The 72,089-nt window shown below is 39.6% G+C and overlaps 1 non-coding gene and 1 pseudogene across 1 annotated transcript; both read right to left on the bottom strand.

The window, feature by feature from the left end:
- Positions 1 to 33,835: 33,835 nt before the first annotated feature.
- On the bottom strand, positions 33,836 to 68,979 carry LOC100582414 (annotated as a pseudogene).
- On the bottom strand, positions 38,939 to 39,048 carry LOC115830606. Its single transcript, XR_004026135.1, has one exon. It is a non-coding gene; the product is annotated as a U6 spliceosomal RNA (small nuclear RNA).
- Positions 68,980 to 72,089: the final 3,110 nt, after the last annotated feature.

Here is a 72,089-nt window from a genome sequence, read left to right as displayed (position 1 = left end):
CTCCAAGTCCAGGACTGGGCTCTTTCTCCTACAGTTCAGGGAGGTGAAACAGGTGAAACAAGATGTCTATTCATTTCACTGAGGTCATGAGCTGAATTAAATTGCCTTGAAAGTCATACTTTAAGGTGCCACAGTAGGGATGTTTTGATAAGTTCAGATCAATGCCTTGTAAATCTGAGCAGACTTTATGGAGGAGGTGATTTCTGGCAAGAGCTTTAAAAGGAGAACCCCATTTAAATTGGAGGTGAGGAGAGGGGTATGCGGTGCATGGGCATGAGAGGAAGTGGAATGAAAAAAGCCCCCAACACAAATGGCTAATGCTTTTGGGAAAAGGAATCAGAGACTGCAGAGAACCTTTGAGAAGGTGTCAGGGAACAAGCTTACCTTTGAAATCATTTGAACCGCCCCCCATCTTGAAACAGGAAGCCCTTAAAAAGTGTTCAAGTAACTTCTCTGCATTCTCTGGTTGATGGGCTTATGGAAATGACATTTCCTCCAGCAGTCTGACTATTAGAGCAGAAAAAATGCAAAATCAAATTGAATGATTGAATTGAATTCGTCTCTGTTATACGCAAAGGGATTTCTCCCCTTGCAAAGTACTCAAGTACTCAAGTACTAATTGGATGGCAGGATATAATTAAAAGCTAACATTAACCTCTTTAAGAGAATCATCTCGATAACAAGAAAATTTAACCTAAGAGTTGAATATATATATATATACATATATACACACACACACGCATATATACACACACATATATAAAACAGTCTTCAATGATGTAGGGGGTAAAGTTATGAGATTTTTTAAAACAAGGTTTTAAAATATAATTTCTAAGATAATCAAACTGAAGTTTCTCAGTATATTCATCTATTTATTCATTCAGCAAACATTTCTGACTACCTGCTCTGTGTTCCAGACACTGGTTTAGTTATGGAGAAGAAAGACTGTCCTTCTTTGCTCTTATTGAATAGGAGAAGGCAGAAAAGTAAACAGAGATTTATAAAACTGTGTGTTTATTTTGCTACAGTAGAGCTGTGCTTAGAGGCTAAGTTTGCACAGAGAAGGGAATTCAGTCTAGAAGGAGCTTTATAAAAGATCAGTGTAACTTAGCTAAGCAGATCAATGCCTGGTATGTGCAATGCAGATAAAAGAGAGAATGGTGAAGTCAGTGTGTCATCAACAATACCAACAATTGCAACAGCAGTATCAACGACAACCAAACACAGCTCAGTATAAATGCATCTTTGAACTTTGAATGTGATCATGGAGTGTGGTGAGATGAGATGGGGATGTGGGGCAGAGGTATGCTGTCAAGGCTGAGTTTGCTGTGCTCATAAACTTGGATTTCACCTTCAAGGTAATGGGGAGTCAGTGAAGATCCAGGAGTGGACATTGTTTTTTGTTTTGTGTTTATTTTAAGTACAAAAGTAATTTACTGGCTTCTATAGTGGATAAAGATACAGGGGTAACTGTAAGGAATCAGTTCAAGGATGAGAACTAAGAATTTGACATTGCGAGGACTCTCCATTGCTCATCCCTCCCCTTCTCTCTGAATGTCAGCCTTCGCCTCTTCTGTTGCACACAGCCTTTCTCACATGGCAGAAGTCATGATAAAGAGTTTATTTTCTCAGCATCTGTGGCACATTTCTAGAGAAACAGTTTGGTTGGCCTTGTTTGGCCAGTCATTCTTGCCCGTGACGGAAGATAGTTGACAGACTGGGTATTAAAAAGCTCATGTCAGAGGATAGATTGGGGGGGGCAGCAAGAACAGAGGCAGGCAAGAGAGAGGTGATGAGTCCTGAACTGATGCAGTGACAAAGGGAATGGCGAGGAGGGGTGGGGTCAAGGATATGACGGAGGCAGAAGTCATAGAACTTGGAGATTGCATGAAGGGGAGAGGGGAGGGAATGAGGGGTATGAGGAGTATGATGTTGCCTCAGTTTCCTATTTGATCAACTGGGTAAGTGGTCGTCTTATTTACTGAGGTATAGGAGGGAAGCAATTTACAATGGGAAAGAAAAAATTCATCCTTTCTATTTTACTTCCCATTATTATTTAAATGTTTTTCTCTGATTTTTCAAAGGCAATAATTTTCACCTTTGATTTAAAAACCTGTAATCAAATTAAAACTTCATTTATATTATCTGAAACGGGTGACATCTTACTAATGTGAGTTTCATTAGCAGATGAACAGATGTAGCTACCTTTCAGTAATTAGGCTGGGAAAGGTAGCTGGGAGAATTTCAAGAGAAGAAGGTTATGTAACGTCTAATAAGATAGCCTAGGAATGGTTGGGGTCCATCCCCTGATGTCCATGGGCAAAAATGATTGGCACTAAAACTAACGAGGTAGATCTCTTGACAAGTTTTTTTTTTCTCAGAAATTTCATATGTTTGTAAGTTTACTAAATATACTTAGTAAGTGTATTTACTTTTGCTTTTGCTTATAAATCAACATAGTTCAGATCTTTTACTAATTCAAGCTGTCTCTTCTAGTAGTTTGAGCTAGTAGGATTTATTGGATTTTGACATGAGACATTGAACAACAACATTTTATGCACATATTGTATCTTTGTACATCATCTTTCTTCTGCCTCAAATGTTCTTTACCATATTTCCTGCTGGGAAGCTTCTAACTTATCCTTAAAGACTGAATTCAAATGTCACCTTTCCCCTGTGATGATATACACTAGAAAAAATTAATCACTTTTTCCCTAAGCTTTACCAAGTGGTAGCCCAGTGGTTAAGAACATGGAGTTTGGCTTGACTTGTATTCATATCCACTTCTGTGAAACATTAGGCAAATTACTTAACCCCTCTGAGCCTCAGTTTGCTTACTGTGCAATGGGATTAATACAGTACTTTTTAAGGTTATTGTGAAAACTGAAGGATATGATGGATATGAAATGCTTAGAACAGTGTCTGGCAGACAGAAAATGTTCAATAAATTAGGAATGAGGAAACGAATGAAATAATAAACATATGCTAAAAGAATGGCTCAAAATAAAAGGCTCTGTTTGGTTGCTGGATGGTTATTATAATATTTGACAAAGGAAATCCTGACATTCAGATTAATGTATTCATGTTTATTGAGCAGTTTGAAGTCTCAAGGAAGGTACTGTCTCTCAGTACTGTATTTCTTCTTATCTCAATGTGATGATAATTCCCCTTTCCAAATAATCAAAGTATCTCGCATACCCTGTAAGTATACACACCTATATATCCACAAAAATAAAAGAGAAAGAACAAAAGATTAAAGTACTTTCTGGATTGTGCTGATACAGACATCCCATGCCCCTACCTTCAGAGTATACTTGAGGCTTGGCTTAGCTCATCCTAGTACCCTATAGGAATGGGCACAGGATCCAAGCTGGGCCAGCCAGAGTCCATTCCTGGAATCTTATATGCAGATGCTGGACAAGAGAGGCTCTCTATGCTAGGAGATGATCCACCTATGTCACTTCTCACTGCTGCATGGAGGAAAGCAATCCGCAGTGGGCCAAAATGAGGTCAACACACAGAAGAAAAAACAGTCTTGACAATGTTTGAGTCCCTGAGGCTTAGTCTTCCCTTGATCATCCTTGTTAGGTGATCTATATATTCTTTTTTCTTTTTCTTTTTGCTTAACATAGTTTCTGTTGGGCTTTTTGATTCAAGACTGTTGACTTGAATGAATTCTTTATGATCCCTGCCACCACTCTTTGAGGGTGCTAAAAGAGGCAGCTATTGCTCCTCTCTTTTTTCAGATGTAAAACTCAGGCGCAGAGAGGCTACATGACTTATACAAGGATACACAGCTAAGTGGCAAAACCGGAGTCCAAATTCAGATCTGTTTGATTTTAAAAGCTTTGCTGCCTTGATTGATTCTGTTGACAAGTGGCTCTGATACCTGCCTGGGGCCTTGATCTTCCTAAACGCCAATCCGTGTGGCTGGGGAGGTGCTGTTTCTTTCCTGGGTAGCTCGTCACTTGTCCTCCTAGATTCAAGGGTGAGAGCACATTTGTACAGTCAGGTCCTATTTTTGTCTCTGTCTACATTATTTGTAGATTTTTATATTTAAATTCTTCCTCACTCCCTTTCTAAGCAACTCAGGAACCGTGAAGAGCCTCCTTGCCAGGCTGCCTCTGACCCACCCTGCGATGGGTCCATTAATCTCCCAGACTGCAAGGGAGGATATGACTGCTCCAGAGAGCATTCCTTAAGAGACAGTAAAGACAGGCAGAAGGACATGACTGGAATTTAAACTGCAGTGGCCCGCTCAGGGCAGGAGGGTTTGGTCTAGGAGGAAAAGCAAGCTGGCAGCTTTATTTAGTTTATTGATTCATTATATACAGAATTATATATAATGGCCTGATTTGATAACTCATGAGATAAGAATGTTCATTGACAACTATAGGAGAAATTCTAGGAACAGAAAAGAAGAGATCCAAGACATATTTGTATGTATTTGCCTACATGTATGTTTCATATTCTTATTAATGATTTAAATTACACACAGGTGCTGTTTCTTGTTTATAGGTGTATCTTTACCTATTATAATTTTCTACTATTTTCCTTATCCATTGTGAAGCCTACAAATTAAAATAGTATTCTTTAGGATTTATACTCCTAAAATAGTTTTTCAAATATTAAGAATGAGCTAGAATTCTATTCTCAATAGAATCATAAGGGGTTCCCTTTTTGCAGCAGACCGAAGGGTCTTGCTGTGGTCTTAAATGTCATGGGCAGATTCTTCTCTGGCCTAAAACTCTGTCTTTCATGTTGCATTATCTAATCTCTTTGGCTTTTGGAGGTACCACATATTACTTTATACTGTGGAAAACCCTTTAACTTTCTGTGTGTGATAATTGGTGAATCACTGGAAAGAGCTATGGTTTTGGAGGTGGTTGGCAACAATTGTTTACAGTAAATGGTTATTACTGCATGGGACTACTTGTTTCTTTATGTGCTTAGATTTTAAAAGGTGCAGTTTAAACACTTAAAAATGTCTTTATAACAAAGTGCACTTCAAAAGCATTGCAGGACCTGTTCTCATGGCATTTCCCTCTTTTTGGGAACCTGAGATTCAGTGTAAAGGTGGACTCTTTAATTTTTAAAGATCTGGATACTCTAGATACTTTGCCTTTCAACTGCACCTGCTTTTCATATATTTAAATTATTAGGCCCTAAAAACTACAAATGTTTTGTTGGCCCTTTTCCTTATTGGGCTCTGCCCTGAGCTCAATGGTCCAATTAAAAAACAGAGACTAAATTAATTAATAAATTAATAAGGGCTTCTATGTCTGCTTATCCATCTTCATGTATAGGTTGTATGGATTGTAATATTGGGCAGGGCCTCTTTATTTCAACTATCATGCTTTTAAGGCTCCTCACTCCCTTCTCTGAACTAATACCTATTCCATCTTGGTCTCATATGCTTCAGAAGTTTTCAGCTTTTTGGCACCAACATCTCTACTTTCTGATATACAATGCACTTAGAATTTTTTGTTCAATGTTGTCTTTCTGGCTAGATTGCAAACTCTGTGCATCCCCTGAAACAGGGTTTTGCACATTTGTGTTTAACAGATATTTGTTGAAAGAAGCAATGAGCTATAACCTCCTATATCATGTCTTTGAGGTCACTCAGGTCATTTGGACTTATTGGGAAGTGGGAAATGGGGCACAAGTGGCCTCCCATTTCCTCCACCACGGTAGGCTTCAATCATGCCTCTCCTGTGGTGAGCCGAACTCCTGACGGTAGTAGAAGGAATTGTAAACCGGTGCATATCTGGACTTCTAGTGTCCACCCTCTTGTATTGTGGTTATAGTTGTGATATCTGCTTCCTCCACTGAACTGCAAGCTTCTAAGGTGTGAGGGATAAGGTCTTATTCATTGCCCAGTGTCTTTATTGGCAACTAGTTATTACTAAAATTGCTAATATTTGTTGAGTGCTGACTATGTACCACATTTTGTAGTAAGCATATTCCATATAATTTGTTATTCCTCACATCATATGAGGTAAGCATTATTATTATATCCATTTAAAGATGAGAAAACTGGAGGTAACAGGGATTTTAAGTACCTGTTAAAGAACATGCCTATAAGACCATAAATGATAAGGCAGGGATTCAAATTCAGGCTGTACAGCTCCAAAGACCACATTCTTAAACAATACTACCTCTTATTGTACGTTTTGATTAAATTCAGTTTGAGGTTAACAAGTAAGCCCTGTCTGAGATCTCAAGAGAAAGAAATGCAAGTCATTTGAGACAAGGTAAGGGAGTTAGACAAGCATACCCAGAGACAGGCCAATAGGCATATGTCATTTTGCCTTAGAATGTGGGCATCTGGAAGTGTGAAGAGGAAGGTGCCAAGTTCTTCCCTGATGCACGTGTTTAAACACAAGTAGGGTGCCCTTTTGTTGGGAAAGCAATGAGTACCTAGTAGATGGTAGTGGTGGTTGGGTGACAGTCCTATGTCACATGAAGCCAGTTTATCATAATGCTTAACAGCAGGTGTTGTAAAGGCAGACAGCTTGGCTTAGCACGTTGCCTGACACATGATAAATGCTCAATGCATGACAGCTATCAATTACCACCATTTGAGAGTATTTCAAGTATTCACAGCAAACACTCTGAATGTCCATGAAGATCAGGACACTAGTGCTTATGCATTCTCATGGAGCTGAAGTTCTACAGAGGCAGAAGCCCAACCAGAAGAGTGGTCTTGTCTTGGAGCTAACTGCTCCCCACAACCTAGGATGTATAGTTGCCACACTTGTGGAAATATCTGGACCCCCAAAAAGAGGAGTGTAGCCTGCCCAGCGCTGAATTCTTCCCATACTGCTTGCAGCCATTTCTGTGAAGAAGTTATGTCTGTTTTCATTTCTCTTATCCATTAACTCACACAAGGCATTTTCCAGTTAATTGAATTCACTAGAAGACTGCCTTCCGTGATTAGGTGTCCTGCAGCCTGAGCTGAGAGGAAGAAGGGAACAGGCAGGGAGGCAAACATCTTGGTGAGTGCGATTCAATCTGCTGCTAAATTTAATCTGTACATTTCTGGTTTCTGTTCTCATTCACCACCTGCAATGATATGTTTAAAATGCTCCTGACACATCAGCAAGGTGGGCAGTGTGCCAAGACCACGGCGGTCCATTTTCACTTCATTTTATATATATCCCTAGTAAATATCAGGTAGCATTTTTCCTCTTCTCTCTACACTTGCAATTCCACACTGGACTGCAGTATCTGCCCCAAATTCATCTCTGAAATAGGTTTTAATGACATCAGCCCTCCTCAAATTTTCCTCTGTCCGGAAGGAAATTGGTAGACCTAGGAGCTCTTAGTTTTGGAGCTATCATTTCAGATTATACCAAACACATTCATACATCTAAATCTTGCACGATAGAAAATTAATTTAAAATTTCACCCGGTAAGCTGTAGTCAAGTCAAAGATTTATAGACATATAATTAAGCATGTATTAATTTTCAGTTTTCTTTTTATATTCTGTGGTCAATATTTTTCATTGTCAGGCTTTACATCTCTTTTATAGGCCTCTAAAAAGCTCACAGACCCTAGGCCCTCTATCCATAGTGGCTGACAGATTACATGTGTCATTCATAGGCCACAATGGGGGCTAAAAAGACCTAGGTGGTTTTATCATCTGCCCACCATGATGAAATTTCCTAAAGTGGAAGCAAAAATTACTGCTGTGTGACAGCTCAGAGTACAGGCTTTGGCATCAGTTTGGAGTCTATATAACCAGAGCCTCACATTCCGCCTTTGTTAAAATTTGAATAATGATAGTACATGCTCATTATTGCTGCTTGATTAGTACCTGTGGTGGCTTGCAATGTGTTGACTTGGTGAAGCTGAAGTACATTTCCCAGAATTCTCTTCCTTCTATGTTTCTGGTTGGAGTGGGTGGGCCACAACAGGAGTTCCCATGGGAGATGTGCAAGGTGCAGGTGAAGCAGCAGCTGTTTTGTAGTTCATACACACTGTTGCCTGTCTGCTGGCTCACCTGGTCGGTGGTGGGTAGGGACCAGGCCTGCAACAGTCCTCTGGATCCTTCTTCAGCTTCTCTTCTCTGGCTCCTGGGCCAGATGTGTATGTTTAGTTCCAGGAGGAAGTGTACTTGCTTCTGCAGGACACTCACACCACCAAGATCAGAATAAAAAGAAAACTGGCCATCCTCGTGGGTTCTAACTTAGTCTTGCTCTCCCCTGCTTTACATCCATCTTCCGTCCTTGACTTCCTCCTCTCAGGACTGCACAGGCCAGCATCGGATGCGATGACAATCAGCTCCCACAACTGTATAAGATTAAATCCCTATAGCAAAACACTTTCTATATTTGCTGGGGTCTGCTTCTCTCATTAAACCTCTACGGAAACACTACCTACTCATCACTGTTTTTTAAATGAGATAAGGCTTGTACAGTGCATAGTTCAGGACCTGGTCTGGATTAAGTGATGGGTAAACATCTCCATTACAATCCCAAAAGACAGACATTATTTGACTAACACAAATCTAAGTCCAGCACCCAACACAGAGCCTGGCACATAGCAGATGCTCACTCAATAAACTTGTTGAATATTTTTTATCACAAAAGAGAAACAGAACTATATGTGGCAATACATGGGAGTTGAGTGGGACGTGGTGAAATCAGTTGAGTAATAGGACATCTATATTTAAGAATATTATTTTGAAGAAATGCAATTTATCATTTCAAATTTATAGGGCAGTCACCTAGGGCAACATCGTACACTCTAAATTTAAAGAGTTGCTGAGTATGTTCCTTGGGCTCAGTTTGTACAGTTAGATACTAACAAGTGTGTTCAGATACAAATAGATGTTTCTGTGGTACCTGAAAATTAATCTCTTAAGGGGTTTGCACGTTCTGACAAGTTTCTCTCATCGCCTTTCTCTGATCTGGTGTCCTCTTCATCCTGAGTGAGGGTTCGTTTCCCCACATGGTCCTCTTGATACCAGAGAGTTCCACTTTCACCTTCTTCAGCTACCTGTATCATCACGGCCCTTCCCTGGCTCTTGTCTTCACCCTAAATTGAGCCATCTCTGAAAGCTTACCTCCAATTTTATAAAAAACCACCCAAACCGCAATCATTTATTTTGCTCATAAATCTACAAGGTTTTCAGGTTGCAGCAAGGACAACAGCAAGGATAAGGTCTCTGCTCTGTGACATCTGGGGCCTTGGCTGGGATCATTCAAATAACTGGGCCTAGAATAGTGGAGGGCTGTCCAGGCATCTCTTTCTTCTTATAGTCCCAGGACCTCTCTTTATGGCCTCTCCACACATTATATCCAGCATTGGTGGCCTCAGAATAGCTGGACTTCTTATAAGGCTGCTCAGAGGTCTGGATGGACGCTACAAGGCTTCTTTCTCATCCCCCAGGCTATGTAGCCCCAGATCATCATTTATATCATTTTATTGGAAAGGTAATCCTTATCCCCAGAGTAAGCTCAGATTTAAGTATATGGAAATTATATACTTGAATATAATTTCAGCGGGTGAAATAGCAAAGAATCTGTGGCCCTCTTTAAGGGACTCGCTTACGGGATTGTGGAGGCTGAGAAGTCCCATGACCTGCAAGTTGGAAGCTTGGGGAAACCTGTGTTGTAATTCAGTTTGATTCTGAAAACCTGAGAATCAGGGAAGCTGTTGGTGGAAATCCCAGTCTGAGGGCAAGGAGAACATGAGATGTCTCAGTGCAAACAGTGAGGCAGAAAAAGGGATGAATTCCTCCTTCCTCTGCTTTTTGTTTTATTCAAGTCCTCAGTGGACTGAATAATGCTCATCTACATAGCAGAAGAAATCTACTTTACTGAGTCCAGCAATGCAAATGTTACTCTCACCTGGAAACTCCCTCGTAGACACACACAGAAATAGTGTTTAACACACTATCTGAGCATTTGGTGGCCCAGTCAAGTTCACATATAACATTAAATATCACATACATTATTTTTGACTCCTTTGGTCACCAGCTCCTTGTCTCCCATCTGTCATTCTCTTATTTCAATGTGCTTATTCATGGAGAACTAGGGTCCTTTGATGTCTCTGCTTTCTTCCTCTCCTACCTTTATATTCTCCCTGTTCCAGTCTGGACTTCCTGGTCCGGCACTTTACCACTTTTTTTCTTATAATTTAAAAAACAATTTTTAATTTATAATTAGCATAACTACATATTTATGGGGCACAGTGTGCTTTTTCTTTTTTTCTTAATTATACTTAATTATACAAAGTTCTTAATTTTTTCTTAATTTCTTAATTTTTTCTTAATTATACTTCATTATACAAAGTTCTAGGGTACATGTGCACAACGTGCAGGTTTGTTACATATGTATACATGTGTCATGTTGGTGTGCTGCATCCATTAACTTGTCATTTACATTAGGTGTATCTCCTAATGCTATCCCTCCTCCCTCCCCCAACCCCATGACACGCCCCAGTGTGTGATGTTCCCCTTCCTGTGTCCAAGTGTTCTCATTGTTCGATTCCCACCTATAAGTGAGAACGGGAGGTGTTTGGCTTTTTGTACTTGTGATAGTTTGCTGAGAATGATGGTTTCCAGCTTCATCCATGTCCCTACAAAGGACATGAACTCATCCTTTTTTATGGCTGCATAGTATTCAATGGTGTATATGTGCCACAATTTCTTAATCCGGTCTATCACTGATGGACATTTGGGTTGGTTCCAAGTCTTTGCTATTGTGAATAGTGCCGCAGTAAACATACGTGTGCATGTGTCTTTATAGCAGCATGATTTATAATCCTTTGGGTATATACCCAGTAATGGGATGGCTGGGTCAAATGGTATTTCTAGTTCTGGATCCCTGAGGAATCGCCACACTGTCTTCCACAATGGTTGAACTAGTTTACAGTCCCACCAATGGTGTAAAAGTGTTCCTATTTCTCCACATCCTCTCCAGCACCTGTTGTTTCCTGTCTTTTTAATGATGGCCATTCTAACTGGTGTGAGATGGTATCTCATTGTGGTTTTGATTTGCATTTCTCTGATGGCCAGTGATGATAAGCATTCTTTCATATGTCTTTTGGCTGCATAAATATCTTCTTTTGAGAAGTGTCTGTTCATATCCTTTGCCCACTTGTTGATGGGGTTTTTTCTTGTAAATTTGTTTAAGTTCTTTGTAGATTCTGGATATTAGCCCTTTGTCAGATGAGTAGATTGCAAAATTTTTCTCCCATTCTGCAGGTTGCCTGTGCACTCTGATGGTAGTTTCTTTTGCTGTGCAGAAGCTCTTTAGTTTAATTAGATCCCATTTGTCAATTTTGGCTTTTGTTGCCATTGCTTTTGGTGTTTTAGACCTGAAGTCCTTGCCCATGCCTATGTCCTGAATGGTATTGCCTAGGTTTTCTTCTAGAGTTTTTATGATTTTAGGTCTAACATTTAAGTCTTTAATCCATCTTGAGTTAATTTTTGTATAAGGTGTAAGGAAGGGATCCAGTTTCAGCTTTCTACATATGGCTAGCCAGCTTTCCCGGCACCATTCATTAAATAAGGAATCCTTTCCCCATTTCTTGTTTTTGTCAGGTTTGTCAAAGATCAGATGGTTGTAGATGCGTGGTATTATTTCTGAAGGCTCTGTTCTGTTCCATTTGTCTATATCTTTGTTTTGGTACCAGTACCATGCTGTTTTGGTTACTGTAGCCTTGTAGTATAGTTTGAAGTCAGGTAGCATGTGATGCCTCCAGCTTTGTTCTTTTGGCTTAGGATTGATTTGGCAATGCGGGCTCTTTTTGGTTCCATATGTACTTTAAAGTAGTGTTTTCCAATTCTGTGAAGAATGTCATTGGTAGCTTGATGGGGATGGCATTGAATCTATAAATTACCTTGGGCAGTATGGCCATTTTCATGATATTGATTCTTCCTATCCATGAGCATGGAATGTTCTTCCATTTGTTTGTGTCCTCTTTTATTTCATTGAGCAGTGGTTTGTAGTTCTCCTTGAAGAGGTCCTTCACATCCCTGTAAGTTGGATTCCTAGGTATTTTATTCTCTTTGTAGTAATTGTGAATGGGAGTTCACTCATGATTTGACTCTCTGTTTGTTTTTTATTGGTGTATAAGAATGCTTGTGATTTTTGCACATTGATTTTGTATCCTGAGACTTTGCTGAAGTTGCTAATCAGCTTAAGGGGATTTTGGGCTGAGAAGATGGGGTTTTCTAAATACACAATCATGTCATCTGCAAACAGTGAAAATTTGACTTCCTCTTTTTCTGTTTGAATACCCTTTATTTCTTTCTCCTGCATGATTGCCCTGGCCAGAACTTCCAACACTATGTTGAATAGGAGCGGTGAGAGAGGGCATCCCTGTCACTTTACCACTCTTGAGTGTCCTTGTCCCTTTAACTTTCTGTCACAGCTTCTCAGCAAAGTCTCAACCATAGCAGCATCCAAACAAGGTCTCAGCACTCCTTCACAGGGTGTTGAGAGTGCCAGGGAAATGCATGCATTGGTGACCTAGGGATCCCAGACCCTCCCTAGAACTACTCCTCAGTCCAGGATGCTCTGTCTCCAGTATCCATAGCAGCAATCTCTGACCTTTCCCACTCTCTGAATCTAACCCTGGTGCCATCTAATCACTTCCTTCTCCATTCTCACAGATGGCCTTTTTTCCTACTTCACAGAGAAAAATAAACGTTCTCTCAACTCCCTGTACCCTGCTTCTCTAAGACAAATCCATCTGCATTTGTACCTCCCTGGTACTTTCCTCTGACTTTCTCTCAGTGGCAGTAAGGCAGGTGGTCCCTCCTCCTGGCTAAGCTGAGCTCTCTCTCAGTTCTCTGTTCTGTCTCTCTCAGCTTCCTCAGGAGCTTTGCTCCATCACGAATTCTTTATCTTTCCTGTATCTTCAGTACCTTCCTTTTAGTAGTGCTTTCCCTTGATCGAGTAGGAATATCAACAACAGGAGCAGCTAATATTTATCAAGTGTCTATGATGGGTCAGGCACCATCTAAGCACATGACATCTCCTAACTTAATATTCACCACGTATATAGTTGGTATTGTTATTATCTCCATCTTACAGATGAGCAAAATGGGATCCTGAGAAGTCAGGGAACATCCTCAAGATTACACAGCTTCTGTATGGAGCTGGGACTTGAACTCAGAGAGTCTGGCTCTAGAACTTTGAGCGTTTCACTGCTGCAATATACTGCCTTACTGCTTGCTGCTTCATTTCATGTACAAATGTTCAAGGAAATAACAAAACAAAACATTTTCTTTCTACCATTAGTTACTGTCACATCTCTCTCTCACACCAATTTCTTGAGTTACCTTCACAAAATATCATCTTTATATCCTCACTTCATCTTCAACTGTTCCCACAAGTCCACTGAAAACACCCAGGCACCCACAGTCCCACATTTATATTTCAGTCCTTATTATTCTTGATGTCTGTGTGACACTTGATGTCCCTGACCAGTGTTTGTCCAATTCCCTCGTTTCTTGAATTTCTCATGGTTTTCTTCCTATGTCTCTGACCACTCCTCACTCACCTGGGCCCACTCTTCTCCCTCTGTGTTGCTTTTCTCTTAATAGTTCTTGTTCCTTAGGCTTCCATCTATGCCTGAATCTTACCCCTCACAATCTCCTCAGGTGGGTGCATCTGTTCTCAGTGCTGCCGTTATACAAACTCTGTGATGATTACTCTCAAATGCATACTTCTGGCTCAGATCTCTGCTCTGAGCTCCAGCTCCATTTGTGAAACTGCCAGCTGGAGACTTGGCTGTCTAATAGTGAGCATCACCCCCTTGGAGAGGTTGGTGGGCCATGGAAAAGCTAAGGAAGGTAGGTAACTTGATGATGTGACAAAATCCTAGGGAAGCTAGAGAGGAACAATGGCAGTGTTGCATCAATGTGTGAGTTATCAGAAGTGGAAAGACAAAGATTTGGGATGACTGTATAAACCTGCCTGTGGCCTGTGCATGAAGAAATGATGTATAATATAATATCATGGAATGGGATTGATATGGTCTTCATAGAATAAATAAAATATGTACAAATATATACAAAACCATGCTGGGGCCTTTTTTCTTTGCAAACCTGCTGTTCTTGTTATCTTTGAATCAGTGATTGGCACCTGATCACCCAAACGAAATCCTAGATCAGTTGCTGGTTTTTTTTTTTTGTTTTTTTTTTTTTGCTTCTCACATCAAATTAGTCCATAAGTCCTGTTGATTGTACTTCCTAATTATATTATAGGCTTCTCTCTCATCACGCTGATTGAATTAAGTCAGCCCATTACCATTGCCTGTCTGGACTCTTTCAAAAGCCTCTTGACTAATCTTCCAGCTGCCGTCTCACTGTTCTTTTCGAATGACCTTATCTAAAATGCAAATGTGATTATATTACCCCTTTCCACCTTTTTGCAATTGTTCAGCAGCTCCTATAGCTTATTGAATAAAACCCAAATTCCTTAGCAAGGCTTGTAGGACTCTTCATTATCTAGCTCCTGCTTTCTTTCTCCAGCTCCGTTCTTTCCAATCCTGTGCATATACCCAAAGCCTCAACTAACTGGAACACTTTGCATTTCCTTAGTGTTGCTACTCTTACCTGCTATTCTTTTTGCCTGAGAGGTCTTTTGGGTTTCATAGCTTGGTTAATTTTTCACTGTCCTCACTCCATGTCACCTCCTCCAGGAAGCCTTCCCTGACCTCGTATTCTGGATTAGGCTCTGCTCTTCTGTGTACCCAAAGAACACTGAACTGTAGGAGGAGATATTTCTCTCTATAGGGCTATAAGTTCCTGAAGGGCAGGGACTGGGTTATATTTGTTTGTATTTGGCCACAACTGAGCATGAAGCTTTTCACTTTGTAGAGGGCAACAAGTTTTGTCAGTTGATGGAGTCTGCTTGGCTAACCCCTTTCATTCTTTAAAATTCCGTTCAGGTATCCCTCCTCTAGGCAAGGCCTCCCTGTTCCAAGGTAAAATTAATTACTACCTTTTCTGTATTACTCCTGAACACTATATTTACTTCATTTACATCATTTATAATAATAACAATAATAAAAACATCAATTGAATACTTAGCTATGTGCTTGGCCTTATGATAATTGCTTTAGTGCTGATTTGGAGACATGGTCATCTTTAGTGTTTACAACACACTATGAAGTAGTTACTATGATTATTTGAATTTTATAAAGGAAAAGCCTTGGGTTTCAAGATACTGTGCTAAGTGCAGGGGATATGGCCTGAGAAAAGTGGGCAGGGCTTCTGCCTTCTTGAAGTCAATAGTCTGGTGGGAGAGATGAACATTAAATTAAACATTTCACAAATGATGGTAAAAACTAACACTTCTTGAGAGTTTACTTTTTGACAGGCACTCTTCTAGGTGCTTTACATGTGTTATTTTATTTAATCCTTATCAAAACCCTAGGAAGTATGTATTGTCACCCTTACTTTGCAGGAAAGGATACCACAGTTTGGTGGTGCTTGGAAATTTGCCCATGGTCCTACAGTCAGTGAGGGGAGTGCTAGGATTTGAACATTCAATCACCTGCCTCCAGTCTGGTGTTGTCCTGTGCCTGTGGGAACTGTGGAATATGCTCTGAGAGTGTCACAGGAGGCCTGGCTTGACTAGGGTGAGGGCAGAAGTAGGGCTTCCCAGAGGAAGTGACACGAAGGTTGCGAATCGAAGGATAAGCTGAGGGAGGAAGTGTTTCAGGCAAAGAGAACAGGATTCTTTGGGTTGACAAAAAAAGTCAAACTGTAAAATATCTGAAGAGATTTGTTCTGAGCCAAATATGAATGACCACGGCCTGTGACACAGCCCTGAGGAGGTCCTGAGAACATGTGCTCAAGGTGACTGGGATGCAGCTTGGTTTTGTACATTTTAAGGAGGCATGAGACTTCAATCAAGTACATTTAAGAAGCACAGTGGTTTGGTCCAGAAAGGTGGGATAACTTGAAGTGGGAGCTTCCAGCTTATAGGTATATTTAAAAGTTTTCTAGTCGACAACTGGTTCAGTTTAACTAAAGACCTGGGATCTATAGAAAGAATGTTTGGGTTAAGATAAAGGATTGTGGAGACCAAAGTTCTTACTTACAGAGGAAACCTTCAGGTAGTAGGCTTCAGAAAGAATAGGTTGTAAAATGTTTCTCTATCCGACTTAAAGTCTGTTGATGTTAATGCCAGAGAGGTATAATGAGGCATGTCTGACCCCCTCTTCCCATCATGGCCTGAACCAGTCTTTCACGTTAAATTTTAAGGGTGCCCTGGCTGAGGAGGAAGTCCATTCAGATGGTTAGAGGACCTTAGAATTTTACTTTTGGCTTACATTTGGTTTACATGTATGTCTTTTTCTAGGCTGGAATTGCGGCTTATTCACTTTTGTATCAGTACTGCTATGCATATTTATGTTCGTACATATATGTACAGGTATATATCTCCAGAAGTATGGTAGTTTGAGGTACTTCAATGCTTGTTAAAAAACACAAAAACATATTCGTTGCTTCAACAAGGCTGTCTCTTTTGAGTCTTTACACATAAACTCTAAGGTAGACAGAACAAAGGTAACACATTCCTTTGAAAAGATAACCAACAACAAAAGTGACAACAAAATAGAAGTGATTTGTTTAATGTCTTCAGGCCACAAAGACACAGGCAGAACCAGAACTCAAATCTCTGCACTTGGGCCATTCTCTGTGACACCTTCTTATTACAGTGGCTTGTCTTCTGGTTACTTCCACTGTCCTTCCAGACAACTGTGGTCACGGGAAACTGAATCTGGGCATGGCCATAGAACCTGAAAGATATATAATATCTCACTAGCAAAGAGTCTAGTCCATCTGGGAGACATTTGCACCACACTAGCACCAGGGAACTTTTTACCAAAGTGAAGCATGGGTTTTCTCCATTATGAGCCAGTAGGTGTCACAATTTACCCAAGAAGAGCACAACCAGGCTCTTCTTGGGCAGCCTCTGACACGTCCAAGGTATTCTACCTGGAGGGCTGATGTGGACTGTTCTCTCATCCTTCATTGATTATCTGGTCAACTGGCAGATAGTTGACCCCCTCCACCCATCCTGAGAGGTGTAGCAGGTGGGGACAAATTATTTCAAAGCTTTGGTCAGTTCAATTTCTTCCTTCCTTTTTTTTTTTGTAGCTCCAATTTTTATTTATTTATGTATTTTTGTTTTTTTTCCTTTTTAAAAATTTTTTATTATACATAAGTTTTAGTGTACATGTGTGGACAAAAAACCAAACACCACATGTTCTCACTCATAGGTGGGAACTGAACAATGAGAACACATGGACACAGGAAGGGGAATTCAATTTCTTTTCTTTTTGGCCGGGACCTTGTGGAGCTTCTGAGGCTACCATCTGCATTGCGCTTCCTGTCTTTGTTTTCTCTATTCCCTGGATGCTTCTTCTGCTCATGTCTAAGGTAGCTCCTGGTTGACCTTGGCTCGCTAGCTTTTTTGTTTTCCTGACTGCCAGGGTCAAAGTGAAGCCCTGGTGGCTGCTCTGCATCTGCCTCGCAGAGTTTTTTTTTTTTTTTTTTAATATATTGATTATAAAAACTCTGTATCCCTTATTTCCAAGGTTTCCCTGGACTAGACGTGCTTTTCTGTCTGCCCATCACCATTGCCAAATGGGGCATCCAAGTTTGTGTCACATGACTCTCTTTTCTCTCCTGGCTGTTCCTGACCGCATCGGAAAAGGTATCTCAGGGAGATGGTGGGGATGCACCCAGCAATGGAAGGATGGAAGAGATTCAGGAAGGCTGAAAGAAGGATGGGGGAAGAGAATGGGGGAAGAGAATGAGGGAAGACAGGGAATGGAGGAAAGAGTGGTTGGGGATAGGACACTTATGACTCATGTGGAGTATAACCAACTGGCTGGACTCTCATTGACTGGGAGTCTAACCTCAGTGTGCAGGTGGTCGGGGTAGAAGAAACATTGCAGAGGCCTCAAAAACCAGTCTGGATCCATATTATCAGGCCAAATCCCACTCTAAATATGAATAATTCAATGGTATAGATTAGTACTAAGTATATTTTGAGGAGAAGACACATGGGGAGGGTGGGGAGGATAGAACCAATATTTATTAAATGCTGTAGACTCCTGTAGCCCCTTTATTTACATCACTCACACACAGCAGTTAGGAATGCACTTGATAGCAAGGAACAGAAAACTCAACTTGGAGTGGCTTATATAAAGAGACACTATTCTTTTCACATAATGAGAAATCTGGAGTTCGATGGCTTCAGCATTGCTTCAGTGTCTTGATGATGTCAGTACAGATGACTCTGAGAGCCTCTTGGCCACAAGAGCGCTCCTGCAGCTCCAGATAACATCTTTGGTCAAAGCAGGAAGAAAAGAGTAGGAGAACCAGTTGGCCTCATCTTTCCATTTTTTCAGGGAAGCAGAAACATTTCCAGGAAATTTTTTCAGACTTCTGCTTAAATAACATTGCCCATAACTGAGTTAACTGGCCATCTCTGGCTGAAGGGGAGACTAGGAAAATAAGTATTAAGTTTTTCCAGCCTCTAAAGTGAAAGGTGCCACAGGATAATAAAATTGAGAATGGCAACCAACAAGGTCTGCCACAATTACTTTTTTTTTAAACCTCTCACACTAAAACTAGACAGATGTTAATGTTATTTTACTATTACAGGTAAGAAAATGGAGGTTTCATTAGGAAAATAAATTAATCAAGATGAAACAACGAATATCTTGGAGTGTTGGAATTTAAATCTTGGTCATTTTGATTCTAAAGTCCTTGTCCTTCATGTGAGCCCTGGGAGGCTCAACCCTGACCTTGGACATGTACATCTCCAGGCTGTGTGTGGGGAGCTGTGTCTGCCAGCCTTAAAAGCAGGCTCCTGAAAAATCCTGTAAGTGTGAGAGAGAAAATGTTGGAGCCTCAGAAAATTACTTGCTTCTATTTAGGAAGCCCGGGTTTCCTGTGGTGTTGCTGGGTGGAGGAGGTGGATAGAGAAGGTGTGGAGAGAGAAATGCAGAAAATTAAGCCCTCACTCTTTGTTCTAAATGGTTCCTAAATAGGGTTGGATATGCAGTTCTGGGAAGCATATATTTTATTGGCGAGAGAACAAAGAGCCTGGAACAAAGAGCCTGGAAATGTAATATGTTAGGCTGGAGGAATTGCTCTATGAAAAATACCGCAGGACACTCAGGCTCTCTGCTGTTTCTCAGATGGGCAGCTGACAGGCCCCAATTTATAAAGCAGCAAATATAGGAAATAAAAGGCTTAGTTAAGTTTGACTGAATCACATTTCCCATGGAGCCGGAAATGACAAGTAGTGATTTCCTATCAATCACACCTCCGGTGACTATTTTAAAAGCAAACTGTCCCTGTTACTATTAAAAGAAAAACAAACAAAAAAAAAAAGAAGGAAAGAACATTTCTTTCTGGGTGTGGGTTTTTGCCCTTAACCTAACTCTGCACATGGCTATTTGGAAGACTTCAGATGTGGAACTACCAGGTCCTGAGAGGAAAGTAGGTAGAGGAAACTTTGGCTTAAGTTCAGTTGAGCCTTCTGGCTCCTAGAGGGAGGTTGTTGGAGACGTTCAGCCTCTTGTGTTTAGCAGGGAAACAAAACAGCTCTTGGACCTCAGCTAACACAGAAATGATGACTCTGGCTTAGGCAATCCCCTGTCTGTGCAGTCTTTCTAGAGATGATAGAGAATAGATTCCTTTTTCCTTGGCCCCACTCCTTCTCTGTGGAAGACAACTCTGGGATCCGACAGATCACAGGATGATTTTCAATTCTCCTTCTCATGAGTGGCATTTGATGTAACCAGCTCCAGGCTCTCTGCCTGTATTATGTTTCAACAGCTTTGTTGGATGAGCAGTGACTTTGAGATTCTGGAGGCCTTTCACAGGCCAGGGAAGTACCAGGAAAAGTGAATTCTAGAGAAAAAGGTATTAAATAAATTAAGACCTTTATTAATAAAGGTATTGAGGAAATTAAACAAGTCAGAGAAACTCTTCAAAGACCTCTTGAACATGTTATATCTCGTAGTCTTGCACACTTGGCCCTTTCCAGTTTGGCTCCAGTCGCACACGCTGCTGCTCTTTCTACAATTGTCTTATATTACAATTGGATGAGTGTATGCTCTGTTTCCTCAGAGCCTGTTACGAATTTCATCCTTCTGAGGTTTTGCTTTTCCTTCTGCTTGGAGTTCTCTTATCCCCATTCTTTTCTTGGTACACACATTTGACACTGAACTCAAATATCACTCCCTGGGGAAGTCTTTATGCCGGGAGCCAGTCTTCCTTGTGGCTACAGCATGGCCTCAATTGTGACACTTCTCATGAGATAAAGCAGTGGTTCTCAAACATTGCCTTCCTCAGATTATGTGTGGGATTGTTTAAAATACATATTCCTGGGCTCCAACCCCAGAGCTTCTGACCTAGCACATCTAGGGTGAGACATAGAGGTTTGCATTTTAAGCAGGAACCTGGGAGATTCTTAGATGCCTTTATACTCAGTCCCCTTGCTCCATCATATGATATGGGGAGTCGCCTGACCATACATTGAAAAGCTCTGTGGTAGAACAATTATTTGTTTTAATGGGTCTATTTCCCCTGCAATTAGACTAGTTTCTCAGGGCACAGATTAAGTCTTTAGAGCTGAGCACAGGACATGGCAAATAGCACAATTCCATGGAGCAGGGAGAAAGGTTATCACTTTATGAATTTTACGGACCCTCTTTTTACTGATAAAGTAATGGAAGCCAATGACACACAGCTGGCACTCAGACCCGGGATGAGTCTGAGAGTTGTGCAGTAAGACCTATATTTCATATGTAAAGACAAAGGAGAACAGTCATGGAAGATAAACATTTGATGGGGTATTTTAGAATTTATCTTTTCGGTTCCATTTATGCTCCTATGAGGTTTTAGGCTGGAATCTATCTTAGCGATTTCCACCCCCATATCCTTAGGCATGTAGTAGCTATATTTTAGAAGTCTGCTAAGAGCATGCTCCTTTCTTTGGAAGTGCCATAATTGACCTGGCACTGAATATCAAATTATCTCTTCAGAACTTGAACAAAGAGCTCCAGATGTTGTCAGATGGTAATGGGCAGAGGAGATGTACAGTCGTGTTGCAACTACAGTCAACACTACAGCAACACAGAGCTCCATGTAAATTGAAGCTATGAAGAAGGGCCTTACAGAGAAAGTGTGTGTGTGTGTGTGTGTGTGTGTGTGTGTGTGTGTGTGTGTGACAGAGAGACAGAGAGAGAGAGAGAGGAAATGTAGTAAATTTTCTTAGAGAGAGAAAGAGAGGAAATGCAGTAAATTTTCTAGCAGAGACAAGAAGCCATGTGGTTCCTGGAAGAGACAGAGCTAGATAGGCAAAGGGGCCAGCAGCCCACAGGTTTTCCAGTTTTTATGTGGCCTGTCTGTATTTCCTGTCATTGCATTCTATGAAATACACCTGATTCCTCATAATCAGCTCTCCTTATCTTATGCTACCTTGAATCTATACCTTGAAACCCAAGACAGTGAGCAAATGAAAGACCCACACACAATCTTGGTATAAATAAGGGCATCTGCTGCCCCGGTTTCTCCTTGCCATTGAGAGGTCCCACAACAAGATGCCATCTTGCATTTAACTTTCATAACTCCTGACTTGTTTTCTAATCAATTTTGGGCTAAAATTGTTCTTTCCTCCTTTGCTGGTTTGTATGTTAACATCTAGACTTAGTCTCTAGTGAGAATATACCGAGACAAGTTCATAATAAAAAAAAACTCATTCATTTGCATTCCAAGGCTCACAATACCCACAGATTTTCTGCCTTTAAGCAGAATTTCTGTCTGCAGCAGCCAAGCCCAACAAGCAAGACCATCTTAACAGAGCTTCAAGTGGCATAATCCAGTGAAATATAGGTTCTGAGTACAGTTCTCCTATTGCACAAATTGGCCTGAAAGCAGAAGTCACATCAATTATAGGCAGAATTGAACCTATGGAAGTCAGCTGGGAAACTGTGGACTGACATGGGTAAATGTTACATTGACCTCTGCCGGCACTGTCAACTGATCCATCAATAAATTGACAATCTATCAAATCTACACAAGTTCACTGACTGAGCTACACATCGATAAAATATTATGCCTGGAAACCAGAGGTGCTAAGGGGGAAACTAGTTTTTAGGGTCAGACATACCCACCTTGAAGCCTGTTCTATTCTTTCTGGGAGCATTTGAGCAAATTTACTTAACTTCTCTGAGCCTCACTTTCTTTATCTGTAAAATGAGGTCAATAGTAAATCCTCAGTATGTGTTTCACACCCTGCCCCAAGCACCCATCAATATCTAAGGCTACATAAGAGAGCAAAGTTGAGTTTCTCATACTTTCTCATTTAAATTTATTTTTCTGGCCGAGAGTGATGACTCAATGCCTGTAATCCCAGCACTTTGGGAGGCTGAGGTGGGCCAGTTGCCTGAGCTCAGGAGTTTGAGACCAGCCTGGGCCACATGGCAAAACTCTGTCTCTACAAAAAATTTAAAAATTAGCCGGGTATGGTGGCACATGCTTGTGGTCTCAACTACTTGGGAAGCTGAGATGGGATTCCTTGAACCCAGGAGGTCGAGGCTAGAGTGAGCTACAATCACACCACTGCCCTCCGGCCTGGGCAATAGAGTGAGACTGTGTCTAAACATATATGTCTTTCCAAATAGCTGCCTACCAACAGGCCAGTTAACACTTGGACCAGGTTTGGCATACTGACACTAAGTGGTTTTATCCCTGCAGTAAGCTGATGTCTGCTAGCCTGAAGTTAGAAAATCTGGATTCTAGTGCTACATTTGAACCTCTCCTTCACCCCCTGTCAAGTATGAAAGAACAGAATCATTCCTTCTCACAGGTTGTTCTGAAGATTGCATGAGAAAACGATTGGGAACAAAACATTAGGCAATGTGTAGGGCTTTCACAAGAGAAGGCTGATGGTGGAAATGACTCTGTAGTTAACCTGAAGCCAAGTGACCTGCCCTTGCAGGGAGGTAGGGCCTGAATCTGGCAGCCATCAGCCATACTCCACTAACCTGGGGGAAGCTGAGGATAAATTAATGCAGAGTAGGGTGGCAGAAATATCTATGGAATAATTGGTACTATCCTTTTATAGTGTCTTGTAGGACCTTGCTGCTCAGAGTGTTGGTGAAACCTTGTCTGGAAGTTTTGACTCACAGCATTTATTGGCATAATAAAATAGGATATTTAAGCTTCTAAATTTGGAATTAAATCGTAGATAGCAATAGTAACTGGAACAAATAATAGGGTGCAGTTGGGACATCACCCGGGAGCTCATTAGAAATGAAGAAGCTCAGGCTTCACCCAGGACCCACTGAATATAAAACTGCATTTTAACAAGATCCCCAGGTGATCCATATGTGCACTGAAATTAGAAAAGCACTAAAATCTGGTAAAGAACATAGGAGATTGGCTTTTAGCTGGCTTCTAATTAGAATAATGATGCAAATTGCAAAACTGACCAAAGTTCCTTTTGTCAGTTGGCTAGGATGAGGAAAAGAAGAAAAACCTCTTTTTAAAAATTATTTTCGTTCTCTTTTGCAAGGCATTTCCTTCAGCTGTTTTTATTTATACAAAAAATTAGGTTTTGGAGGGAAGATAATAGCTTTGTTTCATTAGCTCAATTGGTAGCAACTGGGTCATCAGAACTGGGAACAAGGAAGAGTGGTACGGGAGAAAGGCAACAAACACTTATGGGAGGAGTTCTATTTTGTTGTTATAGATTAGTCGATTCCTCACAAAAGCTCTAAAAGAAGTCTTATTTTCACTGTTTTACCGATCAGAAGTAGGCTCATAAAGGTTGAATTGGTTGCTAACTTCATGCAAAGGGTAGAGCTAGAATTTAAATGCAGGCCTGTTTGATTTTAAACATTATACTGCACTATTTGTTTCAGTTACTGATACGGTTTGGCTGTGTCCCCACCTAAATCTCATCTTGAATTGTAGCTCCCATAATTCTCACGTGTTGTGGGAAGGACCTGGTGGGAGATAATTGAATCACGGGGGTGGTTTCCTCAGTACTGTTCTTGTGGTGGTGAATAAGTCTCACGAGATCTGATGGTTTTATAAGGGGAAACCTCTTTTACTTGGCTCTCTTTCTCTCTCTTGCCTGATGCCGTGTCAGGTATGCCTTTCACTTTCTGCCATGATTGTGAGGCCTTCCCAGCCATATGGAACTGTGAGTCCATTAACCATCTTATTCTTTATAAATTACCCGGTCTCAGGTACGGCTTTATCAGCAGCATGAAAACAGACTAATACAGTTACTAGTGCTGCTTACAAATTAATACAAAACTTAGAAGCTTAAAACAACCATTTTATTATGCCAATAAATTCTATGGGTGAGGAATTCCAGACCAGGCACAGTGGGAGGGACTTGTCTTGCCTCCTAATGGATGGGGTGCCTTTATGGCTAGAGCTGGACTCATAGGAAGGCACCTTCACTTACATGTGAGGCAGTTGATACCGACCATCAGTTTGGACCTTAGCTGGTGCTTCTCCCAGAATACCTACACACGGCCTCTCCATGTGACCTGGACTTTTAGCAGCATGGCAGCCTCAAGGAAGTTGGACTTTTTCACGGTGTCTCAACGTTCTAAATGTGAGTATCCAAGTGAATAAGACAAAAGTTTTATCACCTTTTCTGACTAAGCCTTAAAAGTCTTACAGTTCCTGTTCTACTACATTCTATTGGAGTTACAGGTTAGGTAACTACAAATCTACCCAAATTCAAGGGGAGGTGACAAAGATCCCACTTCTGATGAGAGGATCATCAAAGGCCACGTAATTATTTTTCTTTAATTTCTTTAGCTTTTGATGGGATACCTTTGGGGTGTACTTTGATGGGAGATGGTAGGTCATTTGAGTCAAAATTTTTGCTTCACTGTTGCATAGGACCAGCTATATGTAGTTGTAAAGCAGCAGATGCAACCACAGGCCAGGCCACATCTGAGGGCACCAACTCATTTGTTGACATCTTCCAGTTATCTTTGTAGGCCTTGCCAAAGTAAGTAGAACTTTGAAGCTCTAGTAAGCAGGAACTAGAAATCCCAGATAAAGCTTCTAATGGAGATTGTAAAAAGCAAGGTGGAGTCTTTGTGTCTTCTGGAGGAAAGTTTAATGTGCGGGAGGTGGACATTGGGTTGGTGATTTCTGGCACAAATGTTGAAAGGTACTCACATTTCTCCATTATTTCCAGGGTTCTCTTGCTTTTTTCACTTTCTTGATCTGATTTACTTTGACAAGATGGACTACTGTTTTCCAAGATATTTTGCTTCTCAGTGTATTTGACTTAAATGTCAAGAGGAAATAGAAGAGATAATGTGAGAACTTTTAGGGAATCCGAAGGGAAAAAGCCCTAGATGGGTTTAAAAATCAAGTCTCCTTAGCTTGATTGTGATGGATTCCAGCTTGGAGGATGATCCAAGCTGGGATGAAAAAACATCCCCTAAACGGTTCACAGAGTCTGGAGGGAAGTATCTCATCTAACATCATTTATTGTCATAAAGATCATTGCTGTCTAACTCATATGAGAATAATCCATTGCCTAAGAAGAGAACAGGGAAAACCACAAGCAGAGCTGACAATAATAGTGAATATAGTCATAAAATGATCTAAACTGGGGAGCAGCTCCTATGTGCCACTCTCTGCCTGGATATTCATTCCGCAGCTACTAAGATATTTCCCACTACATGAAGAGAGTCATACAGCAGGTTGGTCAGATGACTGAATGACAATATAGAATTTGGGTTAGATGTAACTGCGTCTGTGGTACAAATTGTCAAACTGCAGATATAAGTAAATGCCTAATCTCAAAATCTGTTTCTCTGTCTCACTCCCACTGAAAATCATCAAGCTAAAGTCAAACAATTAACAGAGTCATCCTTTTGCATCATGGAGTTTTCTAGCATATGATGCTATGATACCCCAGGGACTGATTTTAAGCTGCCATCCAAAGGGGAGAAAGGAAAGTAAAATTTATTCCTCATGTACTAGGTTCTATGGCTTTGCAGGTGTGAAAATTAGGAAGAACAGGGTGGGTACAAAATTCGTTGAGAGCTTACTGGCCCCAAAGTAAGGCAGGAAGGTCAAGCGGAGGGAGTGAGCTGACCCATGAATGCCGAGGTTGAAAAGATAGTGGCCATCAAAGCCTGTGTCTGCCACACAATTTTGCCCCACAGGAGCATGTTCTGAATTACAAAAGACTTGAAATATTATGACACAGCAGCCATGGGAAACTGCAGCAGAGGCAAAATGGTCTTCTAAGCCGCCTTGATGCAGATGCTCTGCTCTGGCGAGCTGCCCATTGGCCTCTGTGCTGATGGAGATGATTTCCCTGCATAAAGTTGCTCTAGTTGTCAAAGATGAGCAAGAGGGTGCTGCTAACTTTGAAGTGAGTGTGGCATAAGTGCTTGCTGAGGTAATGGTGAATCACAGCTTTGGATTTCAGGGACAGGGAGTGGGTGCTGTTCCCAGCGTTAGCTCAAGATGAAATTGGACAAGGTCTCCAATTATCCTGGGCTCCTTATTTTTTCTCTTTTCAGGATACAGAGAAGTGATGATTGGTCTGTTTTCTTCAAGTAGTGAGTAACATATTCATTTACATAGTGGTTGCCCTCAGAAAGTGGTCAGGAGCTTGTTTGGGGACATGGGGAACACAAGTTGAAAATCTTATGTAGCCTTTCTGCCTTTCTGATTCTAGTTTTTTTTTTTTTTTTTTTTTTTCCTGTAGGTATGGCATTATAACACGTTCAGCATTTTTCTTTTTCTGGTCTCAGGTGTCCTTTTCCATGAGATGGGACATACTAGAGGTCCTAGACTTTCTAAGTGGGACTCGTGAATCCAGTGAGCTATTGCATCAGGCTGAGAGGCCAGGATAGGGCGTGGCATCCCCTGCCACAGATGGCTGCCAGCCTCCTAGAATTTCTTGCCATAAGGGGAAAGTGAGAGTGTTGACGGATGAACATAGATTCCTGCCCACTCACTGTGGATGGAATTTGATCTGCTTCCACTCAATTCAAGGTCATCAGATCCCTTCTTGTGCTCTCCTGTTCCATCCCAACTCAACCCAACCCCATCCATTCCATCTGTCTCAAATTTTGTAAGTTCCATTTCATTTATGGAGATATAGAATCCTATTCTGCTTAGGGAGCTCCCTCTGTGGACAACACCCTGCTAGCCATCTCAGGGCCGTCATAGGAAACCCCTTGTAAAAGTGACTTAGGAGATTTATCAAGCTGCCCTCAATTTTACTCATTCCAATGCCCTGCTGTTGCTATTCCTGGTCTTCCTCTTGAATGCACCCTCTCCACTTCTCCTCTGAGGCATGTGAGGAGGAAGGAGCATCCGGAGGAAGACTGGAATCTTGGGCCCTGACTAGTTCTTATTTATCTCTGAATCTCAATTTGTGTGCCCAATGTGAGGCACATATTAGGTTGGTGCAAACATAATCGCGGTTTTTGCCATTAAAACTAATTAAAAGTAATGGCAAAAACCACGATTACATTTTCACCAACCTAATATATATTACACATCTTGGTTAATTGCTGTCCATATTAGTTGAATAAATAATAAGTTCTGTGGCCATGGGGCAAGACACTTGTCCTCTCTGGGCTTGTTTCTCTCTCTTGCAGAACAGGCAATTTGACTGGGTCAGTGGTTCTCAGACTCTTGTAGGAAATCTGATTCGGGAAGTCAGTCCCAGTAAAATCAGATTCTGAGAGTCAGAATAGCAGTGATTAAGAGCATTCCAGTGCAGCTCTACCACTTACTAGCTCTGTGATCTCGGACAAGTGACTTAGCTTCTCTAATCTTAGTTTTCTCATGTGTAAAAGGGATGTAATACCCATGTCATATGGTTTCTATGGGAGTTAAATGAGTGATACATGCAAAGTGTTCCCTCCAGTGCCTGGCATGTAAATGGTATCATGTGAGTGTTGGCAATTATCACTTGAGTGGGCCTCTATCGTACATCAAGAGCTGGCCATTTGGTATGAAGAAAATAAAGTTGACTAGAATACTTTCCCTGTCATCAAGAAGTTTATAATCATCCTGGCTAACACGGTGAAACCCCATCTCTACTAAAAATACAAAAAATTGGCCAGGCGTGTTGGAGGGCACCTGTAGTTCCAGCTACTCAGGAGGCTGAGGCAGGAGAATGGAGTGAACCCAGGAGGCGGAGCTTGCAGTGAGCCGAGATTGCACCACTGCACTCCAGCCTGGGCGACAGAGTGAGACTCTGTCTTAAAGAAAAAAAAGTTTGTAATCAGTGAAAAGATAGGTCATAAACTTTGTAAAATGTAAATATATGCATAGGAAAAAACAAAGTATAGTAATATATTATTGGGAGCCATCTGTATAGTAGCACTATTGATACGGTTTTTAAAAATTTATATTCTGAATTTTTACGTTTTCTAAAACGAGCTTCTGTTAAATCTTTGCTTAAGGACAGATAAACATTCATAACAGAATGGTAGAGTTTAACATGGGAAATATTTGGAATTATAATCCAAAAAACTCAAGGTGACTCTTTTCTTTTGTACTATCCCCCTTCATTCGGGATAAAGCAAAGAAAAAACATTGACATGATAAAGCCCTTCAGGGTCTGCTGTTCAGCTTCATTTCTTTCCATTTCCCCTCTCACACTCTGTGGTGCAGCCATTCTGAATTATTTTCTGTTCTCCAAAACAGGTTCAGTCTTAAAGTTCTGCTCAGTCATTCAATCAACCAATATTTATTGAGGACTTACAATAACCCCCTGCGAGAAGAGCAAAATGGAGCAGGGAGCTGACTATGGGAGATTTCTTTAGAGGATAGTTTGTGGTGAACTCCTTTGCCTAAGAAAAAGTAGAAGCCGTATTAGATATTTGATTTATAGTATATTGCTTTGAGAATGAATACAAATAATTTTGGTCGATGAGAATTGTACACAAAAACATTTTAATTCTCAAGTATTACATGTTGTTAGGTAAGCAAGATAAGGTTATTGAGACTAAAATTTTTCCTCCATTTTCTGTATGGGTCTTGGGATGAATTCCCTCTACTTCTATAGCTGCACAGGAGAGGGCTGGCTTCTAGTGAGTGTGCTGTTCGGAGGTGTTGAGAAGCTTCCACCTGTGGGGTAAGTGCCAGGACTAAAAACAGATTATTTTCTAGACCAAGGGCTGCAGAAGAAAAGAAATAGGTAGTTAGTACATTCCCCTTCTTTGTATCCTAGATTCAGCAAACAGACTTCTTTTTCTTTTATTGCCAACTAGTAAATACAGTGTATTAATTGAGAATCTATTATGTACCAGGAAGTGGTGATGAATAAAGGAGATAGAAACCCTGTCCTCAATAATAATAAATATGTATTAATATTCATTACATGATGGGCACTAAATACTTTGCATGTATTAATTCACATAATCCTTATAATAACCTTGGAAGGAAGGTACGCTCATCATCTTCATTTTAGAGATGTAAAAACAGAGGCCTTGAGAAAACAAATACTTGCCTAAGCTGTTACAACTACTAAACAGGAATGGAGGTGTTGCTCGGATTTGAATTCAGTCTTCCTGTCTCTACAGCCCAAGTCTTAAGCACTTATTGTACTATATCATAGCATATATGCATCCTTTCGGAGAACAGCCTCTAGTGAGGCTGCTGAGATCCCCTTGTTGACATGAACAGTTCAGTTAAAGCACATGGGTAGGATAGAGAGGATTAAAATAGGCTACTAAGCATCCAACAGGTAATTTATAAACCACCTTGTAGCACTTTTCTTTTCTGAGACTTTGCAAAGGCTGTCCCACTGCCTGAATAGCCTTTCTTTCTACCCATAGATTGATACACTTAAAAATACTTATATATAATTTACATAAGATGATACACCCACATCTTAAGCATATAGTTAAATGAGTTTTGACAAATGAATGTGTTGGTGTAGCCACTACCCTAATCAAGAACATTTTTGTCACCTAGAAAAGTCCTCTGCACTCACTACCCCACCCTTGACTCTTTCTGCCCAGCTGGATCTGATTTCCGTTAACATAGCTTAGTCTTGTTTGTGTTCTAGAATTACTGGAATCATGCAGTATGTACTTTTTTGTTTTGGCTTCTTTCATTCACCATAATGTTTTTGAGATTTATTCATAATGTGGTGTTTCTTCTGTTTTCTTTTGGTTTTTGTTTTATTACTGAGACCATTGCATTAATTTGCCATACTTTTAACATTATTTTACCTGTTGAAAGCAGTATCTAGAGTGTTTCCAGTTTTTGGCTAATATGAATAAAGGTTCTATAAAAATGTTTATACTTTTTATGAACACATGGCTTTATTCCTTTTGAGTAAATACCCGGGAGGAGAATTGCTGGGTTATCCAACAGGTGTTTACTTAACTGTTTTCTAAAGTGGTTGCATTTTTTTGCATTCCCACCAGTGGTCTAGGAGATTTCCAGTTGCTCCATTTCATCACCAACATTTTGCATTGTTAGTGTTTAATTTTAATGGTTCTAGTGTCTGTGAAGTGATATCTCATCATAGTTTTGATTTGCATTTCCCTGATGACTAATGGTGTTAAATATATTTTCATGTGTTTCTAGGTCATTCACATATCTTCTGAGAAATCTGTGCTTGAATCTTTTGGCTACTTTTTAATTTGTCTCACTTTAAAATATTAAATTATAGGAGTTCTTTATATATTCTGAATTTAAGTTTTTTTAAAAAACTTATTACTCTTTAACTTCAAAAACATTTCAACATTCTAAACACAAAAATAAATAGAATGTTGCAAATTATGTTTAAGTACAGAAGGTTCTTGAACTTTAATTGATGCAGGGGTTCTTCACTTTGCTGACAAGAGTTCTACAGTTTGTTTAAAAACAGTTTAGAAACTATTGCACTTAACTAAAAAAAAAAAAAATCTAAACACTGCTCATGTCAGCTGACCCTGCTTTGTCCACAGCTAAGAATGGCAACAGAATGCTATGTCACTAAATACAGAAACAAGACAACCTGAAGCTAAATAGATGCACTGCAGAGTCAACAGGTCCAACCTCACAGTGCATGCCCTGAGCTTGGGCGCCTCCAAAAGGCACCTTTCCCCATAGCCTCAACACCAAGCAAGGAGCATCAGTAGTTTGCCTGTGTTGTTCTGTTCTTTTTAGAAACTATAAATACATACAGTTGATAACTCAGGGTTTCTAGCTCATAACCATATAATTAACACCACCTTGCAAATAAAAAAAATGCCAGAAATATCTTTAAATGCCTTGTCACGCCAACAGCAAAGTACACAGAATGAGGAAAATACAAAAGTGCCTTTTCATTTTAAAAATACTCGGAGATATGTACAACTCTTGTGCAGTTTCATGGTGCTCCAGACACCCATGGCCACTTCATATAAACCACTGACAATTTCTAGAGTACTTTGAGAGACTACAATATGATTGGATTAAATTTTGTAATTAAATCTAATGAAGGTGATATCATTTGGATGTGTCCCCACCCAAATCTCATATCGAATTGTAGCTCCCATAATTCCCATGTGTCATGAGAGGGACTTGGTGGGAGGTAATGGATTATGGGAGTGGGTCTCTCCTGTGCTATTCTCATGATAGTGAATAAGTCTCATGAGATCTGATGGTTTTATCAAGGGGAATTCCCCTACACAAGCTCCCTCTTGCCTGTCGCCATGTAATATATGCCTTTCTTCTCCTTTGCCTGCCACCATGATTGTGAGGTCTCCCCAGGCATGTGAAACTGTAAGCCCATTAAATTTCTTTTTCTTTATAAATTACCCAGTCCCTGGTATGTCTTTATTAGCAGCATGAGAACTAATACAGTAAATTAGTACCAGGTAGTGGGATGCTGCTGTAAAGATATCTGAAAATGTGGAAGCAACTTTGGAACTGGGTAACAGATAAAGGTTGGAATAGTTTGGAGGGCTCAGGAGAAGATAGGAAAATGTGGGAAGTTTGAAACTTCCTAGAGACTTGCTGGGTTCAGAGACAGGAAGATGTGGGAAAGTTTGGAAATTCCTAGAGACTTGTTGAATGGCTTTGACTAAAATGCTGATAGTGATATGGACAATAAGGTCCAGGCTGAGGTGGTCTCAGATGGAGATGATGAACTTGTTGGGAACCAGAGTAAAGGTCACTCTTTCTATGCAAAGAGACTGGTGGCATTTTTCCCCTGCCCTAGAGATGTGTGGAACTTTGAACTCGAGAGAGATGATTTAGAGTATCTGGTGGAAGAAATTTCTAAGTGGCAAAGTGTTCAAGAGGAAGCAGAGTATAAAAGTTTGAAAAATTTGCAGGCTGATGATGCAATAGAAAAGAAAAACCCATTTTCTGGGGAGACATTCAAGCCTGCTTCAGAAATTCACATAAGTAACAAGGAACAATATGTTAATCATCAAGATGATGGGGAAAATGTCTCCAGGGCATGTCAGAGACCATTGCAGCAGCCCCTGCCTGGAGGCCTAGGAGGAAAAAATGGTTTCCTGGGCCCAGGCCACCCCTGCTGTGTGCAGCCTTAGGACTTGGTGCCCTCTGTGCCAGCCATTCCAGCTGTGGCTAAAAGGGATTAAGGTACAGCTTGGGCCATGGCTTCAGAGGGTGTAAGCTCCAAGCCTTGGCAGCTTCCATGTGGTGTTGAGCCTGCAGGTGCACTGAAGTCAAGAATTGAGGTTTGGGAACCTCCACCTAGATTTCATAGGATGTATGGAAACCCCTGAATGTCCAGAGAAAAGTTTGCTGCAGGGGTGGAACCCTCATGGAGAACCTCTGCTAGGGCAGTGCCAAAAGGACATGTGGGATCAGAGTCCCCACCAGGGCACTGCCAAGTGGAGCTGAGAAGAGGGCCACCATCCTGCAGACCCCAGAATGGTGGATCCCCTAACAGCTTTTCATGCACCTGGAAAAGCCATAGACACTCAATGCCAGCCTCTGATGGCAGCCAGGAGGGGAGCTGTACCCTGCAAAGCCACAGGGGTGGAGCAGGCCAAGTCTGTGGGAGCCCACCTTTTGCATCAGCACTCCCTTGATGTGAGACATGGGCTCAAAGGAGATTGTTTTGGAGCTTTAAGATGATTTGATTGCCCCACTGGATTTTGGACTTGCATGGGTCCTGTAGACCCTTTGTTTTGCCCAATTTCTCCCATTTGGAATGGCTGCATTTACTGAATGCCTGTACCCCATTGTATCGAGGAAGTAACTAACTTGTTTTGATTTTGCAGGCTCATAGGCAGAAGGGACTTGCCTTATTGTGAATGAGACTTTGGACTGTGGACTTTTGAGCTTATGCTGAAATGAGTTAAGATTTTGAGGGACTGTTGGTAAGGCATGATTGGTTTTGAAATGTGAGGACATGAGATTTGGGAGGGGTCGGGGTGAAATAGTATGGTTTGGCTGTATCCCCACCCAAATCTCATCTTTAATTGTAGCTCCCTTAATTTCCATGTGTCATGGGAGGGACCAGGTGGGAGGTAGTTGAATCAGGGGGGTGGATCTTTTCCATGCTTTTCTCATGATAGTGAATAGGTCTTAGGAGATCTGATGGTTTTATAAAGGGGAGTTCTCCTGTACATGGCCTCTTACCTGCCACCATGTAATACTTACCTTTCCCCTCCTTTGCCTTCTGCCATGATTATGAGGCCTCTCTAGCCAGGTGGAGCTGTGAGTCTGTTAAACCTCTTTTTCTTTAAAAATTACCCAGTCTTTGACATGTCTTTATTAGCAGCTTGAGAATTGACTAATACAGAAGGCAGCAGACACCTCTCAAATAAGAGATGTGTCAATTATGGCATTCCCCTACCCTAACGTATTCACAAGGAGACAGATAAGCAATTTTTTCAATCTTGCTCCTTCTCCTCTTCTTCCTTCTCTTCTTAATCTTTCTCTTCCATCTTTCCTGGGCAACTTTAGTGGGATTCTTTTCATCGTCAAACTTTCCTTTAGACTTACAGTCAGCAACATCTTTCTCATGGTTCTCCCTCAGCTTCGCCACCTTACTGATGCAAGGTTGCATTTCACTGTTACTCAAGTTATTCCACATCTCACCCAGCTTTTTTTTTGCCACATCTCCAATAGAGATGCCAGGGTTTGTGGATTCGATCTTGGGGTAGACTTCTGAAAAGAACTGGAAGAATCCAGATGGTGGCCTTTTGAGGGCATTAGAGTCCTTCTTGCCTCCCTTAGCTGATCTATAATCCTTCATTTCCCAAACATGGAGTACTCTATCCACCTTTGCCACTTCATCAAATTTAGACTTCTCTCTCCTAGATATTGTCTGCCACTTCTCAGAGCACTGCTTGGAAAATTTTGCAAAATTGACAGGGGCCTCTGGGTTTTTCTTGTTATGTTCTTCTCTGCACATTTGCACAAAGAAGGTATTAAGCAGACCCTTTGGTTTCTTGGGATCACTTTTAGGCAACCTGACTGTATTGTTTGCTAGTCTAATTTAAGTTTTTTGCTCGATCTATGTATTGTGAATTTTTTTCCCAATCTGGCTTATCTTTTATTTTCTTTATAGTGCATTTTGAAGAATAGAAGCTTTAAGTTTGGATGAAGTCCAATTTATTAATCTTCTTCTATAGCTGAGGCTTTTTTGCATCCTAAGAAACCTGGATTACACCAGGATATGGAGATATTTTTTTTTCTTCTAGGAGTTTCATATTTTTAGCTTTTATCTCTAGGTCTGTGATGTATCTTGAATAAATTTTTGTATATTGTGTGAGGTAACAGTAAAGAATTAATTTATACTGCCTTATAATTATGTCAAGGTTTTCCAATAGAATTTCTTAAAAACAATATTTTCCTATGAAATTACCTTGGCAGCCTTGTTAATTTTAAAGTAAAATAAATTAATTGCATATGTTTGGATGTATATGTGATCTATTTTCTTTCCATTTAGCTATGTATACTTCATATATACCACACGGAATGGATTGTTCTAGGCTTATAGTAAACCTTGAAAGCATGTTGTATAATTTATTCAGCTTTGTTCTTTTTCAAATTTTTTCTGGCTATTCAAAGTAATTTGTATTTCTAAGTAAATTTTAGAATTATCTTGCCATACCTGCAGAGATTTTGACATCATACAATTGGGTAGACATGGCAATTGTATAATACTGAATCTTCCAATCGACAAATAAAGCTTATTTTTTCTAGATTTTTAGTCTTTTTTAGTTTCTCTCTGTAATATTTTACACTTTACAGTGTAGTAGTCTTACTTTTGTTACATTTGTTCCAAAGGTTGTTACATTTTTAGATGCCATTATAAATGGCATTGTTTAATTTTCCAATTATTTTTCTTATTGCACATGAATGCAATTGATTTTGCACATAAATATAATAGATACTGAATTTTTATCCTGTGTCTTTGCTAAATTTCCTTGTTGATAGTAGTAGGTTTTTTTGGGATAAATTCCTTAGTGGATCCTATGTAAACAATCATATTTTTTATAATGAAGATAGTTTTACTTTCTAATCTTGATGTACCAGTTAGAACCTCTAGTATTAACTATTTTTTTAATGACTCATAATTTATTATATTTATTATTTCCTGAGGGCTAGGCATTGTGCTAAAGGCTTTATCTTTTTTTTATTTTTATTTTTATTATTATACTTTGGGTTTTAGGGTACATGTGCACAATGTGCAGGTTTGTTACATATGTATCCATGTGCCATGTTGATTTCCTGCACCCATTAACTCGTCATTTAGCATTAGGTATATCTCCTAATGCTGTCCCTCCCCCCTCCCCCAACCCCACAACAGTCCCCAGAGTGTGATGTTCCCCTTCCTGTGTCCATGAGTTCTCATTGTTCAATTCCCACCTATGAGTGAGAACATGCGGTGTTTGGTTTTTGGTCCTTGTGATAGTTTACTGAGAATGATGGTTTCCAGTTTCATCCATGTCCCTACAAAGGACACGAACTGATCATTTTTTATGGCTGCATAGTATTCCATGGTGTATATGTGCCACATTTTCTTAATCCAGTCTATCGTTGTTGGACATTTGGGTTGGTTCCAACTCTTTGCTATTGTGAATAGTGCCACAATAAACATATGTGTGCATGTGTCTTTATAGCAGCATGATTTATAGTCCTTTGGGTATATACCCAGTAATGGGATGGCTGGGTCAAATGGTATTTCTGGTTCTAGATCCCGGAGGAATCGCCACACTGACTTCCACAATGGTTGAACTAGTTTACAGTCCCACCAACAGTGTAAAAGTGTTCCTATTTCTCCACATCCTCTCCAGCACCTGTTGTTTCCTGATTTTTTAATGATGGGCATTCTAACTGGTGTGAGATGGTATCTCACTGTGGTTTTGATTTGCATTTCTCTGATGGTCAGTGATGATGAGCATTTCTTCATGTTTTTTGGCTGCATAAATGTCTTCTTTTGAGAAGTGTCTGTTCATGTCCTTTGCCCACTTTTTGATGGGGTTGTTTGTTTTTTTCTTGTAAATTTGTTTGAGTTCATTGTAGATTCTGGATATTAGACCTTTGTCAGATGAGTAGGTTGCAAAAATTTTCTCCCATTCTGTAGGTTGCCTGTGCACTCTGATGGTAGTTTCTTTTGCTGTGCAGAAGCTCTTTAGTTTCATTAGATCCCATTTGTCAATTTTGGCTTTTGTTGCCATTGCTTTTGGTGTTTTAGACATGAAGTCCTTGCCCACGCCTATGTCCTGAATGGTATTGCCTAGGTTTTCTTGTAGGATTTTAATGGTTTTAGGTCTAACATGTAAGTCTTTAATCCATCTTGAATTAATTTTTGTATAAGGTGTAAGGAAGGGATCCAGTTTCAGCTTTCTACATATGGCTAGCCAGTTTTCCCAGCACCATTGATTAAATAGGGAATCCTTTCCCCATTTCTTGTTTTTGTCAGGTTTGTCAAAGATCAGATAATTTTAGATATGCGGCATCATTTCTGAGGGCTCTGTTCTGTTCCATTGATCTGTCTCTGTTGTGGTACCAGTACCATGCTGTTTTGGTTACTGTAGCCTTGTAGTATAGTTTGAAGTCAGGTAGCGTGATGCCTCCAGCTTTGTTCTTTTGGCTTAGGATTGACTTGATGATGCAGGCTCTTTTTTGGTTCCATATGAACTTTAAAGTAGTTTTTTCCAATTCTGTGAAGAAAGTCATTGGTAGCTTGATGGGGATGGCATTGAATCTATAAATTACCTTGGGCAGTATGGCCATTTTCACGATATTGATTCTTCCAACCCATGAGCATGGAATGTTCTTCCATTTGTTTGTATCCTCTTTTATTTCATTGAGCAGTGGTTTGTAGTTCTCCTTGAAGAGGTCCTTCACATCCCTTGTAAGTTGGATTCCTGGGTATTTTATTCTCTTTGAAGCAATTGTGAATGGGAGTTCACTCATGATTTGGCTCTCTGTTTGTCTGTGATTGGTGTACAAGAATGCTTGTGATTTTTGTACATTGATTTTGTATCCTGAGACTTTGCTGAAGTTGCTAATCAGCTTAAGGAGATTTTGGGCTGAGACAATGGGATTTTCTAGATATACGATCATGTCATCTGCAGACAGGGACAATTTGACTTCCTCTTTTCCTAATTGAATACCTTTTATTTCCTTCTCCTTCCTGATTGCTCTGGCCAGAACTTCCAGCACTATGTTGAATAGGAGTGGTGAGAGAGGGCATCCCTGTCTTGTGCCAGTTTTCAGAGGGAATGCTTCCAGTTTTTGCCCATTCAGTATGATATTGGCTATGGGTTTGTCATAGATAGCTCTTATTATTTTGAGATACGTCCCATCAATACCTAATTTATTGAGAGATTTTAGCATGAAGGGTTGTTGAATTTTGTCAAAGGCCTTTTCTGCATCTATTGAGATAATCATGTGGTTTTTGTCTTTGGTTCTGTTTATATGCTGGATTACATTTATTGATTTGTGTATGTTGAACCAGCCTTGCATCCCAGGGATGAAGCCCACTTGTTTATGGTGGATAAGCTTTTTGATGTGCTGCTGGATTCGGTTTGGCGGTATTTTATTGAGGATTTTTGCATCAATGTTCGTCAAGGATATTGGTCTGAAATTCTCTTTTTTGGTTATGTCTCTGCCAGGCTTTGGTATCAGGACGATGCTGGCTTCATAAAATGTGTTAGGGAGGATTCCCTCTTTTTCTATGGATTGGAATAGTTTCAGAAGGAATGGTACCAGTTCCTCCTTGTACCTCTGGTAGAATTCGGCTGTGAATCCATCAGGTCCTGGACTCTTTTTGGTTGGTAAGCTATTGATTATTGCCACAATTTCAGAATCTGTTATTGGTCTATTCAGAGATTCAACTTTTTCCTGGTTTAGTCTTGGGAGGGTGTATTTGTCGAGGAATTTATCCATTTCTCCTAGATTTTCTAGTTTATTTGCATAGAGGTGTTTGTAGTATTCTCTGATGGTAGATTGTATTTCTGTGGGATCGGTGGTGATATCCCCTTTTTCATTTTTTATTGCATCTATTTGATTCTTCTCTCTTTTCTTCTTTATTAGTCTTGCTAGCAGTCTATCAATTTTGTTGATCTTTTCAAAAAACCAGCTCCTGGATTCATTAATTTTTTGAAGGGTTTTTTGTGTCTCTATTTCCTTCAGTTCTGCTCTGATTTTAGTTATTTCTAGCCTTCTGCTAGCTTTTGAATGTGTTTGCTCTTGCTTTTCTAGTTCTTTTAATTGTGATGTTAGGGCGTCAATTTTGGATCTTTCTTGCTTTCTCTTGTGGGGCATTTAGTGCTATAAATTTCCCTCTACACACTGCTTTGAACGTGTCCCAGAGATTCTGGTGTGTTGTGTCTTTGTTCTCGTTGGTTTCAAAGAACATCTTTATTTCTGCCTTCATTTCATTATGTACCCAATAGTCATTCAGGAGCAGGTTGCTCAGTTTCCATGTAGTTGAGCGGTTTTGAGTGAGTAAAAATATGGAATGCTTCACGAATTTGCATGTCATCCTTGCGCAGGGGCTGTGCTAATAATCTTCTCTGTATTGTTCCAATTTTAGTATATGTGCTGCCGAAGCGAGCACGTATTAACTATTATGTTAAACATAAATGTGAAAAGTTGACTTACTTTTCCTATTCCCAATTATAAACAAAAATCATTTAATATGTAATCATTAAGTATGATCTTGGCTATAGAATTTTTGTAGAAGCTTTTGATCAGATTGAAAAAAATCCCTCAATTTTTTATTTGCTGAGAGATATTTTTAATATGACTGAAAGTTAAATTCTGTCTAATACCGTTTCTACATCTAGTAATGTGATCGTATGTCTTTTGCCTTTATTCTGTTAATGTGATGAATTAAATTAATAGATTTGTGAATGCTGTGCCAACCCTGCATTTCTAGGATAGGCCTCATTTGCTCATGATACGTTAATTCCTTTTCTATATTGCTAGATTTACTTTGACTTTTTTTTTTTTTTTTTAGAATTTTTGCATCTATATTTACGAAGGACACTGATATGTAAGTTTGTTTTTTGTCATTGACCTCTTAAAGATGTGCTATCAAGATTATGCTAGCCTTATAAAGTGAGTTGGGAAGTGACTGTTTTTTAAAAGTGTATAAAACTGGTCTTATTTTATTCTTAAATGTTTCATAGAAGTCACCAGGAAATTATTCAGAAATGAGAGGGACATTTAAACACCACCACCACGATGGCTATTTGAACCACAGGTTTTCTTTGTGAAATTTTGTTATGAGTTTAATTTTAAAATATAGATAGGGTTATTAAGATTTTTTGTTTCTTCTTGTTTTGGTAAGTTGCATGTTAAAGGAATTTTTCCATTTTATCTAAGCAGTCAAGTTATTTTGTAAAGTTGTTCATAGTATATCCTTATTACCCTTTAATGACCATAGAGTCTGTAGAGATACAGATAATTTGTGTTCTTTCTTCTATCTCTCAATAGCATAGCCCTCAATTTATTTATTCTACTAACCTTGGTAAAAAGAGTTCTGTTGTCTTACTGATTTTTTTCAATTATTTGTTACTAATTGTATTGATGTCTCCTATTATCTGTATTAATTCCACTATTTTACTTTAGTTTATATTTGTTCTTTTTTCCTCTAGCTTCTTAAGATTAAAGAACAGATTACTTATTTTATGCCTTTCTTCTCATCTAATATAAGCATTAAGGATATACATTTTCCTTTGAAGACTGCTATAGCTGCCTCTCACAAATTTCATTGTATATGTTGTAATTATCAAGTTAAAAATGCTTTCTAATTTTACTTGTGATTTCTTCCTTGACTCATGGATATTAGATATCTATTACTTAGTTTTAAAATATTTGTTTCTTTTGCTATATTATTATTATTGGTTTCTAATTTAATGTAGTTGTGGTCAGAGAAAATAATCTACGTAATTTCAATCCTTTGAATTTATTGAGGCTTTTTTTTTTTTAGCGTCCCAGCATATGTTCCATCTTTCTGAATGTTTTACATGCATTTAAAAAGAGTGTGCTTTTTACAGTTGTTGAGCATAGAGTTCTATAAATGCCCATTTTGTCAAATTGGTTGATAATGTTCAAATCTTCCCTGTTCTTACTGATACCTTTTCTGTTTCTTTCATCAGTTACTAAGATAGGGGCATTGTGATCTCTAACCATAATTATTGCTCTATTCCTCACATGTAAATGTGTCAAATATTGCTTTGTGTAATTTAAACCCATGTTATTCATTGAAAAATCATTTAGGATTGTTATGTCTCCCAGATGAGCTGACCTTTCAATCAATATGAAAAGTCCTTCTTTCCTTCTGGTTATATTCTTGAAGCCAATATTGTTTGATTTAAGATAGCCACTACAGCTTTCTTATGCTTAGTGTTTGCATGGTGTATTTTTTCAAATGTTTTAATTTCAATCTGAGTGTATATTTTTATTTAATTGCGATTGTTATAAAAAATATATAGTTGAGACTTGGTTTTTTCCCCTGGTCTAACAATTTCTGGGTGGTTGTGTGATTTCATGTTTGGCAGAAGTGACATTTTTCACATGGCTTAAGCAGGAGCAGAACTCAGATTGGCTAACTGTTAATTTTTATTTAACTCTTAACTTAGACCTTTTCTTCATGAGGTCAGGAATGGTGGCTTATGCCTGTAATCCCAGCATTTACACAGGCCAAGGTGGGTAGATTGCCTGAACTCAGGTTGAGACCAGCCTGAGCAATATGGTGAAACCCTATCTTTACACAAAATATAAAAAATTATCCAGTTATGGTGGATAATTATCCAGTTATATAGCTAGGAGTACCTCTAGTCCTAGCTACTCATGAGGCTGAGGTGGAAAATCGCTGGAGCCTGGGAAGTGGATTTTGCAGTGACCCAAGATGGCAGCACTGCACTCCAGCCTGGGTGACAAAGTGAGATGAAATCATCTTCACATGACACCACCAGTGACCCTGAGACATTGATATGTCTCATTTCTGTGTGTTCCAGTTTCATCTTGAACCTCTTCCAACTGTAACGCTGTATCACCCTACATTATAATTGTCTGTTACACATACTAGATTATAAAAATTGTGGGAAGGAACCAAATTTTGTTTATTGTTATAACTTTGATGCCTAGCCCAATTCCTGGCCCAGAATATGGGTTCAACTTGTATTAGTTGAGTAAATGGATGAATTTTAGAATGCCCTAAGTAAGCTAACCAAGTAATATTCAGTATATATGCACATATCTACAAGTATATCTGTCTGTGTGTATGTGTAATTTTTTGAGATCTGAGATGAATGGACATACTCTAGGCCACATTGAAGAGGAGATGAAATATGAATATTGGGTCACGTAGTATGAGTAAAATATTTAATCATAGATGAAATAAGTTGCATCAAGCCATTCAACATTTTCCCTTTAAATGCAGTAGTTTCTCAGTATGGAGATGCCTCAAAAATTTTCAAATAAAACTATTTATATACCCTTATTGGGTATATATCCAAAGGATATAAAATCAGTATATTGAGGAGGTATCAGTACTCCCATGCACATTGCAGCACTATTCACAATAGCCAAGATGTGGAATCAACTTGTATCCATCAATTGGTTGATTGATAAAGAAAATTAAGTATATATACACAGTAAAATAACATTCAACCTTAAAAAAAAAAAAAAGAAAATTGTCATTTGTGACAACATGGATGAACCTGGAGGATGTTATATTTAGTAAACTATGCCTGGCATAGAAAGACAAATATGGCCTGATCTCACTTATATGTGGAATTTAAAAAAGCTAAACTTGTAGAAGTAGGGAATAAAATGGTGGTTACCATGGGCTGGGGTATGGAGGTTGGGATACAAGGGATATAAAATTTCAGTTATTTAGAAGAAATAAATTCAAGAACTCTACTGAACAACATGGTGAAGATAGTTAATAACCATATATTATATTCATATATTTCAAAAATAATATATACAACAAACATATACAATTTGTCAAACAACAAATAATTTCTTTAACAATGCAGTTTTTCAAAAACTGTTCTAGGCTTCATGAAGGTGGAACCCAAGTCTGTGTTTATTGCTGGCCTAGCACAATGTGGGTTTATTTTTCTCTCTGTAAGTCTGTCTGTCTGCTTAAGATACATATGTGTATATATAGATGTATAAATATATGTAATTTTAAAAATGAAAACGTGTTAGAGATATGAGATCTATAATCATCTTATATTTTTCAGTAGGAAAGTGATGTTTGGAGAGGTAAGGTCACTTTCCAAGGCCACACAGCTAGTTAGTAGGAACAGGACTTGTAGGCTCCTAGATCAGCACTTGTCTCACTTTAGCGTATATATCTCTTCTGATTAAATTTTCTAGAGTAGTTCTGCAACCCTAATATATTAATATTGACTTTGGGTTTCATTCATGGTTTTGATGAAGTAGTAGAAACTGGATTTATCCTTTCACTTGAAACAACCAGAAAAATTGGATAAAATATATATAACAAAGGCTTTTGAGGTATCGAACATCAAAGAACAGTGATCCCTGTGAAATGGGAAACAAATGAGGTTTGTCCTACAATTGCCCCAGGTTACCGCTATGAGAGTGCTTCCAGACCATAGTATAGAGATGAGGAAATCAGGCAGAGGCATGTGCAGGGTGATGCAAAGAGCTGAGAAGATAGTCTCGAGTATGAAGCACTTAAGATATCCAGAGTTCCCATGACAAAGGACTGAAGAGGAGAGAGATACATGGACAGCTCCAAAGTTCTACAGAGGATCACACTTGACCATTCAGCAGAGTACTGATCAAAATGTGTGTGAGGAAACCTGAGGTGGAGAAAGACCATCCAAAAAAATTAAAGGGAAAAAAGTACCAGGTGTCCACAAAAGTACCAGAAAAAGTGCTTGTTCCCACCAGTCAGACTGGAAAACCTACAATTCATGTAGGTTTTGAGTAGAGTATACAGATGAGGTATGGCTCAGTGCTGGGGAAGAATCAGCTCTACCTAGTACTGCTCCAGCCTTGCATAGTAAATCTTAAAAGCAAGACTGAAAAGGAAGATTGATTCTAAGTAACTATCAAAGAATAAATATTATAAAAATTTATATGAATACTAAAATCCTCACTTAACAAGGTAAAATTTATATCTAGGATCTGGTAGAAAATGACCATGCAATTGAAAATGTAGGAAAATACAACCCATAAAAGGAGAAAAATCCATAAATCAAAACGGACCTATTCCTGATCCAGATGTTAGAATTAGCAGATTGGGACATTAAAACAGTTATTATAATTGTATTCCATACATTCAAATTCAGTAGAGACACGAAAGATATAAAGATTGAAATTCAATATCTAGAGATGAAAATCAAAATGTGTGTAGTGAAAATACGCAAGACAGAAATAATGACAGGTTAGACATTAAAGAAGAAAAGATTAGTGAACTTGACATAGGAATAGAAACTATCCCAAATCAAAGAGTGAGGCAAATACTTTAATGAACAGAGCATTGGTAAGCTGAGATTCCTCAAGTTGCCTAATATATGGGTAATAGCAATTCTTGAAGAAAAAAAGTGAGGGAGGTATAGAAAAAATTTTGAAGAAATAATGGCCAAAAATCCTCCAAATTTAATGAAAACAAGCTTATCAAGAACTCCAAGCATAAAAAAAAATAAAACCGCACAAATTCAATATATGATCAATTTGCTCAAAACCACTAATGAAGAGAAAAATATTAAAAGCAGGCAGAGAAAATGAGACACACACATGGGGCAAAGATAAAAAAAAAACAGACTTCTCATAAACAACGCAAGTAAGAAGATGATAGTGGAACAACATCTTCAGAGTAATAAAAGAAAAAGAACTCCTCAATCTAGAATTCTACACTCAGAGAAAATACATTTAAAAAATAAAAGTGTGGCCACGTGCAATGGCTCATGCCTGTAATCCCAGCACTTTGAGAGGCATAGGAGGACAGGTTGCCTGAGCTCAGGAGTTCGAGACCAGCCTGGGCAACATGGTAAAACCCCATCTTTACCAAAAAATGCAAAAATTATCCAGGCATGGTTTGTGTGTGCCTGTAGTCACAGCTACTTGGGAGGCTGAAGCAGGAGAATCTCTTGAACCCAGGAGGTGGAGGCTGTAGTGAGCCGAGATCATGCTACTGCACTCCAGCCTGGGTGTCACTGAGACTGCCTCAAAAAAAAAAAAAAAAAAAAAGGAAGGGTAATGACTTCTTCGGCTATTTAAAAGCTAAAAATAATTTATCACCAGCCGATTTGAACTATAGGAAATATTAAAGGAAGCTCTTCAGGCAGAAAGTAAATGATAATGAAAATATGGATTTACACAAAGAAATGAACATCAGATATGATAACTGCAGAGAGATAGAAGACTTTTTTATTTGAATCTTTTTAAAAAGTAATTAATGGTTAGAATTAAAAAATATGTAGCATGAGATTTATAATACATATCAGAGCAAAATATGTAACAATAGCACAAAGGCCTAGAGAAGAAAAATGGAAGCATACTATATACGAGGTGGTATAATATTATTTGAAGGTAGACTGTGATAAGTAAAAGATGTATGCTATTATCCCTAAAATAAATACTAACAAAAACTCTATATAAACAAAACCAAAGTTATAGCTTACAAAAAGCCAGCAATGCCGATTAAATGTAATCATAAAAATTGCCCCCAAAAGACAGAGAAAAATGTTAACAAGGAATAGATCAAACAAATAGCAAGATAACAAAATCATATTTTACCATATTGATAATCATGTTAAATATGGGTGATCTAAACACACCAATTATGTGGCAGAGATTCTCAGGAAAAACCAAGACCAAATTATATTTTGTGAATAAAAACGTGTTATAAATAACAAGACACAAACTGGTTAATAGTAAAAGACTGAGAAAGATAATGCACTGAGGAACAAAGCTTGTAAAGATAACAAATAGATCCATAGGATAGAAGTAAGTCTAAAAACAGACTCACATATATAGAGACAACTAATTTTTGACAAATGTACAAAATAATTTCAGTGTAGAAAGGATAGCTTTTTTAACAAATAGTGATGGAACAACTGACTATCAAAATGCAAGAGAACAAACTTTAATTTATATTTTATACCATATACAAAAATTAATTCAAAATGCATCATAGGCAAAAATGTAAAGTCTAAAGCTATACAACTTCCAGAATAAAGTTTTATAGCTTTAGGTTAGGTAAAAGTTGCTTAGATATAATACCAAAAGCACTATGTATGCAAAAAAAGATAAGTTGAACTTCCTCAACTTAAAACTTTTGCTTCTTGTAAGACACTGTTAAAAAAAAATTAAAAGACAAGCCACAGACTGGGGAAAGATATTTGCAAATCATATATCTTACTTGAATTTGTATCCGGCATATGTTAAGTACATTGAAAATTCAATGAGAATGGTTAAAATTAAAAATACTGGCCATACCAAATGTTGGCAAGGACGTGGAGAACTAGGACTTTCATACATTGCTGATGGTAATGTAAACCAATTTGGAAAACAGTTTGGCAGTTACTAAAAAGTTATACCCAAGCTTACCTCATGATTCAGTTGTTACATTTCTAAGTATTTACTCAAGAGAAATGAAAGCATAAATCCATACAAAGACTTCTGCATGAATGTCCAGAGCAGCTTTATTCCTAATAGCCCTCAATTGGAAACAACCTAATTGTTCATTTATAACTGAATGGATAAACAACTGGTGGCATATATATACAATGGAATGCTATTCAGAAGTTAAAAGGAATTAACTCTTTCTATGCACAACATGTAATGTGAATGAATTCCAAAATAAGTATACTGAGTAAAACAAGCCAGACCAAAAAATAGTACATAATGTATGATCCCATTTGTGTAAAAATAGATAATGTAGGCCGGGCGCAGTGGCTCATGCCTGTAATCCCAGCACTTTGAGAGGCCGAGGCGGGCGGATCACTAGGTCAGGAGATTGAGACCATCCTGGCTAACACAGTGAAACCGTGTCTCTACTAAAAATACAAAAAAATTAGCCGGGCACGGTGGCGGGCGCCTGTAGTCCCAGCTACTACGGAGGCTGAGGCAGGAGAATGGCATGAACCCGGGAGGTGGAGCTTGCAGTGGGCCGAGATCGCTCCACTGCACTCCAGCCTGGGCGACAGAGCGAGACTCCGTCTTAAAAAAAAAAAAAAAAAAAAAAGATAATACCAATTAATCTAAAGTGACAGAAAACAGATCAGTGGTTGCCAGGAATGAGGACTGGTAGAAGGTAAGATTACAAAGGTACACAAAGAGTTCATTGGGGTTAATGTTTATTAGTTCGATTGTGGCCATGGTTTCACAGGTATATATATCTATGATGAGATTTATCAAATTTTACACTGTAAATGTGTGTCATTTTTATATGCTAATTACATCTCAGTAAAACTTTTAAAGAAACTGTTGATATAGTGCAACTGTCATGAAACACTCATTAGTTATAACCCTGCTTAAGATGAGAGATTTACGCTAGGCAAAAGAGAAATGTAACCATGTCAATAAATATTTTCATTGTTTAAATATATACATGGAAATAAGGCTAAGTTATATTGCCCAAAGATGAAAAACAGAAAAATGTAGGTTGAAGAAGCTGAAACCTTGGGACCCATTGGCACTTTGTTAGTATGTAGAGTTGAAACCATGCATTTTCATGTTAGTGATGAACGAAATTGTGGAGTTGAATTTTAAGTCTTGAAACTAAAATAGCTGTCACTGGGAGCTGTGTGGAGCTCAATTATAAAGGAATTGGACTGTAATTGTAAATTGCTGAATATGGCAATTATTGTGGCAGATGTACAGTAATTAGTTTGTAACACTAAGACTTTTATTTTGTGATTTTTGTAATATCTTCCAAAAGAGGAGAAGTAGCTATGGCTGGGGAGGCTTTGAATTGGACTCTGTTGTGTTTCTAGGATTTATTTTTCTGCAGCAAGCCAGGGCTTGTATGTCAACAGGCAATGCTGGTGACAAGGTTTTGGCTCAGGAATCAAAGAGAGTGCATGGTAATGAAAGAGCTAAGATGATATAATTGGGCAATGAAATTTATGAATTTTGAGTGGAATGTCAATACACAAAGGAACAATATTGCTGATTTACTGGTAATAGCCAGCACATAAGTTATTGCAATTAAGCGAAACTTTAAATCAAGTTCTCCCAGAGTGTTCATGGTCTCAAAAAATAGAATATGGAGTAGTATGAAAATGAGGAATTTGGGAGTTGGGCAAATTTTAGTTGAAATCCTTGGTTCACCACATACCAGCTATGTGATCATTGGTAAGTTACTTGTATATTTTTTTAACCTATAAATGAAAATGATATAATAAATACCTTTGTAGGGTAATAGAGATAACAGAGATAATATGTGTGAAATTCCTAGTACTCCAGGGCACTTACTCTAAAATGGGGATTTGCTCTATGCTGTAAAAACGTTCTGAAAGGTGAATAACACAACATTTTCAACCCCGACTCTGAATGGTTCCTGTAAGAATTGGAGATATTCTCTGTAAAGTGTTCTTGTATAATGCCTTGCACATAGTCGATGCTTGATAAATGGTAGCCAGCATGCACGTTATTTAAGACACTTGGTTAAGAATCTCGAAGTAGGAGTCAGAAAACCTGGTCCTAGTTACAGTTCTGCCACCAAATAGTTGTATGCCCTCACACAACTCATTTGTCACTTCTCCTTTCTGAGCTAATGACCATTAATGCCCCTTCTACCTTTGCAACACTAGGACTTCCTTTTTTTCTGTTCTTAACTGTTTAATTATGATAAATAAAACAATACAGACCCAGAATAAAAATTCCAACAGTGAGTTCAGAAGGAAGTGTAGGTCTCTTTCATCCGCTCCGCTCCTTCATTTACTACTATGAAATATTTCTTATCTATTTCAGGAAATTTCCATGCTATCACTGTGTGTGTGTGTGTGTGTGTGTGTGTTTACTTTTATACAATAAGATACAATATTATTGTAAACATACTGTTCTATATCTTAATAGATTTTCCCCCAAGTACCAATTTCTCTTGAAGAGCTTTCTACATCGGCACATATACATCTGCCATATTTCGGCTCATAACAATGACAATAGTAATAGCTATAGCTGTGTTATACTCCAAATAAATAAAATAGCTGTGTTATATTCCAAATAAATGCAAGTAATATTTAGTTAGCCCTTTAGTAACAGACATATAGGTTATTTTTCTTTGGTTTTAGAAAAAATGCAACAAAAATTTATTTGTGCACATTCTTTTGTTTTTTTGTATATTGGTGAGATTATCTGTAAGATGAATTTTCAGAAGTTAAATTGATAAATCAAAGGGTGTGTATAATGGCTGGGTGCAGTGGCTCATGCCTGTAATCCCAGCACTTTGGGAAGCCAAGGCAGGTGGACCACTTGAGCCTAGTAGTTTGAGACCAGTTTGGGCAAGAGGGCAACAACGCCCTGTTTCTACAAAAATACAAACATTAGCTGGGCATGGTAACATGCATCTGTAGTCCCAGCGACTCAGGAGGGAACACTTGAGTCCTGGAGGTGGCAGTTGCAGTGAAAAAAGAAAAAAGAGAAAAGATGTGTATAGGAAAAGTTCGATCAAAATTCTCAAACTGTTCTCCTAAGAGGATGAACACATTAATATGGCCAGTAACTGTGTCAGTGTAATTATTTCCCCACACGCTAACACTATGATAACTTGTTTTTTTGCAGAGAGTAATTTTTTCATTGACAGTATTCAGTTCATTCTCCATTGGTCACTTTTATTTTTTTAATAGAAATGACTTGATTCAACAAGTATTTAATCTCATATGGCTTAATTGTGTGTGAAGTATGGTATTAGATGTCTGGAGAAGTCAAAATTCATTCAATATAGTCTCTACCCCTGACTACATACTAACACTATCGAGGGAGGTTTACATACTTTGGCCTCAGATTACCTTTCCCAACTTATCTATTTATAATAATTTTTGTGACCACTGTAGAACCAAAAATGAGAAAGTTTCATGAATATTTTAAGGCAGTCCTGAAGTTTCATGAATATGTTAATTAGGTGTGAGAATTTCCATGAATATATTAAGTAGGAGAATTGTTAGCATGGACACTACAACTGCAGATCACAAACCCCTGCCTTGTATGCAGTCATTTGCCACCATCTGTATTCTTTTCACTGATATGGGCTAGTGGAAGGAAATGATATTAAAAATTTATAACGCCTCTTTCACAGCTTATCCAGAGTGGCTGATCCACTATTTCAGCTGTGTACAACTAGATTATAGCATTTCTGTGTCATTGTGGAAAGAGATCCCTATGGAAAACAACAGCATTACAATGAGGAGAAATGTGCCATAATTGGGACAATAAGGAAAATAGTAAACACAGATGAACCTTCTGGAAGAGAGAAATGGATGACAGGAGGAGTGGACAGGAGGAGTGGGGAGGGGTGATAGGCACTGGGGGAGATGAGTTTGTTTGCTGAAAGCTGACATCCATATGGGAGAGACAGCAACAGTAATAATTATTTAAAAAACAAATATAAGACCAAAGAATGGCTACACAGAAGTTCCTATAGGCTGTGTGTTAGGTTTATAATGTCAATATCTATTACTTTTGGCTTGAATGTGCCTCATGAAGTGTTCTGGATGAGGAATGGATGCTTTATTAAACACCTCACAGTGAATAATAGCACCAGTCTCCCCTCTGCCCCAACCCTTGCCCCTAGGGTGACATGATGATAATCAGGCCGGCTGTCTTACACATGCAGCTGGATAACCCATAGGTGAGGGAGGAGAAAAAAGGATTTTTCTCTGCTTATAAAGGGGAAGCAAGAAGTTATCCCCCATTGCTCCTGAAAGAGTTTCCTCCTGACTCAATTCCTTTGGTATGCAAATACAGTCTCTGCAGGAGTTTGATAGCCCCTTGCCTTTAAGCTTTTCTGACTTAGAGCTCTGGCTTGTTCCTCCTAGAAATGGAAATACTTAGGAATATTTCCCTCTCCAGTCACCTTCTGAGGTAATCCATGTCTTGGGAGGTAACAATTCAATTAATAAGAGAAATTTTAAGCAAATGGCTACAGATCTAATTTTTATGGCATGTAGAAATGTTTCCAGGAGGAGTAAAAGCAAACTTTTGTACATTTTATAGCATGCTTTTATAGCTCAGGAGGCTATGTGTTCTTGTAGCAGGACAAGCCACAGGCAAAACTCCTCAGACACTGAGTTAAAGAAGGAAGGGGTTTATTCGGCCGGGGGCATCAGCAAGAGTCCTGTCTCAAGAGCTGAGCTCCCTGAGTGAGCAATTCCTGTCCCTTTAAAGGGCTCACAACTCTAAGGGGGTGCGAGTGAGAAGGTCGTGATCGCTTGAGCAAGCAGGAGGTACGTGACTGGGGGCTGCATGCACCGGTAATTAGATCTGAAAAAAACAGGATAGGGATTTTCACAGTGCTTTTCTATACAATGTCTGTAATCTATAGAAAACATAACCGATTAGGTCAGGGGTCAATCTTTAACTACCAGGCCCAGGGTGTGGCGCAGGGCTGTCTGCTTGTGGATTTCATTTCTGCCTTTTAGTTTTTACTTTTTCGTTCTTTGGAGGCAGAAATTGGGCATAAGACAATATGACGGGTGGTCTCCTCCCTTATTCTTAAAAGAACACTGAGAAATCCTGGGAAGTTTTCTGTCTCCACACTTTGGTAGGACTGTTTCCTGACCTGCAGTGGCTGAGGAACAATTCTGTTGTCCAAGCTATCCCTTTACGGAGGTGCACTGTTTCACTCGCGTCCATGTGAAGAGACCACCAAACAGGCCTTGTGTGAGCAATAAGGCTTTTTAATCACCTGAGTGCAGGCGGGCTGAGTCCGAAAAGAGAGTCAGCAAAGGGAGATGGGGTGGGGCTGTTTTATAAGATTTGGGTAGGTAAAAGAAAATTACAGTCAAAGGGGGATTGTTCTCTGGCGGGCAGGGGTGGGGGGTCACAAGGTGCTCAGTGAGAGAGCTTTTTGAGCCAGGAGGAGCCAGGAAAAGGAATTTCACAAGGTAATGTCATCAGTTAAGGAAAGGACCAGCCATTTTGACTTCATTTGTGGTGGAATGTCATCAGTTAAGGCAGGAACAGGCCATTTTCACTTCTTTTGTGATTCTTCAGTTACTTCAGGCCATCTGGGCATATACGTGCAGGTTACAGGGGATGCGATGGCTTAGCTTGGGCTCAGAGGCCTGACACACTGTTTTGTGGATGAGCAGGGATTGAGAGTTGGCAAGCCTACCTAAACCTAGCACCAGTTTATAGTCATTACATGCCTTGGGGTAAAGGAAGGAAGTCTTTCTAATTTGGAGGGATTTGGAAGGGTTTGTAGAAGAAATAGTTCTAGAACTAGCTCTTAAGAATGGGCGGGAATTGTCAAGCAGAAAGAGGGGTTGGGAAGCTTTCCACATAGAGCAACACTTCTTAAAAATTTTCAGTAGAGGCCTCCTGAGGGCCAAAAGGAGTGATCACAAACCTGTGGGGGAGCTGCTGCTACTGGTAGCGGTGGTAGACAGAATAGTTAGAACCATGCTTATCATTTCTTTGAAGTTTCATTTGAATTTTGCATTCAACTTCAAATTTAGAAAATGAAGTTTTACCCATATATCTTTATGATCAAAGTTAAGCTATAACCTGGTATCTCCCTCTTTCTCATGTCCTCCAGGAAGAATACTCCCTTGATTTAAGAAACTGGAACCTAGATGGATCATCAAAGCAGAGCCACAGGGATAGGAAATTTAGGACAAATTTAGAGAAATGTGACTCAGATGTTGAGTTGGGATGAAATTGGGTGTGAGGGCTTGTGTAGTTGGCAGTGATGTTGGAAAGATAGATTGGCAGGGCAGCAACTTGGACAGGTCCTTGAATGTTTTAGTAAGGAATTGGAATTTTACTCTTTGGGCACTGAAAATCCATTAAAACTCTTGGAAAGAAAATTGTGGAATCACTTCAATCAAAGGAGGCAGAGAGTGACTTGGAGGCAAAAGATTTCTCAGGAAGCTACCAAAGGTGAGAGAAATGTGGACATAAATTAGGACCTTGACTGTTGTGGGGAGAAAAAAGCAGGTGTAGATCCAAGATGAATTGGGAGATAGAACCCACCTTGGATATGAGAGATCAGGGCAAACTGAGTAGAAGAGAATGTCTAGGTTTCTACCCAAAGCAGTTGAGAGGATGGTAAGTCTTCAGCAGAAACAGGCAGCAGAGTAGGTTTAGAGAAGTAAAGAGGTGTATTCTGGATGTGTTAGAACTGAGAAATCGGTAGAATAAGCAAATAACTGCAAGTAACCTGTGCATATATGGAAAGGGGCACCTGAACTCAGTGGGTAGGTTGCTAGTTTCCCATCCAAGAGGCAGTCAAATGCAATATAGTTAATGTGTATGGATTCAGAGAATGGTTTCTGTTCTTAGAATGGGGAAATGATCACCACTGACATTTATTTCGTGTGGCCATATGAACTTTCTAATGGTGACTCTAAAATGTTTATTGTGGGTGAAAAATGGCTGATGGAGCTGGCTTATAGCCAAAAAGTGTTAATTTGTCCATGTTGTCACTTATAGTCAACAAGTGAATAAAGAACAGAGACTATATTCCTGATGATGCTTCTCTTTCAGTAAGGACCCAAATTGAGCTGCTAGCTCCTGCCAGCTCACATGTTGGCTTCATTCCTAAGATATGTCCCATCCACAGGTTGCATTGTTATTAAAGATTTGGAAACCAGTGGGAGAAAGGGAAAACTGGAGAATACTAAAATTTTAACTTCTTGAAGACTCTTGACCTCCTACCCTTGATGGGGTATACTCCAGTGCAAGAGTACTTTTTCTTTGCCCTTTTTTGCTTCCCCTCACCTTGACGTTTAAAGGTGCCAAGTAGTATTACTTTAAGATCACATAAAATTATATCCATGATATATTTCTATTTCTAAATTTACCAGGTGGATCTTACAAGATCTTAAAGGTAGAGGTAAAAATTAGCATTCCCTCCCATCCTTCTCAGATGTTTTTTCATGGGTTTGAAATCTGTAAAATATAATTTCCTTAGTAAATATTAAAAATGCCCATTCTAGAGGAGTGTTATCTTTACTTTCATTTGGCATGATTGCAATAGTAATATCTGCACACTGTAATCTAAGTTGAAATTTTTATATTGAGAATCCCCCCATTCCTCATTAACAAATCTAGTCCTTATAGGTTAAAACTGTTCATAGCACTTTGGTACTTATCTCTTCAGATCTTTTATATTTACCCACATAACATTGATATGGTTTGGTTCTGTGTCCCCACCAAATCTCTTGTTGAATTGGATCATGAAGGTGGATCCTTTGTGAATAGTTTAGCACCATCCCCTTGGTGCTATTCTCGTGATAATGACTGAGTTCTTGTGAGATCTAGTTGTTTAAAAGTGTGTAGCACAGGTGACTGGCAAGATGGCTGAATAAGAACAGCTCCGCTCTGCAGCTTCTAGAGAGATCAATGCAGAAGGTGGGTGATTTCTGCATTTCCAACTGAGGTACATGGCTCATCTCATTGGGACTGGTTAGACAGTGGGTGCAGCCCACGGAGGGTGAGCCAAAACAGGGTGGGGTGTCACCTCACCTGGGAAGCACAAGGGGTTGGGGAACTCCCTCCACTAGCCAAGGGAAGCCATGAGGGACTGTGCCTTGAGGAATGGTGCATTCTGGCCTAGGTACTACACTTTTCCTGCAGTCTTCACAACCTGCAGACCAGGAGATTCTCTCAGGTGCCTAAACTACCAGGGCCCTGGGTTTCAAGCACAATACTGGGTAGCTGTTTGGGCAGACACCGAGGTAGCTGCAGGAGATTTTTTTCATACCCCAGTGGCATCTGGAACACCAGAGACACAGAACCGTTCACTCCCCTGGAAAGGGGGCTGAAGCCAGGGAGCTGAAGCCAGGGAGCCAAGTGGTCTAGCTAAGCGGATCCCACCCCTATGGAGCCCAGGAAGCCAAGATCCACTGGCATAAAATTCTTGCTGCCAGCACAACAGTCTGAAGTCGACCTGGGATGGTCGAGCTTGGTGGGAGGAGGGGCATTTGCCATTACTGAGGCTTGAGTAGGCAGTTTTCCCCTCACAGTGTAAACAAAGTCACCAGGAAGTTCAAACTGGGTGGAGCCTACCACAGCTTTGCAAAGCCGCTGTAGCCAGACTGACGCTCTAGATTCCTCCTCTCTGGGCAGGGCATCTCTGAAAGAAAGACAGCAGCCCCAGTCAGGAACTTGTAGATAAAACTCCCATCTGTCTGGGACAGAGCACCTGGGGGAAGGGGTGACTGTGGGCACAGCTTCAGCAGACTCAAATGTTCCTACCTGCCGGCTCTGAGGAGGGCAGTGGATCTCCCAGCATGGCGCTCAAGCTCTGCTAAGGGACAGGCTGCCTCCTCAAGTGGGTCCCTGAACCCCATGCCTCCTGACAGGGAGACACTTCCCAGCAAGGGTTGACAGATACCTCATATAGGAGAGCTCCAGCTGGCATCTGGCAGGTGCACCTCTGGGATGAAGATTCCAGAAGAAGAAATAGGCAGCAATCTTTGCTGTTCTGCAGCCTCCACTGGTGATACCCAGGCAAGCAGGGTCTGGAGTGGACCTTCAGCAAACTCCAGCAGACCTGTAGCAGAGAGGCCTGACTGTTAGAAGGAAAACTAACAAACAGGAAGGAATAGCATCAACATGAACAAAAAGAATGTCCACAGAAAGCCCCATCTGAAAGTCACCAACATCAAAGACCAGAGATAGGTAGGTAAATCCACCAAGATGAGGAAAAACCAGTGCAAAAAGGCTGAAAATTCCAAAAACCTGAATGTCTCTTCTCCTCCGAAGGATTACGACTCCTTGCCAGCAAGGGAATAAAACTGGATGGAGACTGAGTTTGATGAACTGACAGAAGTAGGCTTCAAAGGTGGGTAATAACAAACTCCTCTGAGCTAAAGGAGCATGTTCTAACCCAATGCAAGGAAGCTAAGAGCCTTGAAAAAAGCTGAAAGGAATTGCTCACTAGAATAACCAGTTTAGAGAGGAACATAAATAACCTGATGGAGCTGAAAAATACAGCACAAGAACTGCACGAAGCATAGACAAGTATCAATAGCTGAATCGATCAAGTGGAAGAAAGGATATCGGAGATTGAAGATCAACTTAATGAAATTAAACCTGAAGATAAGATTAGAGAAAAAAGAATGAAAAGGAATGAACAAAGCCTCCGAGAAATATGGGACTATGTGAAAAGACAAAAACCGATGTTTGATTGGTGTACCTGAAAGTGATGGGGAGAATGGAACCAAGCTGGAAATCATTCTTCAGGATATTATCCAGGAGAACTTCCCCAACCTGGCAAGACAGGATGACATTCAAGTTCAGGAAATACAGAGAACACCACAAAGATATTCCTTGAGAAGAGCAACCCCAAGACACATAATTGTCAGATTCACCAAGGTTGAAATGAAGGAAAAAATGTTAAGGGCAGCCAGAGAGAAATGTCAGGTTACCCACAAAGGGAAGCCCATCAGACTAACAGCAGATCTAATGGCAGAAGCCCTACAAGCCAGAAGAGCATGGGGGCCAAAATTCAACATTCTTAAAAGAGTTTTCAACTCAGAATTTCATATCCAGCCAAAGTAAGCTGCATAAGCAAAGGAGAAATAAAATCCTTTGCAGACAAAAAAATACTGAGAGATTTTGTCACCACCTGGTCTGCCTTACAAGAGCTCCTGAAGGAAGCACTAAATATTCAAAGGAAAAACCAGTTACCAGCACTGAAAAAACATACCAAATTGTAAAGACCATTGACATTATGAAGAAACTGCATTAATCAATGGGCAAAATAACCAGCTGGTATCATAATGACAGGATCAAATTCACACATAACAATATAGAACCTTAAATGTAAAGGGCTAAATGCCCCAATTAAAAGATACAGACTGGCAAATTGGATGAAGAGTGAAGACCCATTGGTGTGTTGTATTCAGGAGACCCATCTCATGTGCAAAGACACACATAGGCTCAAAATAAAGGGATGGGGGAATATTTACCAGGCAAATGGAAATAAAAGCAGGGGTTGCAATCCTAGTCTCTGATAAAACAGACTTTAAACAAACAAAGATAAAAAAAAAAAGGGCATTACATAATGGTAAAGGGATCAATGCAACAAGAAGAGCTAACTATCTTAAATATATGGGCACCAATACAGGAGCACCCAGATTCATAAAGCAAGTTCTTCAAGGATCTAGAATCAGAAACACCATTTGACCCAGCAATCCCATTACTGGGTATATACCTAAAGGATTAGAAATCATTCTACTATAAAGATACATGTACACATATGTTTGTTGCAGCACTATTTACAATAACAAAGACTTGGAACCAACCCAAGTGCCCATCGGTGAGAGACTGGATAAAAGAAAATGCAGCACATACACACCATGGAATACTATGCAGCCATTAAAAAGGATGAGTTCATGTCCTTTGCAGGAACATGGATGAAGCTGGAAACTGTCATTCTCAGCAAACTAACACAGGAACAGAAAACCAAACACCACATGTTCTCATAAGTGGGAGTTGAACAATGAGAACACATGGACACAGGGAGGGGAACAGCACACACCAGGGCCTGTCAGGGGTGTGGGGGGCTATGAGAGGGATAGCATTAGGAGAAATACCTAATGCTATTTGGGTATTTGATGACGGGTTGATGGGTGCAGCAAACCACCATGGCCCATGTATACCTATGTAACAAACCTGCATGTTCTGAACGTGTATCCTAGAACTTTAATTAAAAAAGTGTGTAGCAAATCCTGCTTTGCCCTCTCTTGCTCCTACTCCCACCATATGATGTATGTATTCCCCCTTTGCTTTCTTCTGTGATTGTAGGTTTCTGGGACCTCCCCAGAAGCCGAGCAGATGCCTCCATGCTTCCTATATAGCCTGCAGAACCATGAGCCAGTTAGGCATCTTTTTTTCATAAATTACCCAGTCCCTGCTATTTCTTTATAGCAGTTTGAGGATGGACTAATACACATATATTATATGTAAAAACATACATTATTTCTAAAAAGAAACATGGATAATATTATACATATTTTTCTACCTCTAGCTTTTTAAAAAAATAAATACTCATGGATATTCTCCATATCAGAACATACAAATTTCCCTTAGTCTGTTTATTACTTATGTATTGTTCCATAGTAAAGATATACCATCATTTAATTATGCACTTTTTGATAGACATTTAGATTGTTTACAAGTAACTGCATTTAAAGTAAGCATCAACTACTAAGATGCTAGTCATGGTGTAAATTAAGTCAGCTGGTAAGTGAAAGATGAATGTATTTTACATTTCTACTTTAAAATCTTTGCTTAGCTTTTTTGCTTAAAATATTTGTGGCCAGGCTCTTTGGCTAACACCTATAAGCCCAGCAAAAAGAGGACAAGGTGGGAGGATAGCTTGAGCCAAGGAGTTCAAGTCCAGCCTGGGCAACATAGTGAGACTCTGTTCCTAAAAAAAAAATACAGAAATTAGCCAGGTGTGATGGTGTGCATCTGTAGTCCCAGCTACTCAGGAGGCTAAAGTGCCTGAGCCCAGGAGATACAGGCTGCAATGAGCTGAGATTGCACCACTGCACTCCAGCCTGGGCAGCAGAGGGAGACTCTGTCTCATTTTTTTTTTTTTCACATCATTGTAATAGCAAAGATGAGGGCAAAACAACTACTCTTATATCCTGCTAGTAAGAGTGAAAATTAAAGCACTTTTGCTAGCACAAAATTTGGTAGTATGTACCAAGAGTTTTAAAATGATTTATTTCCTTTGATACAGGAATTCCATTTCTAGCGATTTATCCCAAAATAATAATCAAAGTTGTAGAGAAGATTCATGGATATGGATATTTAATATTCTCTCTTATAATAGAAAAAATACAGAAATAAATATTGAACAACAGAGATAAAATAAATTATGGTACATTTATATGACTGAATTATAGTTTGCAGCCAATATGCTTTCAAAGATTTAACTGCATGAAAAATGCTTATAGTAAAATAGCAAACAGAAAAGCTGATATGTTATCTTATGAATTTTTTTTTTAAATTTGGAAACTATATCATCTTTATTTATTTTTATACAATTTTTCTTTTTTTTTTTTTTTTGAGACGGAGTCTCGCTCTGTCACCCAGGCTGGAGTGCAGTGGCACAATCTCCGCTCACTGCAAGCTCTGCCTCCTGGGCTCACGCCATTCTCCTGCCTCAGGCTCCGGAGTAGCTGGGACTACAGGTGCCCACCACTACGCCTGGAGAATTTTTTGTATTTTTAGTGGAGATGGGGTTTCACCATGTTAGCCAGGATGGTCTCGATCTCCTGACCTCGTGATCCGCCTGCCTCGGCCTCCCAAAGTGCTGGGATTACAGGCGTGAGCCACCGCGCCTGGCCTATTTTTATACAATTTTTCAACCATCTCTCCCTTCCCCACCTCATCCCTCTATTACTCCCCAGTGTCTATTGTTGCCATCTTTGTCCGTGAGTACCTGATATTTAGCTCTCACTTATTAGTGAGAACATACAGTATTTGGTTTTCTTTTTCTTTCTTTTTTTTAACCATACTTTAAGTTCTAGGGTACATGCGCACAACATGCAGGTTTCATACATAGGTATACGTGGGCCATGATGGTTTGCTGCACCCATCAACTCATCGTTTACATTTGGTATTTCTCCTCATGCTATCCCTCCCACAGCCCCCCACCCCCTGACAGGCCCTGGTGTGCGATGTTCCACTCCCTGTGTTCAAGTGTTCTCATTGTTCAATTCCCACCTATGACTGAGATGCGGTGTTTGCTTTTTTGTTCTTGTGATAGTTTGCTGAGAATGATGGTTTCCAGATTCATCCATGTCCCTGCAAAGGATATGAACTCATGCTTTTTATGGCAGCATAGTACTCCATGGTGTATATGTGCCACATTTTCTTAATCCAGTCTATCATTGATGGACATTTGGGTTGGTTCCAAGTCTTTGCTATTGTGAATAGTGCCACAGTAAACATACATGTGCATATGTCTTTACATAGCATGATTTGTAATCCTTTGGGTATATACTCAGTAATGGGAGCACTGGGTCAAATGGTATTTCTAGTTCTAGATCCTTGAGGAATTGCCACACTCTCCTCCACAATGGTTGAACTAATTTACACTCCCAGCAACAGTGTAAAAGTGTTCCTATTTCTCCACATCCTCTCCAGCATCTGTTGTTTCCTAACTTTTTAATGATCATCATTCTAACTGGTGTGAGATGGTATCTCATTATGGTTTTGATTTGCATTTCTCTGATGACCAGTGATGATGAACATTTTTTCATGTGTCTGTTGGCTGCATAGATGTGTTCTTTTGAGAAGTGTCTGTTCATATCCTTTGCCCACTTCTTGATGGGGTTGTTTGTTTTTTTCTTGTAAATTTAAGTTCTTTGTAGATTCCGGAAATTAGCCCTTTGTCAGATGGACAGATTGCAAAAATTTTCTCCCATTCTGTAGGTTGCCTGTTCACTCTGATGGTAGTTTCTTTTGCTGTGCAGAAGCTCTTTAGTTTAATTAGATCCCATTTGTCAATTTTGGCTTTTGTTCCCATTGCTTTTGGTGTTTTAGTCATGCAGTCCTTGCCCATGCCTATGTCCTGAATGGTATTGCCTAGCTTTTCTTCTAGGGTTTTTATGGTTTTAGCTCTAACATTTAGGTCAAGATGGTCTTTAATCCATTTTGAATTAATTTTTGTACAAGGTGTAAGGAAGGGATCCAGTTTCAGCTTTTTATAATATGGCTAGCCAGTTTTCCCAGCACCATTTATTAAATAGGGAATCCTTTCCCCAATTCTTGTTTTTGTCAGATTTATCAAAGATCAAATGGTTGTAGATGGGTGGTGTTATTTCTGAGGCCTCTGTTCTGTTCCATTTGTCTATATGTCTGTTTTGGTACCAGTACCGTGCCGTTTTGGTTACTGTAGCTTTGGAGTATAGTTTGAAGTCAGGTAGCATGATGCCTCCAGCGTTTTTTTTTTTTGTTTAGAATTGTCTTGGCAATATGGGTTCTTTTTTGGTTCCATATGAACTTTAAAGTAGTTTTTTTCCAATTCTGTGAAGAAAGTCATTGGTAGCTTGATGTGGATGACATTGAATCTATAAATTACCTTGGGAAGTATGGCCATTTTCACGATATTCATTCTTCCTATCCATGAGCATAGAATGTTCTTCAATTTGTTTGTGTACTCTTTTATTTTGCTGAGCAGTGATTTGTAGTTCTCCTTGAAGAAATCCTTCACATCCCTTGTAAGTTGGATTCCTAGGTATTTTATTCTCTTTGTAGCAATTGTGAATGGGAGTTCACTCATGATTTGGCCCTCCGTTTGTCTGTTATTGGTGTGTAGGAATGCTTGTGATTTTTGCACATTGATTTTGTATCCTGAGACCTTGCTTAAGTTGCTTATCAGCTGATGGAGATTTTGGGCTAAGATGATGGGATTTTCTAAATATACAATCATGTCATCTGCCAACAGGGACAACTTGACTTCCTCATTTCCTAACTGAATACACTTTATTTCTTTCTCTTGCCTGATTGCCCTGGCCAGAACTTCCAACACTATCTTAAATAGGAGTGGTGAGAGAGGGCCTCCTTGTCTTATGCCAGTTTTCAAAGGGAAAGCTTCCAGTTATTGCCCATTCAGTATGATATTGGTTGTGGGTTTGTCATAGATAGATCTTATTATTTTGGGATACGTTCCATCAATACCTAGTTTATTGAGAGTTTTTAGCATGAAGGGCTGTTGAATTTTGTCAAAGGCCTTTTCTGCATCTATTGAGATAATCATGTGGTTTTTGTCAGTGGTTCTGTTTATGTGACGGATTATGTTTATTGATTTGCATATGTTGAACCAGCCTTGAATCCCAGGGATGAAGCCAACTTGATTGTGGTGGATAAATTTTTGATGTGCTGCAGGATTCAGTTTGCCAGTATTTTATTGAGGATTTTTGCATTGATGTTTATCGGGGATATTGGTCTAAAATTCTCATTTTTCATTGTGTCTCTGCCAGGCTTTGGTATCAGGATGATGCTGGCCTCATATAATGAGTTATGGAGGATTCCCTCTTTCTATTGTTTGGAATAGTTTAAGAAGGAATGGTACCAGCTCCTCTTTGTACCTCTGGTAGAATTCGACTCTGAATTGGTTTGTAGGCTATTAATTATTGCCTCAATTTCAGAACCTGTTACTGGTCTATTCAGAGATTCATCTTCTTCCTGGTTTAGTCTTGGGAGGGTGTACGTGTACAGGAATTTATCCATTTCTTCTAGGTTTTCTAGTTTATTTGTGTAGAGGTGTTTGTAGTATTCTCTGATGGTAGTTTGTATTTCTGTGGGATCAGTGGTGATATCCCCTTTATCATTTTTTATTGCGTCTATTTGATTCTTCTCTCTTCTTTATTAGCCTTGCTAGCAGTCTATCAATTTTGTTGATCTTTTCGAAAAACCAGCTTCTGAATTCATTGATTTTTTTTTTTGAATGGATTTTTGTGTCTCTATCTCCTTCAGTTCTGTTCTGATCTTAGTTGTTTCTTGCCTTCTGCTAGCTTTTAAATTTGTTTGCTCTTGCTCCTCTAGTTCTTCTAATTGTGATGTTAGGTTGACAATTTTAGATCTTTCCTGCTTTCTCTTGTGGGCATTTAGTGCTGTAAATTTCTCTCTACACACTGCTTTAAATGTGTCCCAGAGATTTTGGTACATTGAGTCTTTGTTCTCATTGGTTTCAAAGAACATCTTTATTTCTGTCTTCATTTTGTTGTTTACCCAGTAGTCATTCAGGACCAGGCTGTTCAGGTTCCCTGTAGTTGTGCAGTTTTGAGTGAGTTTCTTAATCCTGAGTTCTAATTTGATTGCACTGTGGCCTGAGAGACAGTTTGTTGTGATTTCTGTTCTTTTACATTTGCCGAGGAGTGCTTTACTTCCAATTTATGTGGTCAATTTTGGAATAAGTGTGATGTGGTGCTGAGAAGAATGTATATTCTTTGTTTTGGGGTGGAAAGTTCTGTAGATGTCTGTTAGATCTGCTTGGTGCAGAGCTGAGTTCAATTCCTGGATATCCTTGTTAACCTTCTGTCTCGTTTATCTGTCTAATACTGACAGTGGGGTGTTAAAATCTCCCATTATTATTGTGTGGGAGTCTTAGTCTCTTTGTAGGTCTCTAAGGACTTGCTTTATGAATCTAGGTCCTCTTGTATTGGGTGCATATATATTTAGGATAGTTAGCTCTTCTTGTTGAATTGATCCCTTTACCATTATGTAATGGCCTTCTTTGTCTCTTTTGATCTTTGTTGGTTTAAAGTCTGTTTTTTCAGAGACTAGGACTGCAACCCCTGCTTTTGTTTTTCCTTTCCATTTGCTTGGTAGATCTTCCCCCATTGCTTTATTTTGAGCCTATGTGTGTCTTTGCATGTGAAATATGTCTCCTGAATAGAGCACACTCTGATGGGTCTTGACTCTTTATCCAATTTGCCAGTCTGTGTCTTTTAATTGGGGCATTTAGCCCATTTACATTTAAAGTTAATATTGTTTTGTGTGATTTTGATCCTGTCATTATTTTATTTGCTGATTATTTTGCCCATTAATTAATGCAGTTTCTTCATAGTGTCAATGGTCTTTACAATTTGGCATGTTTTTGCAGTGGCTGGTAGCAGTTGTTCCTTTCCATGTTCAGTGCTTCCTTCAGGGTCTCTTGTAAGGCAGGCCTTGTGGTGACAAAATCCCTCAGCATTTGTCTGTAATGTATTTTATTTCTCCTTCACTTATGAAGCTTAGTTTGGCTGGATATGAAATTCTGGGTTCTGGCTTGTAGGATTTCTGCTGAAAGATCTGCTGTTAGTCAGATGGGCTTCCTTTTGTGGGTAACCCAACCTTTCTCTGTGGCTGCCTTTAACATTTTTTCCTTCATTTCAACCTTGTTGAATCTCACAATTATATGTCTTGGGATTGCTCTTCTCGACAATTATCTTTGTGGCATTCTCTGTATTTCCTGAATTTGAATGTTGGCCTGCCTTGCTACGTTGGGGAAGTTCTCCTGGATAATATTCTCAAGAGTGTTTTCCAACTTGGTTCCATTCTCCCCATCACTTTCACATATGCCAGTCAAACGTAGATTTTGTCTTTTCACTTAGTCCCATATTTCTTGCAGGCTTTGTTCATTTCTTTTTACTCTGTTTTTTTTTTTTTTTTTTTTTTTTTTTTGAGACGGAGTCTTGCTCAGTCCCCCAGGCTAGAGTGCAGTGGCGCGATCTCGGCTCACTGCAAGCTCCGCCTCCCGGGTTCACGCCATTCTCCTGCCTCAGCCTCCTGAGTAGCTGGGACTACAGGCGCCCGCCAACATGCCCGGCTAATTTTTTTGTATTTTTAGTAGAGACGGGGTTTCACCGTGTTAGCCAGGATGGTCTCGATCTCCTGACCTCGTGATCCACCCGCCTCAGCCTCCCAAAGTGCTGGGATTACAGGCTTGAGCCACCGGGCCCGGCCTCTTTTTTCTCTAACCTTTTCTTCTCGCTTTATTTCATTAATTTGATCTTCAATCATTGATACCTTTTCTTCCACTTGATCGAATTGGCTACTGAAGCTTGTGCATGTGTCACGAAGTTCTCATGCCATGGTTTTCAGCTCCATCAGGTCATTTAAGGTCTTCTCTACACCGTTTATTCTAGTTAACCATTCGTCTAACTTTTTTCAAGGTTTTTAGCTTCCTTGCAATGGGTTTGAACGTGCTCTTTTAGCTCAGAGAGGTTTGTTATTACCGACCTTCTGAAGCCCACTTCTGTCAACTCATCAAAGTCATTCTCCATCCAACTTTGTTCTGTTGCGTGCGAGAAGCTGCGATCCTTTGGAGGAGTAGAGGTGGTCTGGTTTTTAGAATTTTCAGCTTTTCTGCTCTGGTTTCTCCCCATCTTTGTGATTTTTCTACCTTGGGTCTTTGATGTTTGTGACCTACAGATGGGGTTTGGTGTAGATGTCCTTTTTTTGATGTTAGTGCTATTCCTTTCTCTTTGTTAGTTTTCCTTCTAACAGTCAGGTACCCCAGCTGCAGGTCTGTTGGAGATTCCTGGAGACCCTGTTTGCCTGGGTATCACCAGCAGAGGCTGCAGTAGAGCAAATATTGCAGAACAGCAAATATTGCTGCCTGATCCTTCCTCTGGAAGCTTCGTTCCAGAGGGGAACCCACCTATATGAGGTGTCTGTTGGCCCCTACTGGGAGGTGTCTCTCAGTTAGGCTACACGGGGGTCAGGGACCCACTTGAGGAGGCAGTCTGTCTGTTCTCAGAGCTCAAATGCTGTGCTGGGAGAACCACTGCTCTCTTCAGCACTGTCAGACAGGGACGTTTAAGTCTGCAGAAGTTGTCTGCTGCCTTTTGTTCAGCTACGCTGTGCCCACAGAGGTGGAGTCTATAGAAACAGTAGGCCTTGCTGAGCTGTGGTGGGCTCCACCCAATTCGAGCTTCACACCCTCTTTGTTTACCTACTCAAGCTTCAGCAATGGCAGACGCCACTCCCCTAGTCAGGTTGCCACCTCGAAGTTGTATCTCAGACTGCTGCACTAGCAGTGAGCAAGGCTCCGTGGGCATGGGACCCACTGAGCCAGGCACGGGAGAGAATCTCCTTGTCTGCCAGTTGGTAAGACCTTGGAAAAAGTGCTGTATTTGGGCAGGAGTGTCCTGTTTTTCCAGGTACAGTCTGTCATGGCTTCCCTTGGCTAGGAAAGGAAAATCTCCAGACTCCTTGTGCTTCCTGGGTGAGGCGATGCTCCACCCTGCTTCAACTCGCCCTCTGTGGGTGGCACCCACTGTCCAACCAGTCCCAGTGAGAGGAACCACGTACCTCATTTGGAAATGCAAAAATCACCTGTCTTCTGCATTGATCACGCTGGGAGCTGCAGACTGGAGATGTTCCTATTCAGCCACCTTGGAACCAAGCCTTCTGTCTCATGAATTGTAATATTTTCTGTGTTTTTCAGTTTTCCTTAAGAAACATACATTTTTAATATAAAGATAAGTATTATAATGATAATTTATGTTAGAAGAGAGAACAGACAGGAATGTCTTTAGCTCCTTCCTGCTGACATAGAAGTTAATAAGATGTCTAGTGGTGTCTTCAAACAGGGATAGGATCATTTTGTTTCAGTTTTTGTGGTGACCTGGGATAGCATATACTGGATATGCCCCCTGGGGAAGGGAGATTTCACTCTAGATAGGAAAGTGAAGGACCCATTAGATGACTGTACTGTATAAAGTGATGGTCAGTGAATTGGGGTTTCTTTTCTTTTCCTTTCTTCTTTCTTTCTCTCTTTTCTCTCTTTCTCTCTTTCTTTTCTTTTCTCAGTCTCTGTTGCCAAGTCAGGAGTGTAGTGGCATGATCTCTGCTCACTGCATACTCTGCCTACTAGGCTGAAGCAATCCTCCCATCTCAGTCTCCTGAGTAGCTGGGATTATAGGCATGCACCACCACAGCCAGCTAATTTCTGTATTTTTAGTAGAGATGAAGTTTCACCATGTTGGCCAGGCTGGTCTTGAACTCCTGGCCTCAAGTGATCCACTTGCCTCGGCCTCCAAAAGTGCTGGGATTACAGGTGTGAGCCACCATGCCCAGCCTCTTTTGCATTTTTCAAATACAAAGGATGTCCTTCTCCAATCTCCTGACAGCATTCGCAAACAACTGGGACAGACAGCCCCATCCACCACTTTGAAGATGGCTTTATAGATTTGTACTCTAAGTGCAATTGCATTTGAGAAAATTGCTGTTCAAACTCCAAAGTTTTGAGGCTTAATAAATATGAGAGAAGCTGTTTTACTCTTTAAAATTAAAAATTCAAGGAAGTCAGAAGTCTCATAGTTGTAGCAGCCAAGAAGTAGTGAGGGAGCATAAAACTTTACATGGGGGTTATTTTATTTGAAACAAATTCTATATGTTATCTATATCATTATTTTTTAAAGATAAGAAAATTTTGATCTGTATTTCAAATAAAGTTGTCAATAGTTTATGTTTTTGGACTACGCAATAAAGACACCTACCATTACTGATGGCAGCATGCTCACATATCAGTGTTCACTTTTTCTGGTGGTCAAAAAGGTCTGCAAGTTGAGTAAGCAAATCTAAACATATAAATAATGTTAGTGAATTCTGATGTTAGTTATCAATAAAATATAAGACTGATGAATATAGTAGATGTTTTTCCAGTTTCCAACTCTTCATCTAGTGGTGTTATGTGTCCTAACCTCCTTCCCCCTCCCTTCTTCCTTTTCTTTTTTATTTATCCTCTTCCTTTTCCTCCCCTCTTCACCCAAACTGTGATTTGTGTGGAAAGTGAAAATCATAACACCTCAGTCTTGGGGCAGAGGAATCAGAATCCTTTCCTGGCATCTTTTGAGTAGAAGTTTGTCAGAAAGCTTTCTTGCTTTTCTGGTCGTTAGCTGAAGGATATAAGCCTAGAATTGCTTATGGCTGTATTCACAGGATTGTAGAAAAAGCATCATATATTATAGGGAAGAACAGGCCTCCCAAAGTGCTGGGATTACAGGTGCAAGCCACCATAATACAGAGGAAAGCATAGATGACAGATGACACTCTATCTCTCTGTCTCTCAATCTCTCTCTCTGTCTCTCAATCTCTCTCTCTCTGTCTCTCAATCTCTCTCTCTCTCTTTCCATCTCTCTCTCTCTCTCTCACACACACACACACACACACACACACACACACACACACACACACACTAGGGTAAGGGGTGGGGGCTGAATTCATTTAAACCATTCCTGAGACCTGCCCTGCCACCCTTTTTCTTTCTGTAGTTTTAGTGGATTTCTATCACTTGCAGTCAGAGTTCTGACTATTTTGATGAACATGTTAGGTTAGCAGTCGGAATCAAATACAGTGGTAGGTATATGGAGTTATCCTGAAATACATTTCATTGATTTCCAAAGTAAATATGAGTATGTAAGGAGTGAAGCAGTAGGCACTCTGCAAATGAAATACCGAACTTCAGTTTCTTTGAAATCGTTTAGCTTTAGGGAAGAGCTGGAGATGATTAGGACAGGGAGTTTGACTTATAAATAAGAAATGAGAAGGGAGCAGTGGCACCCTTTTACAGCACAGAAGCTATGTCTTGAAAAGGAATAAAAAGAATTAATTTAGAATCTCAGGCATCCCACTTTTCATCTGCTCTCAGAAACGGAAATGTGATTGAGTACATTATAAAGTGATAATACAGAATTTGCCCTTTTCATATTGTAAGCAAGATGAGTTTATGGATGGATTTCTTGTCTATCAATTTAGGTAAAGAAAAACATCTTTTTTCTGTATCTCATATCAGGGGAGTCCATCGACACTGTGGGATACCACTCTCCTTTGCTCCACAGACATCAGTTGATTTTTTTCATCTTTCTTAACAGCATAAGAATGTTACTATACAAATAAACTCTCATATCTTGGTATCACTTAGGTAGACTTCTATATTTTAAAACCACATTGAATGTATTTGAGATTAATATGTCTCATTTCAAAATCTAAGTGCCATCATATTTGCTTTTATTATTAAGTGACACATGGGAATTATCCACATTTATTGGGTACATTGTGATATTTCAATACATGTGAGTGCTGTCAGTTTTAAAGGTCAGTAATTTGCGAGCAGTGAAGACAAGTGATGGTCCTGTGTGTACTCAGTGGAATTATGAATTTTTGGAATGATCAACATCTCAGTTTCTAGTTCGAGAGCTTGGTCTAATTTTCCCCTGACTAATGTACAAGTGGTATTTTAACAATTAACTCATCTCCTGGAGGTGTATCAACTATACCTCCTATGTGTAACTGGTACAGAATGTGGCAGCAATATTTATTACCTAACGAGTTTTCCAGATTTTACACAGAAGGAAGCAGAGATAAGGTATTTATTTTAGAGCAAAGACATCTATAATCTTACTCTAATTCCTTAATTTGTACACTGCTCCTCTTTTTGTTGGAAAGTAGATTGATAGAAATTTTAAATAATTTTGGGTCATATTGTTGGCATGTATTTTTTAAAGACCCCCTCCCCACCCCCATATGGATATGACCTAAATGACTGCATGGAGAAAAAGCCTTTGCATAATCTTTGTCAATCAGAGGTTGGCAAATTTTCAGAGCTGTGGATACCTCTTCTTCCACCAATGTCTATTAATACCTGCTGTTGGCAGAGAGTTGCCCTAAAAACGATGGTAGTGGGTGAGGAGTACTTTCTCCTACTGCACTCCTGAGATGAAGAGAAGAGCAGTTGAGTATGACCTCGAATAAAGCAAAATTGTGTTTAGAATGAATACTCACTCGCTCCTCCTGGGAGCGGACAGTGAGAGGCACCAGGAGCCGTACAGAGTGATTGCACCTGTGCTTCTCTTCGGACAAAGCAGTTGTGCATTGCGAGCTCTCTCATGTCACCTTTGGCTGACCTTGGCAGAGACTAGTGATTTCCTCCTGTATTTTTAAACAGTTTTATTAAGACATATTTGATGTATGACAAGCTATGTGTAAAGTGCAAAATTTGGTAAATTTTGATATAAGCACCTACCCTTGAAACTATCACCACAATCAAGATAATGAGCAAAAGTATGAGCCCTAGAAATGTTCTCACACAGCCCTCTCATTAGCTCTTCCCTGTTTCCCCTATCTCCATCCCTAAGCAACCACTGATCTACTTCCTGTTCTTATAAGATTAATTTTCATTTAATAGAGTTTTATATAAATAGAATCATACAGTATGTAGTCTGTTTTTGTCTGTCTTCTTTTACTTAAGAATGATTATGTTGACATCTATCCGTACGTCAGCATGTATCCATAGTTCAGTCTTTTTCGTTACTGATTAGTATTCCATTCTATGTATATGCCATAGTTTGTGTATCCATTCACCTATTGATGAATATTTAGGTTGTTTCCAGTTTTTGTTTATTACAGATAAAGCTGCTGTGAATAGTTGTGTACAAGCCTTTGTATGGACATACATTTTCATTTCTCTTTAATAAATATGGAGGAGTGAAATGTTGGGTCATACAGTAGGTGCATGTCTAACTTTTTCAGAAGCTGCCAACATATTTTCCACAATTGTTGTACCATTTTACATTCCCACCAATAGCATATGAGGATTCCAGTTCCTGCACCTCTTGCCAGCTCTTAGAACGATCAATTTTATAATTTAAGCTTTTTAATAGGTGTTTAGTGGTATCTCATTGTAGTTTTAATTTGTATTTCCCAAACGCTCCAATTAAATAACTCTTTCACACTGCATTCAAGCTGAAGGTAGCCTTTGAAAGAGGCATTAAATGCCACTCTAGGGAAGGTTCCTACCTGTGGAAACTAGAGGGTTAGAGAAAAATGGTCTCAGAAAGAAAGTAGGTTAAGGAGCAGATGTCCCTTGGTTATCCTAAGTGACCCTGGGCAAGTTAATTCCTAGCTTATTTCTTCTTCGTGTAAGCTGTGCCACAACCTTCAATGGATTTATGTAGTGCTTTCTCTCTCTCTCCTTGTGCCTATCTCTCTCTCTCTCTCCCTCTATTTCTTTCTTTTTGTTATAATACCAGCTTATAAAGCATATGCAATTGTGGTAGCCTCATTACTTCCCACTTCACAGAATCACAACCAGCTCATAGCTGCATGAATGACAATTAGAATGCTAATAAAGTTGCCATTGACTTCCTCCTCTCTGGAGAAGCAATCCTCTCCTACCCTAACATTGAGGTTCTTAAAGCTGAATTCAGAGATACATAAAGGGATGTCACTAATATGAAGTTTGGGTTCAGACTCTGCTCCAATAATGCTATTTTCTGGAATGTTCTCCCTGCATCAGTGCAGTATTTATAGTAAGGTATTTGGGAAACACCCTGCCATGCTGGGGCGCTGCAGCCCAGTGATGAATCCCTTGCTGTTTGTCATCTGCCCATTGTGAATTCCACATCCTAGGAAGATGAAACACATATTTTTCTTGTCAGGTTCTTGGTAATCTAGTCTAAGCAGAAGACTTTGAAAAGCTCAATAACAGTAAACCCTTATTCATGTCATCTCAGTTAATTAGGAATCAGCCATCAGGCTGACAAAGGCCTAGGCTGAAATTTACTTCTGCTTTAAAAAGGCTTTCTTCATACACAGTGAAAATTAATTGGGTAAACAGAATGTCAGGTGAATTAAGGGGGGAAAACGCTGAAAAAAAAAGGCATTTAATTACTCTCATGATAAAAACAGCCTTTTACAAACAAATAAGAGCAATCTCAGAGCGTTGGAGAGTGGTAAGGACTGCCTGTTTAGAGCCCTGAGTGCCCGCTTTGGCTTTTTTCTAACAAATGTGTCATTGAAGCACACCCATTTTCCTTCCTGGGCCTTAGTTGATTCCTCTATAAAAGCAGAAGTTGTTCTCCATAGCCTTTTATAACTTAATACAATGATAGCAATTGATTAATTGAATTAATTCAATTAATTGTTTAATTGAAATAAACCCTGGGCCTTCATTGTCAGGCAACTCATCCAAATATTGTAGTAGAAAGCCCTGTTCCCTTCTAGGATATCTCGATATAATCACTGCAACCTCAGAATGTCAGTCTGTTGGTCTCTCCCAGTTCCAGTCTGCTCTACTCACTTTGCCGGTGGTCTTTCCAAAAGTCCATTCTAACCTTGTCTCTTCCTCTTGGTAGCCCTCAGCCCATAGGATGAAGTTCAAACATTTTAGCAAAACAAGTAAGAGCTTTCACAGTATCTCCCTACTTGGCCTTGCTCATCCTCCACATAGACTGTGAGTGCCAGCTGTGATGGCATATGCGGTTCCCAGGATGATTACTGGCCCATCAGACTTAGTGTGTTTGCATATGCTGTTCCTGTTTACTCGGGAACAGCTACCAATCCTCCAAATCTGAGCTCAAGACACTGATCTTCTGTAAAGCCTCCCTCGAACTCCTGAGAATTGCCGATTTCCTCATCAGTGCTTCTGCCCATTGCAGTCACGAGGTGGCATGTTTGCCTCCTCCAATAGATTGTGGATTCCCTAACCACAGGGATTTTTGTCATGTTCATCTTTGTATTTTTGAAATCTGGTATGGGGATACAAAAGTGTTTATTGCATGGGTGAATGAAAACAGCATTTGAAAGTAATACAAAGGCAATTCTACAACTATTTCAAAATTGTGAAATTTCCTCATTTGAGATTGGCTTTCCACTGATAATTTGAATTTGTGAAGGGTACAGACGTTTTAGACTTTCTAAAGAGCTATTTTTCTTTTTTTGAATTTGCGAAATCTGGTTTAATTAAGATCTGGGAAGGAGAGCACGTTGTGAAAATACATATGCACAGGAACCGAATCAATGCTAGACAAACAATGTATTAGTTTACAATATAATAGGATAACTACAAGTTTGAAAGCTCAAATTGAGTCCATCAGCTCTAAATACAATTTTATATTTGGCTCAAGTGGCTGTTGAATATCAAGTGGTGCTGAGTTCCTCCGAAGCACCTAATGACCCCCAAGCCTTGGAAGGAGTTTCACCACA

This window comes from Nomascus leucogenys, chromosome 15, assembly GCF_006542625.1.
Source record: "Nomascus leucogenys isolate Asia chromosome 15, Asia_NLE_v1, whole genome shotgun sequence".
In the NCBI taxonomy this organism is placed as follows: domain Eukaryota; kingdom Metazoa; phylum Chordata; class Mammalia; order Primates; family Hylobatidae; genus Nomascus; species Nomascus leucogenys.
This window is presented reverse-complemented; position numbering and strand designations above follow the sequence as displayed.